A 72089-nucleotide genomic window follows, 5' to 3' on the forward strand; every position below is an offset into this window, starting at 1 on the left:
CTAGCAACAAACTCTCATGATTTTTGTTTATCGGGATAGTTTTTATTTTGCCTTCATTTGTTAGAGGTGGTTATTCTGCATATAAGAGTTTCAGTTGATTCTTTCTTTCAGCACTTTGAATATGTCACCCCAATGCTTTCTGCCTTTTTCTTGTCAACTTGGCATGCATATTCATTTTTATAAATAATACTAATTTCCAAATAAAGACAATAACAAGGTAATAGTTCACGTGACACGATGGAACTATTCTGTGATTGTTACTTTGGGGATTTTTAGACATTAGGGTTTTTATACTTTAGGGACTTAGACATTAGAGATTTTGATCTTTCGGGATTTCAACATTCGGGATTATGATGTTTAGGATTTTGCCTTTCAAGATTATGATTGGCTACCACTAAATCCATTATCTAAAATATCCACAATTCTAAAAAAATTACAATACAATAGGAAAATGTGAGCCATAACCAGAAAAAAATGCAAACAATAAAAGCTGCCTCTGATTGGACACAGATTTCAGACAACATATTTCCCACTGAACTTTTTTTTCTCCAGTTCATGTAATAGCCAGACTTGGATTTTCTGGAAATAAATTTATCATACATTTATTGGAGGAGCTAGTATAAGAAAGTATCAGTGAATTCAAAGAATATCAATACAGATTGTTCATTCTAAAGAGCAGCAAAATGAATGAACAGAAATAAAAAGCACATCCGATAAATGTGGGACGTCATTAACTTATCAATGTACATGTAATGGAGTACCAGAAGAGGACAGGGACAAAAGAGCAGAAGTAATAATGGGTGTGATTATCTTTTGAAATTTCAATGCTTGGGATTGTGTGTTTTAGGATTATGATCAGCTCCTTACCAGCATCTTCCCGTCTCTCCTCTTTCCTAACCACTCAAATTCTCTGGTAACTATCATTCTACTCTCTACTTCTCTACTTTATTAGATTTCACATGTGAGTAAGATCATGTGGTATTTGTCTTTCTGTGCCTGACTCAATTCACTTAACATAATGTACTCCAGGTTCATCTGTATTATCATTTGTTTTTTAAGTAACTTTCCTGAACTTAATCTGTGGTATTTTTCTTCCCTGCTCTGTGTGGTCACTGATGTTTATATTCAGTTTTTATTTTATGTCATTTTAGTGTAGTTTAGTTTGAATATGTTTGGATTAGTTTAGCATATTTGCCTGATTACCTATGGGTAACCTTTATTTCTACATGGCTTAGTGGTTTGGCAACAGTTGGTCAGAATTATTTATTTATTTATATATATATATTTATTATACTTTAAGTTTTAGGGTACATATGCACAACATGCAGGTTTGTTACATATGTATACATGTGCCATGTTGGTGTGCTGCACCCATTAACTCGTCATTTACATTAGGTATATCTCCTAATGCTATCCCTCTCCCCTCCCCCCACCCCACAACAGGCCCCGGTATGTGATGTTCCCCTTCCTGTGTCCATGTGTTCTCACTGTTCAATTCCCACCTATGAGTGAGAACATGCGGTGTTAGGTTTTTTGTCCTTGCGATAGTTTGCTGAGAATAATGGTTTCCAGCTTCATCCATGTCCCTACAAAGGACATGAACCCATCATTTTTTATGGCTGCATAGTATTCCATGGTGTATATGTGCCACATTTTCTTAATCCGGTCTATCATTGTTGGACATTTGGGTTGGTTCCAAGTCTTTTATCAAACACCTTGAGTCAGTTAGTCTTCCATCTTTTGACAGTGGATTTATGTGTGGTTCAAGGGAGGCATTTCAAAGTTCCCAAACTTCTCACATTATTTTCTTCTTTTACTTTCCTCTGGGTCCTCTTAGTTTTCTCTTGCATATTTGCAGTGTCTCAGTCAGGTTAGTAATATGGGGAGGCTTTGTGTTCTCTCAAGTTTCTCCTATTCGTACATCCAGGCTCTCATTCAATCATGCTTCTTTAAACAAATTGGGTTTTCTTGTGCCTCTCTTGTGTATTTGGGTGAGTTGGCCAGGCATGCGTGGAGTGCTTAGCTAACCTTTCTATGATTTTCCCATTTCCAGAATCTCCCAGTTACATTTCTGGCTGTTTTTCTAATCAGTTGTCACACCCAGCTGAGACCACAGCCTCCAGTTAGCAAAGCTGCAGATCTTCCCTGTTTACCAATGGGTATGAGTTTCCCACCCTTTGCTGTCAATCAAGTCAGCCCAGATTAGCAATAAAGTTTCTGTTTCTTACAGCCAACACTGTCCTGGTGTCTCTACTATTCTGATTAAACTCATGAGGGATAGATATAGCCTCAGGCCACAACACTATAGACTCCTACAGTTTTTACTTGATTTTTAGGAGTAAACTATTTTCATTGTGTTGTTTGCCTTAGATCAATTTCCACAACCCTTAAATGGTTATTATCAAACACTTGTCCAATTTTGTACTATTTTAGGGAATAGAGTTTTTCACCTTGTTCATTCCTTCAAAGCCGTGAGCACCATCCCTCCATGAGTTTATGAATACATAATTGAGGTCATATTCTTAATAAGATTTTATATCCACATATGTTCAATAAACTTAGAATTATTCATGTCATTGTAAATGCATTGAAACACGGTTTTTAAAAGTCACATGGAAATCCTTTGTACTAAGTCATCATAATTTAACCATCTACTATTGGCAATTTAGGTTAAATTTTTTGCCTCTATGAACTGTGATGGATATTTTTGCATATAAATTCTTTCCTAAGCCATTCCTGTCACTAGAAGTATTGTGTCAAAAATATAATTTTTAAAGGTTAAAAATACATATTGCGACAGTCTTTAAAAAAAAAAGACCACAAGGATTAACTCCTCTAGCACCGTAGTGCTGTTTATTATACCCTTACCATTATTGAGAATTAACATTAAAAATATATGCACTTTGATAATAAGATAATATAAAAGCTCTGGCAAATTTTGAGTTGCTTTTCTAAGTGTCTTTATTCAGCTCAACTCTGTAATTCTTTATTTAGGATTAATAGATATAGATATTTTCCCCTTTTTTGGCTGTTTCATTCATTGTCTTTTCTTGCGGTAGAGCAGCATATCATTTCCCATCATTGCGTGCAACATCTACCCCTTTTATCTTTCTAATGGAGCTATTTTTAGAAACAGCATTTTCATTATCAGTTCTCCATGACTGTAAATTGATTCATCCAATTCCTATGTCTTAAATTTTAATTAGCTCACAGAAATATCTTCTGACTTTAAGGAGTACAAACTCCAAGTTCCTTTGCAAAGTAGCTATCTAGGTTTTACAAAATGTTTGAAGGGAAAGGATGGATAATACATTGCATTTTAAAACATTTTGCTTTTATTATACTACTTTTTGAACAGAGACTAAAATACATTTGATTTAATCTACTGTAGATATACATTGGGTGAACTCGGTGATTACCTTTTTTGAGACTATCTGAACGTTTTCTTTTAAAGCTTTTTTCCAAAAGATATTTGTCTTTGCTAATTCTTTTTTAACTATGATGGATTGAATCTAGAAAGATAATTAGTCTAGACTATGCCACAGCACCTTATGTAAACTTTTAGCAATAGCCATGACATTGTTCATGCAGAAATGTCTAGTAATATTTATTAAACATTTTGAAGACAGTTTCTTCCTAAACTAATCTTCTACCTGAGGTATCTGCTTATGTCCCAGTAGAATCATTCACCTCACAATAGCCAGAGTAATCTTTAAAATCATCAGATTATATGATTCCCCTTTGAAAAATCATTTAGTATGTGGTAAGTTTATGACAATTTCTGCCATCCCATTATGTATGTCCTTTTGTAATGGCTTTGTCACTCCTCATTTGAAGAGTTAAGGTCTGTTTCCTTACCCCTTCAATCTGAGATAACTGTGCCTTGCTTTGTGCTAAAGAATGTGGTGTATTTTTTTAGTTCTCTGAAGAATGATGACGGTATTTTGAAGGAAATTGCACTGAATCTGTTGACTGCTTTTGGCAGTATGGTCATTTTCACAATAATGATACTACCCATCCATAAGCATGGAATGTGTTTCCACTTGTTTGGGTCATCTATGATTTCTTCCAGCAGTGTTTTGTAGTTTTTATTGTAGAAATATTTCACCTCTTTGGTTAGGTATATTCCTAAGTATTTGATTTATTGTTTTGCAACTGTTGTAAAAGGAATTGAGTTCTTGATTTGATTCTCAGCTTGGTCGCTGTTGGTGTATAGTAGTGCTACTGATTTGTGTACATTGATTTTGTATCTGGAGACTTTACTAAGTCTAGGAGCTTTTTAGATGAGCCTTTAGGGTTTTCTAGGTATACAGTCATATCATCAGCAAACAGTGACAGTTTGACTTCCTCTTTAGCGATTTGCATGTCCTTTATTTCTTTCTCTTGTCTGATTGCTCTGGCTAGACTTCCAGTACTAAGATAAATAGAAGTGGTCAGAGTGGGCATCCTTGTCTTGTTCCAGTTCTCAGAGGGAATGCCTTCAAATTTTCCCCATTCAATATTATGTTGGCTGTGGGTTTGTCATAGATAGCTTTTATTACATTAAGGTATGTCCCTTGTATGCTGATTTTGCTGAGGGTTTTAACCATAAAGGGATGCTGGATTTTCTCAAATGCTTTTTTCTATGTCTATTGAGATGATTATGTGATTTTTGTTTTTAATTCTGTTTATGTGATGTATCACATTTATTAACTTGCGTATGTTAAACCATCCCTGCATCCACAGTATGAAACCCACTTGATCATGATGTATTATCTTTTTGATATGCAATTGTATTCAGTTAGCTAGCACTTTGTTGAGAATTTTTGAATCTGTGTTCATCAGGAATATTGGCCTGTAGTTTTCTTTTTTTGTTATGCTTTTTTCTTTATTTTGGTATTAGCGTGATAGTGGCTTCTAGGGAAGATTCCCCATTTCTCCATATTTTGGAATAGTTTCAGCAGAATTGGTACCAATTCTTCTTTGACTGTCTGATAGAATTTATCTGTGAACCTATCTGGTCCTGGACTTTTTTGTTGGCATTTCTTTTATTACTATTTCAATCTCACCACTTGTTATTGGTCTGTTTAGAGAAATAAAGCCAACTACTTACATCTAACTGATCTTCAACAAAGCAAACAAAAACATTGAGTGGGGAAAGGACACCCTATTCAACAAATGGTGCTTGGATAATTGGCAAGCCACATGTAGAAGAATGAAGCTGAATCCTCATCTTTCACCTTATACAAAAATCAACTGAAGATAGACCAAAGACTAAAATCTAAGACCTGAAACCATAAAAACTCTAGAAGAAAACATCAGAAAAACTCTTCTAGACACTGGCTTAGGCAAAGAGTTCATGACCAAGAACCCAAAAGCAAATGCAACAAAACCAAAAATAAATAGATGGGACATAATTAAAGTAGAATGCTTCTGCACAGCAAAAGAAATAATCAGTAGAGTAAACAGACAACCCACAAAGTGGGAGACAATATTCACAAACTATGCATCCAACAGGAGGCAAATATCCAGACTTGTCAAGGAACTCAAACAAATCAGCAAGAAAAAAAAACAAATAACCCAATCAAAAAGTGGGCAAATAACTTGAATAAACAATTCTCAAAAGAAGATACACAAATGGCCAACAAACATGAAAAAATGCTCAACATCACTAATTATCAGGGAAATGCACATTAAAACCACAGTGAGATACCATCTTACTCCTGCAAGAATGGCCCTAATAAAAAAAAATGATAGGTGTTGGCATGGATGTCGTAAAAAGAGAACACTTTTACACTGCTGGTGGGAATGTAAACTAGCACAAGCACTATGGAAAACAGTATGGAGGCTCCTTAAAGAACTAAAAGTAGAACTACCATTTGATCCAGCGATCCCATTGCTTGGTATCTCCTCAAAGGAAAAAAAGTCATTATATGAAAAAGACACTTGCACACGGATGTTTAAAGCAGCATAATTTGCAATTGCAAAAATATGGAACCAGCCTAAATGCCCATCAATCGACATGTGGATAAAGAAAATGTGGTATATATACACCATGGAATACTACTTAGAAATAAAAAAAAAAACAATATAATGGCATTCACAGCAACCTTGATGGATTTGGAGACCATTATTCTAAGTGAAGCAACTCAGGAATGGAAAACCGACGTCATATGTTCTCACTTAGTGGGAGCTAAGCTATGAGGACATAAAAGCATAAAAATTATATAATGGAGTTTGGGGACTTGAGGGGAAGGGTGGGAAGGGGATGAGAGATAAAGTTCTACACATTGTGGACAGTGTACACTGCTCTAGTGACAGGTACACCAAAATCTCAGAAGTCATCACTAAATAACTCATCCATGTAACCAGAAATCACCTGTTCTCCCAAAATTTTTGAAATAAAATAAATCTCATGTACCACATAAATATATACATGTATGTACCTACAAAAACTAAATATAAAACATTATAAAAGAAACAAAAATGGGATGGAAATGTTATACAAGTGCAAGAGCTTTGTTTTAAAGTTGCATTGCAGCCTCTGTTTACAATCTCTTGGAATGTTGTATCAAGTTTGTCACATAAGGTAGCTAGTCTAATGTATTGAGGAATTAGAGGCCATGTTGAGTGTAGCAGAGCCTCCAGAGCCAACAACCATCAGAAACTGCTGGACATGCAAGTGAGAGAGACATCTTGGACCCTGCAGCCCATCAGCTCCTCCAGCTGAATACTTCTACATAAATTAGCTCTGAAAAAACCAGCAGAGGAACTGACCAGCTAACTCACAGAATCTCTCTCTCTCCATATATATATATAAAATCAATATATATATTGATTACAGAATCAGCTATATATATAGAATCTATATATATAGAATCTACATATATAATCTATAATACATATAATATATTATATATAACATATATATAGAATATATATATCTATATATAGTAATTTTAAGACAATAAGTTTGGGGGTGGGTTTTGCTGCAGCACTAGCTAAATGATACAAGTAACTTTCCATCCTACTACGTATTTTACTCTAATTTTTCTTTTACCTTTGCCCACAAGTCCCTTGGTTATCTATAATTTTCTCCCACGATATCTTTTAATATGATTCTTCCTATTTTTTAATATGTTTTTTTATGATTCTTCCTATTTTTTTAATATGATTCTTCCTATTCTTTGTTGCAATATCTTTTTTTTATCGATTTTAGATTGCTTTTTTAATTTTATTATTATTATACTTTAAGTTTTAGGGTACATGTGCACAATGTGCAGGTTTGTTACATATGTATACATGTGCCATGCTGGTGTGCTGCACCCATTAACTCGTCATTTAGCATTAGGTATATCTCCTAATGCTCTCCCTCCCCCCTCCCCCCACCCCACAACAGTCCGCAGAGTGTGATGTTCCCTTGCAATATCTTAAAAGCTAAAAATTCTCCTTGATTCCCACTCTTTATCCCCCTATGTTAGTATGTCATATTCTCTTGCCACTAATTCTGTTATGGCCAGAGACCAGAACATGAGCTATTATCTCACAAATAAAAATAAGCCACAGTGTTCAGCTTGCCCGTCCTCAAATAATTCCCACTGGCAGTGAAACTCAAGGCACACCCCTTCTGATAGTTGATCAGCATAGGTAATTTAAAGTTTGCCAAGATTCTGAGGATGTGGGCCAAGGGAAACAGCAGTACACTGTTGATGGGAATGTAAATTAGTATAGCAAAATGGAAAACAGTATGAAGCTTCCTCAAAAATGTAAAAGAGATCTACCATATGATCCTGTAATCCTACTACTGGTTGTATGTCCAAAATAAAAGAAATCAGTATATTAAAGATAGATCTGCACTCTCATGTTTACTGTAGACATATTCACAATAGCCAAGATGCAAAAGCAACTTTTCATTTCTAACAACATGAATGAAGCTGGAGATCATTATATTAAGTAAAATAACCCAGGCACAGGAAGACAAACGTTGCATGTTGTCACTTATTTGTGGGACCGAAACATCAAAACAAATGATCTCATGGGGATAGAGGGTAGAAGGATGGTTACCAGAGGCTGGTAAGGGTAGCGGGGGTGGGGGTAAGTGGGGATAGTTAATGAGTACAAAAATCGTGAGAAAGAATAAATAAGACTTAGTATTTGATAGCATCACAAGGTGACTATAGTCAAAAATAATTTAATTGTGCATTTAAAATAAAAATAGGCTGAATACAGTGGCTCATGACTGTAATCACAGCAGTTAGGGAGACCAAGGCAAGTGGATTGCTTGAGGTCAGAAGTTTGAGACTAGCCTTTGCAACATTAAGAAACCCCCATCTCTACAAAAAATACAAAAATTAGGCAGGCATGGTGTTGACTACCTGTAGTCCCAGGTACTTGGGAGGCTGAGGCAGGAGGATCACTTGAGCCTGGGAGGTTGAGGCTGCAGTGAGTGAAGATTGCACCACTGCACTCCAGTCTGGGCAACAAAGTGAGATCTTGTCTCAAAATAAATAAATAGTAAATAAAAATAAATAAAATAACTAAAAAATATAATTGGATTGTTTGTAACACAAAAGATAAATGCTTGAGGTGATGGACACCCTGTTTAACCTGAAATTATTACTCATTGCATGCCTATATCAAAACATTTCATGTAACCCATAAATACATACACCTACAATGTACCCGCACAAAAGACTGGGAAATAGAAAAAAAAAAGTAAAACATTACTATTGAGAATCTCTTATTAAGAACTCATACAATTAAGTATCTCCCAATGAGTTATTGCCTAATACTCCTGTCTCTAATCGACACTGCTTATCATATAGTCTCTCAGTGGAGGCAGAAGTAAAATCAGCTGTTCACTGGAGAACTGGCAGCATCATGGGAGGAGGTAGGCCTTGATACTTAGGTACAAGGAAGAGCATCAGAAACACCTTGTGTGGAGTTTCTAAGCATAGAATCTTGGCTTAGCAGAGAGCCACAGACTGAGAAATTGTAGAGAAGCAAATAAGACAATGAGCATGAAGATTTGTACAATGTTAAAATATTAATAAAAATATGAAAGACAGCAATACATAATTATACATATGCATATGAAGAAAAGAAACACTGGAATGAGAAATAATATTAAGTAACACCTTCTATATCCCAAACACTGTACTTGGTAGGTGATGGATATTATTTTGTTTTAAACATTCAAAAAACCTGGGAAGTTGATTCAGTTATTCTATTTTACATAGAAATAAATCAAAGATGACAGAAATGAAGCACCTTATGCAAGGCTTAAAGATAACTAAACTCTTTAAGGCAATATTCAAAATCAGGTATCTCTAACTCCATTTTTTTTTCCATTCTGTTACATTGTGCTGCTTTGTTATTTCAAGGCCAAAAGAGGCAAAACAAAGATTTAAATGGACTTATAGTCAAGATTAATACGTGAGCATATAAATGTGTCTCTTGTCATCCCTATTCCCATTGAAATAACAAAAGAAATATTAAAATATGATAAAATATATTTAACTTATTCAAGGAGTATGTGGATGTTTATGGTTCTATCTGATGTAGGAAACTTTTAATTTTTTACCAACTTGGATTAAATCAGAAAATTACATTCATCCTTTAAAAAGAATGATATTTATCATAAGGGATGCATTTATTAGATACAATATCTGGAGCCAAACTGCCTGGGTTAAAATCCTATCTCCTCCAATTATAAATTATATAGTCTTTTTTCAAGTTATTTAAACTCTCCTTATCTTGTTTTCCACATATGTAAATTGAGGTTGTTATGAGACCCAAATGAATTAATATTTGTGAAGATGTCAGAATGGTTTCTGATGTATGATAAATGTAAATTAATAGTTGCTAAATAAAAATAATTTGAGTAATTGTTGTTTTTTTGTCATAGACTTCTGTGAAGAAGGCAACATTAACACCAGAATCTAATTATTGCTCTTTTGAATTCTTATCTACATGACTGTGAAAGGCTAAATAATGGCTCACAAAGATATGTAGGTCTTCATTCCTGGAATCTGTGAATGTTACTTATATGGGAAAACAGAAGTTTATATATGTAATTAGGTTAAATATTTTGAGATGGGGAGATTACCTGAATTATCTGGGTGAGCCCTAAATGTAAACACAAGTGTCCTCAGAAGAAGGAGGCAGATAGAGATTTGAAGACTGAAGAATAAGAAGGAAGAGGAGAAATATTTGAAGGAGGAAGAAGCTATGTGATAATAAAAGTGGGGGCAGGAAACACCATATGATAAGGAGGTATAAGCGAAGGAATGAGGACGGCCTATAGAAGCTATAGAAGAAAAATAAATGGATTATTCCATAGAAACTTTAGCAGCATCACAGCCCAGCTGACATTATGACTTTGGTATAGTGAATTATATTTTGTATTTCTGGCCTCCACAACCATACAAGAATGAATTTGGCTGGGCACGGTGGCTCACGCCTTAATCCCAGCACTTTGGGAGGCCGAGGTGGGTGGATCACCTGAGGTCAGGAGTTCGTGACCAGCCTGGCCGACATAGTGAAACCCCGTCTCTACTAAAAATACAAAAATTAGCCGGGTGTGGTGGTGTGGTGGTGGGTGCCTGTAATCCCAGCTACTTGGGAGGCTGAGGCAGGAGAATCGTTTGAACCTGGGAGGCGGAGGTGGCAGTGAGCCAAGACTGTGCCATTGCACTCCAGCCTGGGCAACAAGAGTTTTTGAAACTCCATCTCAAAAATAATATTAACAATAATAATAAATAAATTCGTGTTGTGTAAATTATTCTGTTGTTGATAATTCATTACAGCAGCAATAGAAGACTAATAAAAATGACTGGCTAAGGCATATGAGTGGAGGAAAATCTACATTAATGCTAAAGACTAGAAAAAGGTAAACAATTTCCACTCAATATAATACTGATGTGACCTCTTTGAAGGAAGACATAGGGCTGACATTTGACATACTCTGTAATAAAAGAACAGTATATCTAAAATTGAATTTGACACCTCTTATTTTATGGAATTCACATCTGGAGATGAAAGCATGGCATGAGATGTCAGAACACACGACTTGGTCTTCTCTTCAACAATATGGGTAAATCAACACAATGTGGACTCCAGTAGTGTTACTTGGTGAACCCAGAAATCATTTATGACCGAAGCTCCTATAATAAACAGAGCTTTGGGAGAGTAGCAGCAAGGCTGAGCTGAGAGTTGAATGTTGCTTCCTGACATGGTCTCCTTGGCAAAAACAGAGGCACATGTGAAAGTCCCCACTGAGCATATTCTTGTTCCTAACTTTTTCTAAACTTCTGCCAGTGAACTAGATCTCTGAATTTAAAGAACATATTTCTAGCAAGTGTAATTTTTCCTTTTCCCCTCACTTGTACCATTAAAATTTGGCAGAATCCCAGTCTATTTCACAAGATATCCATTTCAAATCAACTTTATTGATAGTAAAAGAATATTTGGAATGCCTAGACATTTCTCTATAAGAATGCAAAATTAAAGGAAAATCAGTAGACCCAAAGGCATGTGTTGCAATTCAAAAAGCTCCCCTGAAAAATTAGAACAACAGTCTTCACCTGAAAGAGATGTACTGTTAGAAACAAAACAAAATCCAGACATTAAATCTACGACGTTAGACCAAGCAGCCACAATGAAAGAATAATCAATGAGCATAAAACATTGAGGAAGGTGAAAACTATTATTGTCAAAAAATAAAATAATAGAAGTCATAGCTAAAGTCTTTTAGTAAGCCTCTTGAAGTAATAGTAGTGGGCTATTAGTTATTTGTCTCTCATATTTCAAAACAGATCAATGAAATTTAAAGATTTTGTCATAAGTATTGAGTGAATGCATAAATATGATTTTTGATAGCACTGTAAGCGTACACAGGAATTTCATTTACTGGTTGTTTGGTGCCTTTTATCCCTGTTTGAATGTTTTCAGTGTAGTTAACAGTGTATTATAGACATTCACATTAAAAAAAATGACATGAATTAACAGCTCCTGATACAAACCAAACCAATAAAAAAGTAAAAACTGACAATTTCACTGGAAAGTAATCCTTTGGGAAAACAATTTGACAAATAGGAGAAAAGTTTCCAGTTACTATAAAGCTGATAGGAATCTATTGAGAAAAATTACTTTGAATTCACTTTATGATCTACTCATACATTGCTTTATGAAATATACAATCTGATTTTAAAATGGCCAACATGTTTTGTTTATTTCATGCTACCTGATTCTCATTCATAAAGTGTTTCATTTTGAAAACTGGTTAGTTGTCATTCTATTTCACAAGCACCTCTTTGTGATGCCACCAGAGTATTTCCTCAACCAGTTTTCTACAAAATATTGGACACTATAGTACTTTAAAACCAAAGTTCCAGAAGGTCTGATGGCAGTGTCTTGCACTCTGATAATTACAGTCCTCAAAAATAGAGAGATACTTCAGAAATAATAGAATGAGAAGCTCTACAGATCTTCTTCCCAACCAAACAATTATAAATTTTAAAGAAATCTTTCTTTAAAGTCTCTAAAAATTTTTCTGAGGGTATACAACAAATAGATACGTTTACTTGGGAGAATCTCAATCTTTTTTAAAAAGTGAGATACTGTGGCATTTGAGACACACTCACACCCCCAGTTCAGTGCAATTGAAGCTCTACTGCTGATAGGTGTAGGTAAGAATAAAAGACTCCTTCTACCCCCATATCTCAGTCTAGGGCTCCACTGGAGGGGGAGGATGCCAGCATTTCTTATTCCCCAAAACTTCATGTTGCAGACTTCATGTTGCAGAAGCTCTCTTCCAGAAAAGATGGTCTATAAGTAGCTATACTGAAAAAGAATGAATATCTCAAATAAACAACCTAATTTTCCATCTTAATTTATTGTAAAAGGAAGAGAAAAGTAAGCCCAATGCAAATATTTTAAAAAGTTGTTTCCTCAGAAAGATTAATAAAAGTAGCAAAACTTTAGCTAGTATGACGACAAGAATGAGAGAAAAAATTCTAATTGCTAAAATCAGAAGTAAAAGAGGGGACTTTACTAAAATCTTTACAGAAATAAAAGGAATTATGAAGAAATACAATACTAGGAACAATGTATGCCAACACATAAGACAACTTTGATAAAATGAACAAATTCCTCGAAAGATGCAAATTGCCAAACTGACTCAGGATAAAATAGAAAATCTGAATAAACATATAGTAAGTAAAGGGATTGATTTAGTAATCAAAATATAACCACAAATAAAAGACCAATCCAGATATCTTTGCTTCTGAATTCTATGAAAAATTTAAAGAATAATTACTATCAATTTTTCACTACACCTTCTAACAAGTAAAAGATAAATGAACATGTATGATTCATTTTAGGAGGCTGGTATTACCTTGATACTAAAACAGACAAAGAATCAAAAAAAGAAAAGAAAAAAATACTACAGGCCAGTTGGGGTCCTTATGTGCTGATGCACTGCAGATGGAAATGTAAAATGTTAGAGCCACTTTAGAAAACAGTCTGGCTGTTTCTCCAAAAAAAAGTTAAACATAGAATTAACATTGACCGAGCAGTTCCACTGCTAGATACATACACAAGAGAAAAAAAAAGCATGTATCAAACAAAACTTTTATACGAATATTAATAGTAGCATTATTCATAAAAGCAAAAAAGTTGTAAACCAACTTAAATGTACATCACCTGATAAATGGATAAACAAAATGTTGTATATACAAACAATTATTATTTGTCCACTAGCATTACTAAATAGAACTAATCTTACAATTAAGATGGAAATATAAGAGTTGAAAAACTAAAAAAACTAAAAAGACAACTAGACCTCATAGGAATATATGAAAATTTCCGCCCAATAATAGAAGATTACACATTTTTCTCACAGTCACACAGAACATTCTCCAGTATAGACAATACGTTGGGGCATAAAACAAGCTTCAATATTTTTTAAATGATTCAAATCTTAACGTATGTTCTCTGACCCAAATGCAATGAAATGATGAATCAAAACAGAAGGAAATTCACAAATATATGAAAATTAAACAACATACTCCTAAATAACCAATGAGTCAAAGAAGGAATCACAAGAGAAATGATAAAATATTTTGATATGAATGAAAATATAGAGGCAGTATATCAAAATGTATGCTAAAGCTGTACTCTGAGAGAAATTTATCATTGTGAATGCCTATATTAAAAACAAAACACACCTTAATAATTTAACCTTCCACTTCAATCACCTGAAGATGTTACCAAAACACCAGGGGTTCAGTCTAGGTTCTGGGGCTTGCAGCAGAGAAAGCCAGTCACTCAGAAGAATTATTGCAAAGGATGAAGGCCTCAATTGGGTGCTGCAGCCAAGGAGATGGGATATCAGTCTAAAATCCGTCTCCCTGACTGAATAAAATTAGTAGTCTAGATAGCAGGGAATAAATGTAACTATGTGTGGGAAAACAGGAAATCAAGAGAGGTAAGGAAGTAATCATGATAAATGAGGGGCCTGGTGTCTTATTTTCTGGATGCAATGATCTAGTGAGTTTCAGTTCTTTGATACTTTCTGAGAGGCCTATGGGTCCTTTCCTGAGGAAGAAACTCAGAGAAAACAAATATAAGCTTTGTTTTCAAGCTTTAAGCTTTAAGACCAGAATAGTCAACTTCTATGCAAAAACAAAATCAAGAACAACAAAAAAACTGTAAATGGGGCTATTAGGTTGGTTTCAAAGACAATGAGAAAAAAAAAGCAAAGAAAAAGCCTACAGAAGGAAACGAGATTAGCGAAAAAATTAATATAATAGAAAACACATATAAAAACAATAGAGAAAATAAAACCAAATTTAGGCACTTTGGAAAGATAAATAACATTGACAAACTTTTAGATTGGCTGACCAAGAAAAATAGAGAAAAAATCAAATTACTTTATTCAATAATAGAATAAGGTACATTGCTTGTAACAAGTCCCAACTAATTCCTTGAGATATGCATAGCTCTGATACCAAATTCATAAAGATATCACAAAAAAGAAAATGACAGACCCGTATCTCCTATGAATATAAATGCAAAACTTCAACAAAATTCTCAAACATAAAATCAGAACTTAACAGGGATTTCAATGAATTTGTTTTGGACAGTATTCTTTTCACAGCATAAATTAATAAACATATAATGTTTTCCCATTCATTTAGGTATTCTTTAATTTCCTTTAGCAGTGTTTTGTAGTTTTTAGTGCACAAGTATTTCACCTCTTTTTAAAAGTTTTTTTTCCTTGGTATTGTATTATTATTAGGATGATATTTTAAATTGAATACTTTTAAATTTTTTTTGTTTTTCTTTGCTAATGTATAGAAAGATAAATAATTCTTTCACACTTATTTTGTACCATCCAACATTCTAAAATAATTTGTTACCACTAATAGGTTTTTTTTTTGTAAATTCCTTGGGTTTTCTATATATAAGATCATATTATCTGCAAACAGAGAAAGTTTTTACTTCTTTTCTATTTGGATCCCTTTTATTTATTATTGACCAATTTTTCTGTCTAGAATGTCCACTAAAAAGTTGAATAGCAATGGTGAACCCCCACGTTTATTGCAGTACTATATAGCTAAGATATGGCTTCAAGCTAAACATCCATCAATATACAAGTGGATAAAGAAAATGTATTATATATACACAATGCAATACTATTCAGCCATAAAATGAATGAGATTCTGTCATTCCTGGCAACATGGATGAGCCTGGAAGACATTGTATTAAGCAAAATCAGTCAGGCACAGAAATATAAATACGATGTGATCTTACTCATATGTGGGAGCAAAAATAAATTTTGAGGTTATAGAAGTTGGGAGTAAAATTGTGGGTATTAGAGGCTGGAAAGTGAGTGAAGATGGGGAGGTATTGGCTAACAGATGCAAAATTACAGCTAGATAGGAAGAATGAGTTCTGGTGTTCTTCAGAACTGTAGGATGATTATGGTTAACTGTAATTTACTGTATACTTTTAAAAACCTAAAAGAGGATTTTGAATATTCCCAACACACACAAATCACCCGGATTTTGTCATTATGCAATGTATGCACATGCTGAAGTGCCATTCTGTATTCCCCAAATATGTACAATTTTTACATGTCAAATAAAAATAAAAGGAACAAAAACCAATGAGCTATTATCTCACCTTTTTGGATAGCTATTATCAGAAAGATAATACAACAAGTATCGATGAGGTTTTGGAGAAAAGGAAAGTGTTGTACGCTGTTGGTGGGAATGTGAACGCATATAACCTTTATGGATAACAGTGTAGAGATTACAATTAAAAAATACATCTAGCTTATAATTCATTAATCTCACTTCTTCATAGATATCCAGTGGAAATAATATTAGGATTTCAAAAATATATCTGTATCCCTATGTTTAATATTGCGTTATTCACAATTGCCTAGATACGGAAACAAACCAAATACATAATGATAGATAAAGAAAATGTGGTGTAAATACACAATAGAATGCTGATGAGTGTTAAAAAATAAAGAAATCCTGTTATTTGTGACAACATGGATGAATCTGGAGGACATTATGCTAAGTGAAAGAAGCCAGGCATGGAAAGAAAAATATATAAGATCTCACTTATATGCGGAATTTAAATCATCAAACTCATGGAAGCAGAGAGGAGAATGGTGTTTTCCAGGGGCTGGGGAGTGAATGCGGAGAATACGGGAGATATTTGTCAAAGGGTACAAATTTTTAGTTATGCAAAATGAATTAGCCCTGGAGATCTAATGTACAGCAATGTGAGTATAGTTAACAACATTACATTGTGTACTTGAAATTTGCTAAAGGTGTAAATCAAGTGTGGTCACCACAAAAAATAAAAGGAAAAATAAAAGAATAAATATGCGGGGTGATGGATATGTTAATTAGCTTGTTTGTGGCAATTATTTCACAATCTGTACATATATCAAAACATCGCGTTGTACACCTTAAACATATACAATTTTTATTTGCCAATTATACCTCAGTAAACGTGAAAAAAGAGAAATAAGTTTTTCCAATGCATTTATACCTATAAAAAAGCTCACAGATAAAGACCAATACCACAAATATATATACATGCAAAATTCCTAAATGAAATATGAGAAAGATAAATACAATAAAAATAATTTTTCATGTCCAATTGGTTTATTCATAACATTACAGCTTAATAAGACTTAATATAGTAATCACAGTATCAATGGGTTAAAGGATTAAATTATTCCGAATAAATCAGATGACAAAGAGACATTTAATAAAATTCAATATAACTTTCAAATGTAAGCTCTCTTCAAATAAAATCTTCCTTTCTTAACAAAATCAAAGAAATCTGTCTTTAAATTATGATGAATATATTTGTTCCAAAGAAAATATAGAAAATGTATGTTGCAAATCAAAGATTACATGCAGAGTCTAATAATCACCTCATTAATTTACATTATCTGGGAAGTTCTGATTCACATAACAAAATTATAAAAATAAGTAAACTAATTGAAAGTGGGAGATAATATCTTTATTTGCATAGGATATTTTCTACCTAGAAAATTCAAGAAAATCAACTGAATTCTGTTTTTTTTTTTTTTTTGGAGACAGAGTCTTGTTCTGTCACCCAGGCTGGATTGCAGTGGCACGATCTCCACTCACTGCAACCTCCGCCTCCCGGGTTCAAGCGATTCTCCTGCCTCAGCCTCTTGAGTAGCTGGGACTACAGGTGCATGCCAACACACTCAGCTAATTTTCTGTATTTTTAGTAGAGATGGGGTTTCACTATGTTAGCCAGGATGATCTCGATCTCCTGACCTCATGATTTGCCTGCCTCAGCCTCCCAAAGTGCTGGGATTACAGGCGTGAGCCACTGCGCCTAGCTGAATTCTTAGAACTCATACAAAATGTGTGTAATCTGGTTGGATACAAAAAAAATCACTGAAAAACATAACAAAAACAGCAAAAAAAAAAAAGTAAAATTGTTTAATAACACATTTAACAAAATATATGAAAAGTCTTTATGTGTGTATAACTTTATTTGAATGTCTAGTCAAGGCATGTGCTTGGCATGGAAAGACAATATTTTAACATTCTGAAATCCTCTCTAGTTAATGTATAGGTAAGAAATTCCAGTAAAAATCTCAATAGCATTTGAGCACTAACAAAAAGCTTTACATACATGTAACTTTATTGGAACGTAGAGTCAAGGTTTGTGCCTGGGATGGAAAGATAATATTTTAACATTCCAAATTACTCCCTAATTAATGTATAGGTAAGAAATTCCATTAATAATTTCAATAGCACTTGAGAACTAACAAAAATATTCTGAAGATTATCTGGAAAAACATTCCTAAACATAGCCAGGAATAAATAAAAAGTTAAACAGTAGAAAATTTGTCTACAAAATATTAAAATAAGAGAGTTCTAATAAGTTACAGTACAGTAGTATTCATCTAATTCATTGAGAAAAGAATCAGAAAAAACCATACATGAAATACGCTATCATTCAATAGTAATAACAGAAGTACAAATTGTAACAGTATAAATTATACTTTTTCAGTGGGAAAATGACCACAAAAACACCTTTGAAGACTATATTTATTATTGGTGAAGATTGGAGGAAATAAACTTTTCATATATCGACTACTGTAGGAAGGTATGTTCATGTGTATAAACAATCTTATATATTGCAGGGTGACAATACTACCTTTGATTCTTTCACAGTTTGCACTTAGTAAGGAGATGACTATATAAAGGACCTAAGAGCTACTGAATTCCCCAGAAAAGGCTATTTAGAGCCATTCTGCCTTTGGATATTGCTTACTTTTTTGCTAATAATTCAAGGAATATCAGTAAAAAATAGAATTCGGCACACAAACTTGCAAAATGCCTGACAACTATTTCTTCCTTGAGTTTTTCTGTCTTTAGTTTCATCTTGTCATAAATGTTTAAACTTGCAAGTTCCATAAAATAAAAATCACAATTATGTCAGTAATTACTTTGTTTTCCAGTCCTGTTTAATAATGCTATTAAGCAAACACTGAAATAATTGAAGGGACAAAATGATCAACACGTCTCTGAATTTAATCAGGTGTTTCTAATTGCCATCAATTACAATATGACATTTCGTTCTTTTTCTAACTCAAGTAACTCCATCTTTATCCTCATCAAAAGAGTGCATTCTTCCAAACTTTTTAACTTTCATAAGAAAGAAAATGTGAGGCAACAAAAAATCTGTAAGACCACAGTAAGTTGGCCCTATTAAAATTCACAGCAATTATATTGGCTTAACAATATATTTATATAAAGACGTAGTGGCTCCTTTATTATCATCTCATTATCTATCAATTTTGGACAAAATTTTAATTTCTTAAAAGTAGAGCTAAAAACATATTTTTGTTGTTAAAAAACACCTATTTTACATGGCCACAAACTTCCTAAACAAGAGTAGACAAAAGCAATCAACATCTTGAGAGATGATGAAGTAAAAATGTGCATCTACAGTTATTGTACTATTAAGTCTGTACATCTTTGATAGTAGTAATCCAAAGTCTTTGGAATATTAAAAACATGTTTTAGTTACTGAATGGAGTTACGTGTTTCCAGTTGAAACTACATACTTTGTTTCAATTAAGTTCTTCTAGCCAAAACATCCTCTTACTAAGTGGACCAGGTGGAGTATCCACTTATCTCTAAATATGGGGTTTCAGTTCTCTCATGGCCTCAGAATTATTTAAACAAGCCAATCGTTTTTTTCTACTGGGAATAGGGAGCAGTGTACTCTCTTGATCCTAGGAAGCCTGCTTCCCATAGTCCCTGGTTGTTTACTTTGTTCCTGAGTGCAAACCCCAACCCCATGTGGCCTGTGATGCCTTCCTCTTCCAGGTTTTGAGTATATGTGACCAATAAACTGCTGTGGATATCATTTATTTAGTATCAGATGTTGTGTGCTTGGCTGTCTCAATAACCCTAGGGAGGGAATTCCTTCCTCACAAATGGGGTGAATAAAAACAAAAAATAAATAAATATGATTCATGAGAAGTGTTATGGATAGTCAATAGTAGTTAGTATATCAGAACAACTCATATACATATGTTAAGTATTGACATTGGGTAAGCAAGTAATTTATAAGACATAGTCAAAATTCAGAATACAGGCATGCCTCCTTTTATGGTTCTTCACTTTCTTGTCTTTCACAGATAATGTGTTTTTTACAAATTGAACATTTGTGTCAATCTTGCATCCAGCAATCAATCAGTGCCTTTTTCCCAACAGAATGTGCTGACTTCATATTTCTGTGTAATATTTTGGTAATTCTTATAATATTTACAATTTTTTATTGTTATTATATATTCTGATGACCTTTGATCAGTGATTCAAAGCAATTATTCTAGTAATTGTTTTGATGTACCACAAACTATGCCCATATAAAATGGTAAACTTAATCAATGAATGTGGTGTGTGTTCTGACTGCTCAACCCACAGGCTGTGCCCCTATCTCTCTTCATCTCTTCAGGCCTGAGACAAAACAATGTTGAAATTAGTCCAACTGAGAGCCCTATAATGGCATCTAAGTGTTTCAGTGAAAGGAAGAATCACATCTCTCACTTTAAATCAAAAGCTAGGAATCATTAACCTTAGTGAGGAAGGCATGTTGAAAGCCACGACAGACCCCTTGCAACAATTAGCCAAGTTGTGAATAAAAAGGAAAAGTTCTTGAAGGAAATTATAAGTGTTACTCAAGTGAATACGTGAATTATAAGAAAGCAAAACAACCTTTTTTGCTGATGTGGAGAAAGTTTGAGTGGTCTGAATAGAAGATCAAAAACTAGCCTCAACATTCCCTTAAGCCAAAGCCTAATTCAGAGCAAGGCCTCTAACTCCCTTCAATTCTATGAAAGCAAAGAGAGCCAAGAAAGCTGCAGAAGAAAAATTTGAAGCCAGTATGACTTTTAAGTAAAGATGTCTCCCTGACATCAAAGCACAATGTGAAGAAGCAAGTGTAGAAGCTTCAGCAAATTTTCCAGCTCTCACTAAGATAACGATGAAGGTGGCTACAATAAACAACAGATGTTCCATATAGATGAAGCAGCCTTCTATGAAAAGAAGATGCCATCTAGAATTTTTACAGCTAGAAAGGAGAAGTTGATGCCTGGCTTCAAAGCTTAAAAGGACAGGCTCACTCTCTTGTTAGGGGCTAATGCAGTTGGTGACTTTAAGTTGAAACCAATGCTCATTTACCATTCTGAAAATTCTAGGACTCTTGAGAATTAATGCTAAATCTATTCTGTGTGTGCTGTATACATGGGACCACAAAGCCTGGATGACATCTGCTTACAGCATGGTTGACTGAATATTTTAAGCCCATTGTTGAGATACGCTGCTCAGAACAAAAGATTAATTTAAAAATATTACTGCGTATTAATTATTCACTTGGTAACCCAACAGCTCTTGTGGAACTGTATAAGGAAATTAATGTAGTTTTCATGCCTGCTAACAAAACATCCCTTCTTTAGCCCATGTATCAAGGGATAATTTCTACTTGCAAGTCTCATTATTTAAGAAAGACATTTGTAAGGCTATAGGTGCCATATTTAAAAATTCCTCTGGGAAACGTAAATTAAAAACTTTCTGGAAAAGATTCATTATTCTAAATGCCATTAAAAATATTTGTGATCCGTTGGAGGTCAGAATATCAACATTAACAGAAGTTTAATGAAGTTAATTCTAACCCTCATGGATGACTTTTATGGGCTCAGTATTTCAGTGGCAGAAGCAACTGCAGATGTGGTAGAAATAGCAAGAGAACTAGAATTACAAGTGGATCCTGAATATATGGCTGAATGGCAGAAATCTTATAATAAATCTTGAAAGCATGAAGAGTACCTCTTAAGAATGAGTGAAGAACATGGTTTCCTAAAATGGAATCTACTGGTGAAGATGCTGTGAACATTGTTAAAATGACAACAAAATATTTTGAATACTACATAAACTTAGTTGATAAAGCAGTGGCAGGGTTTGAGAGGATTGACTCCGATTTTAAAGAAGTTTTACTGTGGGTAAAATGCTATAAAACAGCATTGCATGTTACAGAAAAATCTTTCATTCAAGGCAAAGTCCATCAATGTGACAAACATCGTCATGTTATTTTAAGAAATTGCCACAATCACCCCAACCTTCAGCAACCATCACCCTCATCAGGCAGCATACATCAACATCAAAGCCAGATCTCCCCTCAGCAGCAAGATAATGGCTCACTGGAGTCTCAGATGATTGTTAGTGTTTTATCAGCAATAAAGTATTTTTAATTAAGATAGGTACATGGCTTAGACAATGCTATTGCCCACTTAATACAGTATAGTGTAAACATAACTTTCATATGCACTGAAAAAACAAAAAACAATGGTGACTTGTTTTATTGTGATATTTACTTTATTTATGTGGTCTGATATGAAACCTGAAGTATGTCCAAGATACGCCTGCATTTAATTTGTTATGTGGGCCTTTGTGTTCCATGACTTCTGGGATAACTTACTTGGCAGTAAACCTGGATGCCACCATTACATCAATGTAATTTCCTTCATGGCACTTTTTCTGACACCTCTTACTTCTCGATTCTCTATCCAATTTTTAAAAAAGAAGGTGTCACACCTCTCACCACTTTTTATTACCATGATGTATTCTCCCAAAGTTATTAAAAGCTACCAGAGTACCAAATGGGGGAATGATTTGAAATACTGGTGATAGTGTTGAGAAATTGAATGAGTGAAAAGACTGACTAAGCAAGGTGATTTTCATTTCTTTTTTAAAGCAAAACTGAAAGAGATGCATTGGAGTTTTCAGCTGACAAATAGTTTTTATATTACTCAGAGAATGTTTTTAAATAATTGTGTTACAACTTTTCTCAGAATGTGTCTATAGAAGCAAACAAAATGGCACAAATGAATAGTTGCAGAACCCTGTTTTATTCAAAGCTTAAAAAATGACATTCATTTAATAAGGGATTTTTTCACAAATAAATGAATTACTTAAAAAATGCTCTGTTCATCTCAATAACATGCATTTCCTTTCCATGTTTAATTGTAATGTATCAAATTTGTAGTTTAATTTTGTTGTTTTGATCAATGCTATACTAAGAATTATAATGACAACTTAGTACATGTGTGATTTTTAAAAGTTAAAGTTTAGAGTTATAGGATACTAAGACATTTCCAATGAGTATGACTTTTAAACATAAAATATATGTAATTAGGATACAATTCTGTTATGAATTAAGTGGTAAACATTCAAAGAGAAAAAAGTTTAAAGATATCCATGCTTTTTCTTATAAGCAAGACCTTGTTTATATATTCAAATCAACATGGTGACTAGAGTTTAGTGAATATATTGGAAAGAGCAGAGAAACTATTTTGTTACTAATGAAGTAACAATGAATGAAGGGCTGTGGATGAAGGTTGGAAGTAGGTGTGATTCCTCTCACCAAGACAGCTAACAACCTAATAACATAATTTTTGGTTTATGTTCTGGCAGTTTTAAGCTCTGCTGATTCAAATGTTTCAGTTTGCATGAAGTGAATACTTCTACCAGTAGGCACAACAATGGTTTTATTCATTTGGATAGTAAGACTTCCACCTGGACATTTTTGGTCCTTATGACACTCAATTGACAGATGAAGGAGGAGTTAAACTCCTGGGTGAGGTGATTAATTCCAGTTACTCATATTTCTTAGTACTTCTATATGCAATAGTAAAATTTAATAAAAAGGGTAGGACGGCTCATTATGAATCTATGTTCTCTTTACTTTTAACCAACCATTCTGGTGATCGGCTGTGGTCTCATGGCTGTTATAGAAACAAGAAACAAAGTAGGTCTGCACATGAGTTTTCATACTTATAGAAATATTTTCTTTCTCCATCTCCCCTATTATTTTGTTTAGGATATACTTGTAGTGGTTAATTTTATAATTTAAAATTTAGATGAAATAATATACCTGTGGGATAAATACTGAATTAGAAGAATTAACATCTTACAGTATTGGATTCTGAGGTTTTGAGTCTTCATTTTTGGTGGGAGAGTGTGAGACAATCTTTGTTTTCATAAAGAACTGTTATAGAAGCACAATGTTCTTGTTATTTTTTGTTACATAGAATTTTAAGTAAGAGAAGATGGTAAGAATGGATTCTAAGCAGCCAGGTTCGTGGACTGTGTTAGGCATTTCTATTTGCTTTATTTCCATCCTTTCGTGCCTCTTTTTGTATTGCAGGGTGTTGGACACTTGCAAACTAATTTCCTGACATTCTTGCCAGTTAGCTTTTATTCAGGATGTGTCTATTGGAGGCACAGAGGGAGAATGAAAGGCAGAAGAAAGAAAGACATTTTTCTTTCTTTTCTTGGGGTTCTTATAATGCCTTTGAGAATGTCAGAAGCAGGATGGACAACCTAGTATTCCAGGTTCTGCTTGACATTAAAGTTCCAGGGGACATTATGGCAGCTGATGCTCCACCAGTCTTGGTAGTGTAGTGCTTGTAACCATTGGCTCTGGCAGCAACAGCAATAATGGGTGACTCCAGGCTGTCTGTATCTTTCAGGGTCAGCATAAAATAAGTGATTTAATGTATTTAAATTCCACTTGACATAATTACGTGACTGATGTAAACTGTTCGTTTTAAAATTTCAGTATTTTAAATATGTCTTTCTCACTTTATAAAAGTATGAAAAATTTTATGTGTCAATGTAAAAATATGCAAACACTTTTAAAGGCTAAACAGGAAAAACTAAGACAACTCTTCTGCAAGCTCAAGGCTGCCTCATAGTCACATCTCTAATCTAGTTCACAGGACAGACAAAAAGGGGAAGTTCAGGGCGACAAAATTCCTTTTAAGTAAGTGAGTCAGAAATTACACAGATTGTTTCCACTAATTTTTCTTTTGAGGTAATCTAGTGACCTGGCCATAAATAATCAAGACTGAGAGTAGGACACTTAATATTTTACTCAGGTAAAATTACTGACTTTATGAAACAGAGAGAAGGTTTTTATTGAAAAATAGCTGTCACTCCCCACAATATGTTCAAAAGCCAATATCAGAGTCTTTAATTTACATCTGAAATACCTAATGAAGTTTCTATTTTCTGGCTTTCAAAGTTCTCTTAGCCTGTAGAGCTTGCCTATGACCTAGAATTTCCTGTTCTAGAAATATACATTCATTTAACAAATATTTATACAACTTTTACTATGTTCCCAGCACACTTTTGGGTGGTAAAGGTATAGTTATGAATAAGGAAAACATGATTCTTACCCTCATGGAGCTTATAATCTCCTGAAATAATATATAACTATATGTTATAGTAATATATAATATAATATAATAAAGATGAAGAAAGATAGTACCAAATAATGAAAAGTGTTAGAATAAAAGCAGACAGCACCCTGCCTAAAATTTTCAGGCCTAAGACAAATTGCAAACAGAGGCTCTGCATGATTATTACATATTTAATTATGTATTCTTCAAAAGTGTCCTTTGAATAGTCATAAAATTAGAGTGTATAATGCTATGTATTGTCTCTTCAAAAAGTAGAAATAAAGATAGATAAAATTATTTGATTACAGAATACACAAAGAGTCTTACATCCCAAATTTAGAAAAACAATTAAAAAGTAAATTCTTGGGTAAAATAGGCAATAAAAAAATTTAAAAATTTGTACAAATTAATTATCATAACAGTATTAGGGCCTGTAGAGGACAGCTAATGGAGTAATCAGAGAAAAATCAATAACCTTAAATGTGTATATCAGTAAACAAACAGATAATTGAAATAGGCATCTGACTAAGATAAGAAAAAATAAAAAAAGCAGAAGGAAAGTATTAATAAATACAAAAGCAGAAATGAATAGAATAAATAACAGAACATATAAATAATTCTAAATTGTGATTATTTGACTAAAAACTAAAATAAGCAAATCTTTTTTAGGTTTTTATTTGTTATTAATTAGCACATGATAATTGTACATATATATGGAGTACAGTGTGATGGTTTGATACATATATACAGTGTGTAGTAATCAAATCAGAGTATTTAGCACATTTACCACCTCAAATGCATATCATTTATTTGTTACTAAAACATTTAACATTCTTTCTTCTAGCTATTTTGAAATATACAATACACTATTGTTAACCATAGCCAACCTACTAAGCAATAGAAAATCTAAACTTATACAAATGCAAAATGCACTGGAAACTCTCAGCAATAGAATCAAACAAGCAGAAAAAAGAACTTCAGAGCTTGAAGATAAGGTTTTTGAAATAACCCAATCTGACAAAGACAAAGAAAAAAGAATTTTAAAAAATTGACAAAGCCTCCAAGATGTTTGGGATTATGTTAAATGACAAACCCTAAGAAAAATTGGCATTCTGAGGAAGAAGAGAAATGTAAAAGTTTGAAAAACTTATTTGGAGAAATAATCGAGGAAGACTTCTCTGGCCTTGCTAGAGATCTAGACATCTAAATACAAGGAGCTCAAAAAACAACTGGGAAATATATCGCAAAAAGATCATCGCTTTGACACATAGTCATCAGGTTATTTAAAGTCAGTCAAGATTAAGGAAAGATTATTAAGAGCTATGAGGCAAAAGCACAAAGTAATCTATAAAGGAAAACCTATCAGAGTAACAGAGGATTTCTCAACAGAAACCCTGCAAGCTAGAAGGAATGGGTGTCCTATCGTCAGCCTTTTTAAACAAAACAACTATAAGCCAAGAATTTTGTATTCCGTGAAACTAAGCTTTATAAATGAAGGAAAGATGACCAGGCATGGTGGCTCACGCCTGTAATTCCAGCACTTTGGGAGGCTGAGGTGGGCGGATCATAAGTTCAGTAGTTCAAGACCAGCCTGACCAGCATGGTGAAACCCCATCTCTACTAAAAAAAATAAAAAAAATAAAAAATTAGCCAGGCGTGGTGGTGGGTGCCGGTAATCTCAGCTACTCGGGAGGCTGAGGTAGGAGAATTGCTTGAACCCTGGAGGCAAAGGTTGCAGTGAGTTGAGACTGCGCCACTGCACTCCAGCCTGGGCGATAGTGCGAGACTCAGTCTCAAAAAAAAAAAAAAAAAGAAAGATACAGTCTTTTTCATACAAGCAAATGCTGATGGAATTTGCTGCTACCAAGCCAGCACTGCAAGAACTGCTAAAAGGGGCTCTAAATCTTGAAAGAAATCCTGGAAACCCATCAAAATAGAAACTTCTTAAAGCATAAATCTCATAGGACCTATAAAACAACAACACAATAATAATTTTTTAAAAAGGTATTTAGGCAACAAATAGCATGATGAGAAGAGCACCTCACATCTCACTACAAATGATGAATGTAAATGGCTTAAATGCTCCACTTAAAAGACACAGAATCACAGAATGGATAAGAATTAACCAACCATCTGCTGCCTTCAAGGGACTCACTTAACATATAAGGACTTACATAAACATAAGCTAAAGAGGTGGAAAAATACATTGCTTGCAAATGGACACCAAAAGTGAGTAGGAATAGCTATTCTTATGTCAGACCAAAAAAAAAAAAAAAACTTTAAAGCAACAGCAGTTAAAAAAGACAAAGAGGAACATTATATAAACAGCCTTGTTCAACATGAAAGTATCAAAATCTTAAATATATGCACCAGTGGTGGAGCTCCCTAATTTATAAAGCAATTACTACAAGACCTAAGGAATGAGATAGACAGAAACACAATAATAGTGGGGGAATTCAGTACTCCACTGGCAACACTAGAAAGGTTATAATAACAGAAAGTCAACACATAAACAATGGATTTAAACTATACCCTGGAACAAATGGACTTAACAGATATTTACAGAAAATTCTATGAAACAACCACGGAATACACATTCTATTCATCAATGTATGGAACATTCTCCAAGATAGACCATATGATAGGCTACAAAACAAGTCTCAATCAATTTACAAAAATTGAAATTATATCACATACTCTCCCTGACCACAGTGGAAAGAATTGGAAATTAACTCTAAAAGGAACCTTCAAAACCATGCAAATACATGGAAATTAAATAACCTGCTCCTGAATGATGATTGTGTCAACAATGAAATCAAGAAGAAAATTTAAAAATTCTTTGAACTGAACAATAATAGTGACAGAACCTATCAAAACCTCTGGAATACAGCAAAGGTGGTGCTAAGAGGAAAGTTGATAGCCCTAAAAGCCTACATCAAAAAGTGTGAAAGAGCACAAACAGACCATCAGGTTTTTTGCCCACTTTTTAATGAAGTTATTTGCTTCTTGCTATTGAGTTCTTTGAGTTCCATATATAATTTGGGTATTAACAGATTATCAGATATATGATTTGCAAACATTTCTCTCATTCTGTGGGTTGTCTTTTCACTTTGTGAGTTTTCTTTTTTGCTGTGCAGAAGCATTTCAGTTTGATGCCATTCCACTGGTCTAGGTTTTGTTTTCGTTGTCCATGTTTTCAGGATTATATCCAAACAATCATTACTACAGCAATGTCATGGAGCTATTTCCTCCTGATTTTTTAGAATTAGTTTTACAGTTTCAGGTGTTCTATTTAAGTGTTCATTTTTTATGGCTGCATAGTATTCCATTGTGTATATATCCTACATTTTATTTATCCAATCTATCATTGATGAGCATTTAGGTTGATTCCATGTCTTTGTTATTGTAAATAGTGCTGCAGTAAACATACATGTGTGTGTCTTTATAATAGAGTAATTTCTATTCCTTTGGGTGTATACACACACAGTAACAGGATTGCTGAATCAAATGGTATTTCTGTATTTATGTCTTTGAACATGTCCCTTGCAGGGATATGGATAGAGCTGGAGGCCATTATCCTTAGCAAACTAAAGCAGGAACAGTAAACCAAATACAGCATGTTATCACTTATAAGTGGGAGCTAAACGATGAGAACACATCAATACATAGAGGAGAACAATGCACACTGGGGTCTATCAGAGGGGGGAAGGTGAGAGAAAAATAACTAATGGATAGCAGACTTAATACCTGGCTGATAAAATAATCTGTATAACTATCCCTTATGACATATGTGTACCTATGTAACAAAATTGCACATCCTGCACATACACTCCTGAATGTAAAATAAAAGTTAAAAAAATACATCTTCAATTCATTTTGATTCAATTTTTTATATGGTGTAAGAAAAGGGTCAAATTTCATTCTGCTGCATGTGGATATCCAGTTTTCTCAATACCATTTATTGACAAGATTCTCCTTTCCCCATTGTATGTTCTTGGTACCTTTTTCAAAATCGGTTGACTATATATGGTTTAGTTTATTTCTAGGTTTCCTATTTTGTTCCATTTGTCTGTCTTTTGTGTTTGTGCCATACCCTGCTGCTTTGATTACTGTAGCTTTGTAATGTATTTTTAAATCAAGGAGTGTGATGCCTTCAGCGTTGTTCTCTTTGCTCAAGACTGTTTTGGCTATGTAGTCTCTTGTGGTTCCATAGCAATTGGAGTATTTTTGATGGCAGCAGTGGCCCATCTGGAGTGGCCATTGCCAAGATGCCACTGCAGTAGGCAGTTGTGGCCAGGACTGTACACTCCATGGAGCAGGCAGGAACCCCGTGTCCCCAGGCTCAGGCCTCCTATTCCACAGAGAAGGCTGGAGCCCTACCACAGCTCCAGACCTGAGTGTCTCTGTGCTATTGGGTGCCTGGGAGGTTCCCCTGCCCCCGGCATGCTCAGAAGTGCCTTCTCCCACAATCTGGCTTCTCCCCACTGTCAGTGTCTGCTCCAGTATCAGAGGTGTGGCTGGAAATGCATGCTCCACAGAGCCAGTGGGAGCTGTGGACAAGCGGGAGCCCCACCCTTTTGGAACTGGCTAGGCAAGAGGTCCTTGGATGCAGCTGCAGCTGCCCAAGCCAGGCTGCAGACCCAGACACCTCTGTGCTCTTGGGGAAATGCAAAGGTCTCTGTGCCCCCACCCCCCAGACTCAGCGTTGCCTTCTTCTGCTGCCTGGCCTCTCCCCTCTCCCAGAGCCTGCTGTAATCTTGGAGCAAGGTTGGGCTGAGCTGAGTGCTGCTGCAGCCTGCCTGGGCGGGTGCATGCTCAGGGCAGTGCTGACACACTAGCCCCCTGCCACCTTCGCCCCCTCTGGATTTTGGGCACTGACAAGCATAGGAGGAAAGCCAAGGGGATGGGGAGTTGAGGGCAGCACAGTGCTGGCCTGCAGGTGCCACTTGGCATAAGCAGCCTGGGCACCAGAATGGCAGTGAGAGACAGACTCCTGGGCAGTTTTTGAGGGTGCGCCCCCAGTGAAGTCCCACCTTCCGGCCAGGGAAGGCCTGTGCCTGGGAACTGGTCTGCCAATCCTGTGGACCGGAGGTGGACTGGTGATGCTTTTTTCTGGGCCCACCCATGGTTGTCCATGGGACAATTAGCATGTACTTTCTCTCTCTGAAGACCATAAAAAGCCCTGACCCAGCCAGAGCAGAGCAGACATCAAGACAACCAGCTGCAGAGAGAAGCTGCCCTCTCCAGGGCCTTCTCTCTGCTGAGAGCTGCAGACATCAGGACAACCACCTGCAGAGAGGAGGTACCCTCTCCAGGGCCTCCTCTCCCCTGAGAGCTGCAGATAATGGGATGACCTGCCTGTAAGGGGAGCCACCCTCTCCAGGGCCTCCTCTCCCCTGAGAGCTGCAGATAATGGGATGACCTGCCTGTAAGGGGAGCCACCCTCTCCAGGGCCTCCTCTCTGCTGAGAGCAGCAGACATCAGGACAACCAGCTGTAGAGAGGAGCTACCCATTGCAGGTCCCCTCTGGGCTGTTGTAACACTCAATAAAGCTCCTTTTCGTCTTGCTCACTATCCGCTTCTGTGCATATCTCATTCTTCCTGGATGCAGGACAAGAACTTGGGCAAAGATGCCCCTGGCCACAGAGATGTCCAGCCAGAAAAGTGATACCAAAAGATCCCGTAACATTTATTTTTCATTTATGTTAAAAATGGCATTGACCCTTTCATAAGGATTGCAATAAGACTTTCGATTGCTTCAAGTAATATGGACATTTTCATAGTAATAATGAACATGGGAATTATTTCCATTTGTGTCTTTTAAATATATTTTATCAGTGTTTTACAGTTTTCAGTACCCAGATCCTTTACCTCCTTAGTGGAATTTACACCTAAGTATTTAATTTTTTGGTTGCTACTATAAATCATATTGCTTACTTAATTTTCTTTTCAGAGTGTTTGTTACTAATACATAGAAGTGCCACTAATTTTTAAGGCTGATTTTGTATCCTGCACCTATACTCAATTTACTTATCATTTCTAACAGTTTTTTGGTAGAGTCTTTAGGGTTTTCTTAAGTAAGATTATGTCATCAACAAATAGAGAAATTTTCACTTCCACCATGTGACGATATGGCAAGAAGACCTTCATCAGATGCTGATGACTTGATCTTGAAATTCCTAGCCTCCAGAACTGTGAGAAAAATATGTTTTTATTTATAAATTACCCAGTCTCAGGTATTGTATCGGCACAAAACAGACTAAGATAGCTCGTGACAGATACACATTGATTACTCTAATTACTATTAATGTCATTATTACTGAGTATCTATAATGTGAAGTACTATAACAGATTGGCATATAAAAGGAGTGAGAATCTTAGCATATGAAGAATTTAGAGAATTCATTCAAGAATTGTTTTTAGTTACATGTGTCTGCACTTGGTACTATTCTAGGCACTGGGGATCTGACAGATGGAAAAAAGATAAAGTTCCTGCCATAAGGAAACTTGCATTGATCAGCTGAAGAACAAAAGCCTAAGAACAATTGACAACTATATTATAGTGTGATGAATACAATGAGAAGCCAGAGCACACGGAGGAGGAATTTAAAGGGAAGGGGCATGTAACCTGGTTTTCTGAGAGCAAAATTATGAAAAGAGTCTTAGAGGGGGTAATGTCTATGCTAAGCCTGGAAAGACTTATTTGTTGATTTAAAAACTTTCTGCATAATACCTGTTATGTGCCTGAAATTGTTCTAAGTGCTTTACAAATGAGTTATTAATTTGATTTAATTATCCTGATAACTCAGTGAGGTGGGGAAAGTGAAGCATATAGGGGGCTATATTTCTTGCCCCAAATCACAAAACTAAACAGTGGTTCCAAAGTGCATTGCATTAACTGCAATGTACTATGCTTCTCCCTCTTATAATGTTTTTGTAAGCTGTGTTGGGTGAGCTGGAGGTCAAAGGAATGGGGCATAGGAGAAGCAGTCAATAGTCCTAAAGACTCTACCAAAAAACTTGTAGAAATGATAAATAAATTGAGTATAGGTGCAGGATACAAAATCAGCATTAAAAATCAGTGGAACTTCTATGTATTAGTAACAATCTGAAAAGAAAATTAAGCAAACAATATGATTTATAGTAGCAACCAAAAAATTAAATACTTAGGTGTAAATTCCACTAAGGAGGTAAAGGATCTGGATACTGAAAACTAAAATTCTATAAAACCTTCAACTTTACTGGAGCAATAAAAAGAACCTGGTGGAAAGTTCAAGAAAGAAAATAGAGGGTAATTTTGAATATTCTAGAAAGCCAGGTGAGAGATTTTGTTATTTTTTTGTATTGTGTTCACAGCTGGCACTCATCTAGTGTTATATGACTACACAAAATAATGCATTATTGTTAAGGTAGAAGTATTAATATATTTTACAGATTCTAAGATATAGATCAAAAAACATGGTTGAGTATATAAAGGATATGCATTGCCTGTTTGATCCAGGAATAGCAATATTTAGATTCCCTCTCATGTGTTTCACAATTAATTTAGTTACAACTTAAATCATGCACATCTATGCTTAAGTTATTATCTCTTTTGTACGCAGCTATACATGATGCTCTCGTTAGGAATGCCTAGCATACTAAGGTAAAGTGAGATTGCCAAAGGTAATCCAAATGATAAAAATAGAGCTATACATCCAGGAAAAAGATCTAATTCTAGTTTTTATTTTATCCCTTTAGTAGTTTTTATGTTTTCTCACTATATACCAACAGACCTGAACTAGGTTCTCAGTTAAGTATTTGTATTAGTGTGTTTTCACGCTGCTATGAAAATACTACCTGAGCCTGGGTAATTTACAAACAAAGGAGGTTTCATTGATGCACAGTTCTGCATGGCTGGCAAGGCCTGGAAAACTTACAATCATGACAGAAGGAGAGGCAGGCACCTTTTTCACAAGGTGGCAGGAGAGCAAGTGAGAGGGTTTAAGTGCCAGACACAACTCTAACTGGTGCCCTATCACGCTGTCGCCAAACTGGTGTCCTGGATGCAAGACAAAGTCCTCCCCACTTGTTTCTCTCCTCAAGCAGAAGGAAGGGATCTTCCTTGGATCTGTGAGTTGTGTGGTTACGGAAGACGTGATGTAATCACTCTGTTGGCTGCCCCAGCTGGTGTCTGAATAAGTTTCCCGCCCCCACTCCACCCAATCCACTGTCTCTGGGCCTAGTTCAGCACTGGGACTCAACTAAGTGTTGCAGTTTTTATGGCCTACACTCACTTCTAAGATCATTTATAGACACAGATCACTGCAGTCCTCAGTGGTGAGGTTTGCAGACACCCAAGTTTGGACTGTGGGGATAGAAGATTCTCCTCTGGCTAAGGCTGGTTTAAATGCTACCTCTGTGGGCTGATGTCAGCTGAGTTTGGTCCTGTTTTTCTTTCTGCTTTAACAGGACAGCATTGAGTTCAATGCCTAACCGCTGCTGTATTCTCCCTCCCTCAATGCCCAGAGTCACTCTCTGCACCAGGTCACTGCAGCTGGGGTGTGGGGGAGGGGCATTGTTGGCAAATCAGTATTGTTTATTCTCTCTTCAGTACCTCTGTCAGCAATACGAGAATAAAACCAGGTACTATGAGGGCTCACCTAATTTTTGGTTCTTCTGTTTTTTTTTTTCTGTGTAGATAGTTGTTAAATTGGTATCCTTCTGTTGGGGATTATTGCTGGAGCCTTCTGTTCTGCCATCTTGCTTAGCCTGTCCATATTTTCTGTATCCATTTATGTTTATTGAACATCTAGGTTGATTACATTTCCTGACTATTGGAAATAATGCCATAATAAAGATGGTAGCACAGATATCTCTTTGACATACTAATTTTACTTCCTTTGATATACACCAAATAGTATAATTTCTGGATCATATGTTAGTTCCATTTTTTATTTTTTGAGGAACCTTCATACAGTTTCCAATTATGGCTGTACTTATGTACGCCCCCACCAACAGTGTATGTGTTCTCCTTCACATCCTTGCTAGCATTTTTGATGTTTTATCTTCTTCATAATAGCTATTCTAATGGGGATAAGCTGATATTCTATTGTTGTTTTGATTGTAATTTCTCTGATGATTGGTGATATTGAACATTTTTTCACATACCTCTTAGCCACTTGTATGTTTTCTTTTGAGAAATGTCTATTCAGGTATTTTGCACATTTTAAAATCAGATTACTTTTATTTTCGCTATTGATTTGTTTGAGTTCCTAATATATTGTAGTAATTAACTTCATGTCAGGTGCGTAGTTTTTGATGTGGTTTGGATTCTTGTCCCCATCCCAATCTCATATCAAATTGTAATCCCCAATATTGAAGGAGGGGCCTGGTTGAAGGTGATTGGATCATGGGATCAGATTTCTCCCTTGCTGTTCTCATGATAGTGAGTGAGTTCTCACGAGATCTGGTTGTTTAAAAGTGTGTAGCATCTCCTGTTTCGCTGTCTTCCCCCTGTTCTGACCATGTAAGACGTGCTTGCTTCCCCTTTGCCTTCTGCCATGATTGAAAGTTTCCTGAGGCCTCCCCATTCATGCTTCCTAAACAGCCTGTGGAACCATGAGCCAATTAAACCTCTTTTCTTTATAAATTACCAAATCTCAGATATTTCTTTATAGCAGTGTGAGAATGGGCTGTTAACTATTACAGTTTTCAAATATTTATTGCATTATACAGTTTGTCTCTTTACACTGTTGATTGTTTTATTATTGGTTTCTTTGCTGTGGAGAAGCATTTTAGTTTGACATAATCCTATTTGTCTATTTTTGCTTTCGTTTTCTGTGCTTTTGAAGTCATCCAAAAAACCTTGTGTTTATTCCAATGTCCTAAACTATTTTGTCCCTGTGGTCTTCTAGTAATTTTATCATATTGGGTCTTACATATATGAATTTGATCCATTTTGAGATCATTTTTTATAGGGTGAGAGATACAAGTCTAGTTTCATTTTTCTGCATGTTGATATCCATTTTACCCAACACCAGTTATTGAAGAAACTATCTTTCACCAATGTGTGTTCTTGGATCCTTTGTTTAAAATCAGTTGACTCTAAGTCTATGGGTTGATTTCTCTATTCTTTAATTTGTTTCATTAGGCAAGATGCTTATTTATATGCCACTACCATGCTGTGTTGTTTACAATAGCTTTGTAATATATTTTGAAGTCAGGTAGTGTGATGCCTCCAGCTTGGCTCTTTTTTGTTCAGTATTTCTTTGGCATTTCAGGGTCTTTATGGTTTAATATAAAATTTAAGTTTGTTTTTTGTTTGTTTCTGTGAAGAATGTCATAAGTATTTTGACAGATTCCATTGAATCTATGGATTGCTTTGGTAGTATGAATGTTTTAACAATGTTAATTATTCACATCCACGAACACAGGATGTGTTTCCATTTATTTGTGTCCTTATAATTTATTTCATGAAAATTTAAAGCATTAGTTGCATAAATCTCCCCCTTTTGATTAAATTTTTTCCTAATTTTATTTTATTTAGTTATTGTATATTGGATTTCTTTTCTTCAGATAGTTTGCTATTGGAATATAGAAATATTATGATTTTTAATGTTGATTTTATATCTCGAAACTTCACTGCATTTTTTTTAAATTCTAACAGTGTTTCTATGAAGTTTTTATTTTTTAAAAATGTCATGTTTCTGTAAACAGAAAAAATTTGACTTTCTTTTTTTCCAATTTGGATGCCTTTTATTTACTTCTCTTTCTTAATTGATCTGCCTAAGACTTACAGTACTAATTTGAATAAAAGTGGTGAAAGTGGGCATTCTTGTGTTATTTCAGATATTAGAGGAATAACTGTTAACATTTTTCCATTTAGTGTGTTATCTGTGGATTTGTCGTACATAGCTTTTATTGTGTTGAAATACATTCTTGCTATACTATATTTGTTGAGAATTTTTATTATAAAAGAATGTCTATTTTTTCAAACACTTCTGCATTTATTGAAGTGGTCATATACTTTTTGTCTTTCATTCTTTTAATGTGGTGTATTATATTTATTCATTTCTGTGCATTGTACCATCCTTGCAACCCTGGAATGAATATCACTTGATCATCGTTAATAACCTTTATAATGTAATGTTGAATTTGGTTTGCTAGTGCTTTTTGAGGATTTTTGCATCTATGTTCATCAGGGATATTACCCTACACTCCCGTTTTCTTTTAGTGCTTTGTCCTTGTCTGGTTTTGGTATCAGGGTAATGCTGGCCCCATAGAATGAGTTTGGAAGAATTCCATCCTGTCCAGCTGGCCCCATAGAATGAGATTGGAAGAATTCCATTCTGTCCAATTTTTTTGAAATAGTTTGAAAAGAATGAATAATAATTTTTATTTAAATGTATAGGAAAAATCATCAGTGATGCCATTAGGTCCTGGGCTTTTCTTTTATGGGAGATATTTTATCACTGATTCAGTCTTGTTAAGGTTTTCTATTTCTTCATGATTCAAATTCGGTAGGTTGTTTGTTTCCAAGAACTTATCTATTTCTTCTAGGCTTTCCATTTTGTTGGTATATATTTGTTCAAAATCGTCTCTAATAATTCTTAGTATTTCTGCTGTAACAGTTGTATATCAGCTTTTCCATCTCTGGTTTTATTTGGCTCCTTCCTCTTTTTATTTTAGCTAGTCTAGCTAAAAGTTTGTCAATTATGTTTACCTTTTAAAAAATCCAGCTCTTTGTTTTGTTGACTTTTTTACTCTTTTATTTTGTTTATTTCTGACTCAATCTTTATAATTTCTTTCATTCTACTAATTTGGGTTTCTCTTTGCTCTTGTATTTTTAGTTAACTAAAGTGTAATATTAGGTTTTTTATTTGAAACCTTTTTTATGTAAATGTTTATTGGTATAAAGTAGTCTCTTTAAACTTCTTTTGCTATATTCTAAAGGTTTTGGTATGTTTTGTTTCTATTTCCATTTGTCTCAAAAATTTTAATTTCTCTTTTAATTATTTCTGTTAACCACTTGCTTGTTCAAGAGCATGTTTAATTTTCATGTATCTGCAAAATGTTCAAGATTTCTTCTATTATTGATTTCTAGTTTGATAGAACTGTGGTTAGAAGATATTTGATATTATTTAAATCTTCTTAGATTTGTTCATATTTGTTTTATAGCCTTATATAATCTACCTGAAAGAATGTTTCATGTGGAGTTGAGAAAAAAGTGTATTCAGTAGCTGTTGCATAGAATGTTCTGTACATGTCTGTTAGGTCCATTTGGTCTCAAGTACAGTTTAAATACATTATTTTTTTCTTAAATTTTATTAAATTAGGTAAGAAATTACATGGGTAATGTAAAATTGTCCTTCATACCCTGTTTAATGCATCTTTTATTATTATTATACTGAAATGAGGTACTGTAATCTTTCACCTAAGTTCCTGAGTTCTTGTGGTGATTTTTTTGTGTGTGGATAGTTGTTCAAATTGATGTCGTTGTTGGAGGATAATCCCTGGAGAGTTCTACTGTACCATCCTGTGCCGCCCTCTCATTAAATAAGCAACTCTTTAAATAACTTAATTAGCAAAAACCACAAATATGTGAGAAAAAGAAATGAAAATTGGGAAATAAATAAACTGATAAAATTGAAACTATAAGAAACTAATATTTTCACCTCTGTGGTAATAAATGTGAAAAATTGGATGAAATAGATAATTTTCTAGAAAAATGTACTTTACCAAAAATGACTGTAGAATACATAGAATATCTCAACAGACTAGTTTCCACAGAATAATTTGAGAAAATTATCCAAAAGATCACCCCACCTCACATAAACAGAAACAAAAAAAGACTCAGGTAATGGTTTCTCTGGAAGATTCTATCTAACCAAAAAAAAAAAAATTTACTTCAGAGACGGGGGAGGAATAGCATTAGGAGAAATACCTAATGTAAATGACGAGTTGATGGGTGCAGCAAACCAACATGGCACATGTATACCTATGTAACAAACCTGCACATTGTGCACATGTACCCTAGAACTTAAAGTATAATAAAAATAAAAAAATAATAATAATAGAGTGTAGACATGCAAGGACATTCCCAATAATAATAAGAAAATCTCTGGAAAAAAATAAATAACTTCAGGGCATGGAAATAAATAGAGCCTAAAGCTATTTATTTTTCATGAAGCTACTTAAGACTCATAGAAAATTTCAAACAACAGCACAAAAAATAAAACTTTAAACCAATCTCATTTAGAAAAATAGATGCAAAACTCAACCTAAAATATTAGTAATTCAACAGCACATTAAAAGAGCAAATCCATATTGAGTAAGATTTGTTTCAGGAATACAAAGACAGTACAGTAATAGGATACCTGATAATTTAACTCATTATCATAGCAGACCTAAGAACCATTTTTGATTGACTCCATAGATGCTGAAAAGCATATTGCAAAATTCAACAATTTCTTGATTTATAAAAATAGTTCATAAAATAAGAATGCATGGATATTTTCTTAAGCTAATAAAATTCTCACCCCAAAAGCAGCATTATGCTTAATAAGTAAATAATAGATCCATTCATGTTAAAGTAAAAAAGTAGATGAGAATGTTCACAATTATTCTTATTATTTGATGTTAACTTGGAAATACTAGCTAAAGCAATTAGACCTCTGAAAGAAATTAGATATAAATTGCATAGAGGGATGTGAAACTATCCCTATTTGCAAGTGATAAGATTGTATTTATAGAAAATCCTGGTAGATCAAATGAAAAAAGTAATTAAAAGCAGTGAATCAGTGAGGTGCAAAATAATACACAGAAATTAATAACTTTCATATGAATGCATAACCACCAATATGGTTATTATTGAAATGGAATAGAGAGTGTGATGGAAGAAGTCACAGCTTAACAATAGCAATTAAACAGATTAAATATGTAAGATGTGTTAATACTAGTAGGCAAGTTTTATATAAAGAGAAAACTGTAAAAGCACTCATGAAGGACAAAAAAGAAGATAAGCAGTATATACTATCCTAAATATAAATGACCAAAAACATGTTATTAATCTTCCATAAATTAGCCTATAAATTTAACACAAACCCAATAAAAACACTAACAGTGTTTTGTGGGAAGTTAGAGAATCTGATCGTCATGCCTGTAGAGAAAAATAAAGAAGTATATATAAAACATTCTGAAAGAGTACTAAAAAGGGAATAATTATATGAGGATTTGAAATATATAAAACTGTAATAAATGAGACCCATTATAGAAAGGAGTCTGAAGTTTCCTCAGAAAACTAAAAATAGAATTACCATATAATCCAGAAATCCCACTTCTGGATATACATTTTGAACATCTCTAATCCAGAAATTCAATATCCATTCAGTATGATACTGGCTGTGGTTTTGTCATATACCCAAAGGATTATAAATCATGCTGCTATAAAGACTCATGCACACATATGTTTATTGTGGCACTATTCACAATAGCAAAGACTTGGAACCAACCCAAATGTCCATCAAGGATAGACTGGATTAAGAAAATGTGGCACAAATACGCCATGGAATACTATACAGCCATAAAAAAGGATGAGTTCATGTCCTTTGTAGCGACATGGATGAAGCTGGAAACCATCATTCTGAGCAAACTATCGTAAGGACAGAAAACCAAACACCGCATGTTCTCACTCATAGGTGGGAATTGAACAATGAGAACACTCGGACACAGGGCAGGGAACATCACACACTGGGGCCCGTCATGGTGTGGGGGGATAGGGGAGGGATAGCATTAGGAGAAATACCTAATGTAAATTATGAGTTAATGGTTGCAGCAAACCAACACGGCACATGTATATATATGTAACAAACCTGCACATTGTGCACGTGTACCCTAGAACTTAAAGTACAATAATAAAAAAAAGAAATTCAGTATCTAAAATGCTCCCAAATTGGAGTTCTGAGATGAAGTCACAAGTGAAAAATTTCACATCTGACCTCAAGTAACAGGTTACAGTCAAAACAGGTACACAAGACACAGTTTATTTAGTACCCCCCAGGGAAAAAAGATTTTTCCAGCTTCTCTCAGCTGTAGTATGTCTTTTCTGTGCATGCCCAGATTCCTACAAACATGCCCACAAAATGCAATAAAATTATATGTGTGTAGGCTAGATGCATCAACAAGAGGTTTCCCATGATGCCCCACATGGGGCCAATACCTACAGGCTTTACATATTAGTATTATTTTTGGTTCATTCTCTGTTGTGTGGTTGTAAAGATACAGTGTAAAATATCAAGAAGGCCTGCAGATACTTTTATGAGTAACTGTGATAAGAGGAAAGCATTTATGTTTAATAAATACAATGTATTTATAAATAATGAAATAAATTTATATATAAATTACCAATAAATATAATTTATTTAATAATTAATAGAAGAGGCACCATTTATGTTTATCTTTGACATAGAAAGTCAAGTTGTTGGGGAAACAAGATAGCAGTGTAAGTGTGAAATGTCTTACAGAAGAGTATGATATTGGAATGAACAGCATATATGACCTGAAGAAAAAGAATGCTAAACTTTTGATGTTTTAGGCTGCACATGATGAGCAGGAGTTAATGAATTTTAAAAAATGCATAAACTTAAAAATCAAATGAAGATCTTTATTGTATTTTGAAAGAGTGGACCCATGAGCACTGCACTGAACACATGCCACTTAAAGGTATACTGACCATAAAACGAAGAAAGATCTATCACAATGAATGGAAAATTGAGAAGAACTAGAATATTCAGCAAGCTAGTTTCAGAGATTTAGAAAAAGCCACAACATTAAATTGTTGAAATTTGTGGTGAGAAAGCATCTGCTGTCATAAAGCAGCAGGGAAATTCAGTGACAAGTTTACCAAAGTCCTTGCTGATGAAAATCTTATGTCAGAACAAGTCTACAATGATGATAAAATATCATGTTTTGGAATTATTGCCCCAGAAAGTCACAGAGTACAGGCGAAGAGACAGGAATTAAGTATGCAAAGCACAGAATAACTCTGTTAGGATTTGCTAATGCAGCAGGCATGCATAAGTCTAAACTTGCTGTGATAGGCAAAAGCTTGCATTCTCACTGGTTTTAAGGAGTGAATTTAGTACTAGTCCATTATTATGTTAACAAAAGGGCACGTGTCACCAGGGACATGTTTTCTGATTTTTTCTCAAGCAATTTTATACCAGCAGCTGATGCTCACTACAGGGAAGCTGATTGGAAAATGACTGCAAGATTGTGTTATTTCTTTATAACTGTTTTACTCATCCTCCAGCTAAAATTGTCATCAAAAATACTGTTTGTGCAATGTACTTTTCCCCAAATGTGACTTCTTACTTCAGCCCTGTTACCAGGGTATCCTTGCATCAATGAAGAGTAAATATAAGACACTTTTTGAACAGTATGCTAGCAGCAGTGAACAGAGGCATGGGTGTGGAAGGTTTTCAGAAGGAGTTTGGCGTGAAGGTTGTCCTATATGTTTTTGCTAACACTTGGAACACAGTGACTAAAGATACAGTTGTGCATACCTGGCACAACCTCTGGCCTGCAACTGTTTTCAGTGATGATGGTAAACAAGGAAGTGACTGAATAATTCTGTATGTAAAGTGAGAACAAAATAATGTCTGACCTCCTTACATATGCAAAAAATATACCCTCAGAGTCCATCAGTAATATGGAAGAAGTGACTATCAAAGAAATTTTTAATATCACTAAAGAGGTTCCAGTAGTTCATTAGTTGACTAATGGTGAAATAGCCAAAATGGCTCTTTATCAAAGTGATTTTGATAATAATCAAAATGAAGATGATATTGTTAACACTGCAAAAAGAAGAGCCTATCAGTAACATGGTGAAAATGTGTACTAGTCTTATTGAGGACTAGAATGTGTGCATTCATAATAGAACAAGAAATTATGTCTGTTTATAAAATCAAAGAGAGACTTCTAAGACAAAAACTGTTGTTAATGAGACAAATGAATCTGGAGGAAACATTTTAAAAGCCATCCAGCAGAATGCCTCCTCATCCCTCAAGGACCCATTTCCTGGTCCTTCAACTGCTTCTGGTGTTTCTTCTCATCTAAAAAAAACATACAATGTACTGTAACCTTTTAATCAAAACACAGCATCGTGGGTAGAAACTAAAATGCTGCTGTAGTTTGTTGTTTAACAGTTAATACAAGTATTATGATGATGCTACTGTGTTATTTTGTTACACTGAGCATATTATTTTTCACTGTATTAACGGCATGTCATAATTTTTACTGTTAAGTATTGATGTGTGAATAAATGTGAGAAAATGATTGCTTATCAGTAGCATATAAATTTAGAGTGAGGAATGACGGTGATGACAAACAACCACAGATTTTCCACATGGGTGGCTGAGATAGTGACATCATTTCTTTCTGATGATTCAATGTATACAAATGTTTGTTTCATGCATAAAATCATTAAAATATTATATAAAATTATATTCAGCCTATGTATATAAAGAGTATATGAAGCAAACATATTTGTATTTCAATTTGGGTCCCATTCCCTATATATCTCATTATATATATGCAAATATGCTAATAATTAAAAAAATTAAAACTCCAAACACTTCTGGTCCCAAGCAGTTTAGATAAAGGATACTCAACCTGTGTATATCCAGAGGAATTTAAATCAATATGTACAAAAGATATCCGCACTCTGATGTTCATTGCAGAATTATTTAAAATAGCCAAGATATGGAAACAACCTAAATGTGGGTCAATGGATTAATGGATAAAGAAAATGTGGTATATATATACATAATATAACACTATTCAGTCTTAAAAAATAAAATTCTGTTATTTGCAATAACATGCATAAATGTGGAGGGCATTATGCTAAGTGAAATAAGGCAGGCACACACAAAAAAACAAATACTGCATGCTCACATTTACATGTGGAATCTTACAAAAAGTCAAACTCACAGAAACAGAGTAAAATGATGGTTACCAGGGGCTAGGGGAATGGGGTAGATGGAGAAAGGGAAGATGTTAATCAAAGGGTACAAAATTTCAGTTAGTTAGAAGGATTTAGTGATCTACTGCACAACAATAATTATTGCATGTTTTAAAATTGCTGAAATAGTAGATTTTAAATGTTTTCACCACAGAAAATAAGTATGTAAAATGATGGATTTGTAAATATAGTTTGATTTAATTATTCAAGAATGTAAACATATAGCAAAATATCATATTGTATGCCATAAATATATGATGTATATAATTATTAGTCAATTAAACCTTAAATAAAAGATACAATTAAATTTTAAATGGAATGTTTGTTAGATACATGAACAGTCAAAAGATGAAGAGAATTTGACATCCAGGAATGGACCTCAATGCATATAAGAGTTTAGTATTATACAGGTGTCACTTCAAGTCAGTGCAAGAACATAAACTTGTTTTATATACAGTGTTAGAAAAACTTGAGTAACCATTTGGTAAACAACAGAAGTTGGATTTGTACCTTAAATCATATATCAGCATATGTTTCAAATGAAGCAGTAATTTAAATATGAAGATAGCTTTACTAGATAAGCAGAAGTAAATAATAGATAACTTGTATAAATCCATTGAATGAAAGATGCCTTTCTTCCACCTGCCTCCACAAGGACATGTTCCACATTTATTTACATTTTTGGACTAACTTTAATCTCAAAGTCATATCTTCATACACCTATTTCCTATGTGTTGATGCCACCTAGACTTAAATGCAAGGTTTGTTAAACAAAGACTGTAAACAAGTGTTTACCTGTATTTTAATCTATTAATTGATATCAGGAAACTTTATTTTGTTTCTTTTTTTATTTTATTATTATTCTACTTTAAGTTTTAGGGTACATGTGCACAATGTGCAGGTTAGTTACATATGTATACATGTGCCATGTTGGTGTGCTGCACCCATTAACTCATCATTTAGCATTAGGTATATCTCCTAATGCTATCCCTCCCCGCTCCCCCCACCCCACAACAGGCCCTAGAGTGTGATGTTCCCCTTCCTGTGTCCATGTGTTCTCATTGTTCAATTCCCACCTATGAGTGAGAACATGCGGTGTTTGGTTTTTTGTCCTTGCGATAGTTTACTGAGAATGATGATTTCCAATTTCATCCATGTCCCTACAAAGGACATGAACTCATCATTTCTTATGGCTGCATAGAATTTCAGTTAGACTGCAAGAATAAGTTTTAGAGACCTATTGCACTACATGGTGACTACAGCTAATGATAATATATAGTATATTTCAAAGTTGCTAAATGAATAGATTTTTAAAACATTCTTATCACCAAAATATAAGTTGGTGGGATGATGGATATGTTAATTCGCTTGATTTCATCTTATACATAGAGGGAAACATCATATTGGTCCCCGGAAATATACACAATGATCATTTGTCAGTTAAAAGAGTAAAAAATATAATAGAAATGATTAATAAATTTGATTTTATGAAATACAAGTAAAACTTGTAAGGCTAAGATCAAAATACAAGGCAACAACAACAAATGAAAGCACTGTGAATAAAGTACAAAAAAATGACACAGAACAAAAATGTTACTTTTATCATCAGGAAAAAATGAATCTTCTTAATATATAAAGAGTACCTGCAACTGGAGAAGGTAACTATCCTCACTTGTAATAAAAGAAATATTAGTTAAAACTACGTGAAATTTCTCTTTTGAAACTATCAGATTGGCTATAATTGAAAGTCTTGGTAATAAACTTATTGGCGAAGCCTTATATAAACAATCTCATTTGTTACTGGTAGGAATACAAATTGGAATGAAATTTGACACTATCTATCAAAATTTCAAATACATAGATTTATTTGTCCCTAGAATTCCACTTCATGAATTAAACCCATTAATGGTCCTGTGTATGCGTAAAATGAAATGTTACATAATGCTATTTATTGCAAAAGTATTTGTTAAAACAATGATAAAAATATCTCAGTGTGAATTGATCACAAGATGAATAAGTCATGCTACATTTATATATTGGAGTACAATCCTGTTTTAAGAAAGAACAAAAACATTCTTTAGAGAGACAGTTTAATGCAATGTTTTAGGCCGTTGATATCAGAACAAGTCTTCCTGGCTTCCTCTCACAACTCTATCGCTTATTAACTGTGTAATCCTGGGTAAGTTCCTAAGGCTCATTTTCATCATATATAAAATGCAGATAATACTAGAACTTACTGTTTAGGATTTTCATCAACCTTGGATATATCAGCTCATTTCATATATAGTAAACGCTATATAAGCATTAGCTATTTCTGCCATTGTTGATTTGCAAAAGTCTCCAAAAATGGTTTCAAGTAAAAATGTAAGTAAAGAACAAAGTTACAATGTGTTGCCTATTGTTTAAAAGAAAGAATGTAAGGAGATGCATTTGTATTTTCTTGCTTATACATAATTAAACTCAAATATACATATATATATATAAAACAAAGAAATTAGAATATAATTTCTAAAAAATTGAATAAATCACTGATTTCTACATAAGAAACAGTAATTACATTTGGTAATGTGATGGGAATTGGGCAAATGAGGCACAAGGGTGGAAGAGGCATTATTAATGGATAGTTTAATTTTCGACCATGCGATTGAAGCCCTGTTACACGGTGAATTGTGTCCCCATACACAGCCCCCGACCCCACAAAAAAAAGATATGTTGACATGTTAATTCTTCAGAATGTGATGTTATTTGGAACTAAGGTTCCTGCAGACATAGTTCATTAAAATGTGGTCATACTGGAGTAGGGTGGTATCATAATCCCATATGACTGCTGTTCTTATACAAAGAGGAGAAGAGACACAGACACAAGGGGAGAATACCATGACCACAGAGGCAGAGATTAGAGTTTTGCTGTCAGAAGCCAGAAGGCAAGGAGTGCCCGGGACTACCAGAAACTACAGGAAGCAAAAAAAAAAAAAAAAAAAAAAAAAAATCACTCCTACTTACAGCCCTCAGTGGAAGTGTGGCCCTGCCAATAACCTGATTTTGAATTTCTAGCTCACAGAGCTCAGAACTGTGAGAAAATAAATTTCAGTTGTTTTTAGCCACCCAATTTGTGGCAATTTTCTACAGTAGTTTTAGAAAATGGATACAAATCCCTAACTGACAATTATATATACATATATAGTATATATTATCTTGAAAGTTGTAAAACAGTTTAAATAAGTAATGAACATAGTACTTCTCACTTCCTGTTGGATCTATCACTTCAGATGAGAATTTTATATACAATTGAACTGAACTCTGTTAGACCAATAAAAGTATTTGTTTTTGAAACTTAGAGAATTAACAAAATCCAGTAAATCAACTCTCTTACAGATTGTACCTCACTTACTTATTTTCTGTATGTATAATTTTATATCAATTTATTATTAAAAGCAAAAGACTTGCTCGTGGAGACTGTTGTTAAAACCTGACTTGATTTTAGGAGGAAAGAAGCCACAGAAACAAATGAGTCACCAGGAAATAGCTAATCATCTTTGTGTGACTCACTGTAAGAATCCTTTAATACCGGCTAAAAACATGCATTTAATTTCATATTTATAGGACTAATGGTGAATAGAATAAAAACAGTATAGCCTGTTTTAATCTATCACTTTTTGAAAATTACTTTAGATATTTATTTAAACTATTAAAATAAATCCTAAAACAAATGTTCTCTCATATTTGAAACCTGCATTACATAAAACCCCATAAATAAATTTTTCTGTGCTTGGTGGTCAGCTTTCTTCATGAAGCATTGCTGAATCCCCAAATTCTAGATCATACTGCAGCTGAGATATTGGCATAGAAACACAGTCCTCATTTTGATGTAATACTGGCTATTAGTTCAAGCTGTATGATTGAAAGAGTGTTGTGGTATAGGAGAAAAAGCATAAGGCAAGACAACGAGAGGCCTGGGTCCTAGACCAAGCTCTACCTCTTATTACCTTTGTAAATCTCAGCAACATTGTTCTCATCTACAAAGGAGAGGTAACAGTAACAAGATACTTAGAGTTGTATGTTTTCTTCCAATATAGAAGGTTATTTGGGAGATCAATGTAATAGTGAATATGAAAGTGCTTTGCAATTTGTATAACTGCATAAATGCAAAATTATCTTTCCATTTCATAAAGAGACAGTTTTTCTCTTATAACTTTATTTATTTTTCAGATTAGTAAAAGAAAGAGGTAACATCAATGGTAGCCAACCATGCAGTATCATGTGGTCAAAGTAAGCCCCCTTAACATATTTTTAGACGAATTTATAACGTTGTATTTATCTATTTTCTTTTGAAACTCTGGAAGCTTCTATTTTGCATAACTATATTTCATTAATAAAATATAACTGTTGATAATAGCCAGAGAACTTGGAAAACCTCAGCAGCATTTAATAAAGCAATATTAAAGTGGAAATAAAATAAATATATATCACATATAAGAAAACTGGCACTCAAAATTGTTAGTACAGCATTTAAACATAAGTCTAAATTTAATATCTTCTAATCTCATTTCCTATTTTCTCCAAATATTTTGACTTGCATTACTCTATTTTACTTTCTATGCACTCACCATGCATAGTTATTTCTATTAGTTTATGGGTGAAAAAATTGAGATTTTGAGAGGATATCTAGGGTATCCCTGCTGGCAAATGACAGAACTGAACTAATACTCATTTTTTCTAGTCGCTAAACCATTGCACTTAGCATCAAGATTGATTTATTCAAGAAATGTGTGGCCAGGCACAGTGGCTCATGCCTGTAATCTCACCACTTGGGAAGACCGAGGTGGGTGGGTCACCTGAGGTCAGGAGTTCAAGACCAGCCTGGTCAACATGGTGAAACCCCGTTTCTATTAAAATACAAAAATTAGCTGGGTGTGGTGCTGTGCACCTGTAGTCCCAGCTATTTGGGAGGTCGAGGCAGGAGACTTGCTTGAACCTGGCAGGCAAAGGTTGCAGTGAGCCGAGATTGTGTCACTGCACTCCAGCCTGGGTGACAGAGGGAGACTCCATCTCCAAAACAAAAAAAGAAATGTGTATTGGGATATACTGGGGTATACTGTATGCCCGCTTTTCTCCCTTTAGGTAAAATTTTTCTTTCACTCAATTGAATTTTTGTTATTGTTGTTGATTTTAACGTGGTGTTTCATTAGTATAGCAACATAAATGGCAATAGTTGAACATATCTGGTTGTATTCCTACTAGCATGCTTTTGCCTGCTTTCTCTCTTGCTATGTTTTTAAACATCACAAATTTCTAAAGGCAGCTAAATGTACTAAATGAGCAGATATTTAAATCAGAGGCATAACTTTAAGGAGTTAGCTATCTGGAAGGCTCTGAGAATGAAAGGCCCAAACTTGAGGAAATTGTTTGGGAAGAACACTTCCTTCTGTGCCTATCTGTATGGTTCCCACTGTTCCACACAGGTAAACTACTGCTACATCAGAATATGAGGCTATTCATTCAATCTGGATTTAAAATGCAAGGATTGTCTTGGCTCTTTGGGCTCTATTTTGGTTCCATATGAATTTAAAAACAGGTTCTTCTAATTCTGTGTAGAATGTTAATGGTAGTTTAATGGGAACCACATTCAATCTATAAATTACTTTGGGCAGTTAGGGCATTTTCATGATATGGAGTCTTCTTATTCATGAGCTTGGAATATTTTTCTATTTGTTTGTGTCCTCTCTGATTTCTTGGACAGTGATTTCTAGTTCTCCTTGAAGAGGTCCTTCTCTTCCCTTGTTAGCTATATTCCTGGATATTTTATTCTGTTTGTAGCAATTGTGAATGGGAGTTCATTCGTGATTTCGCTCTCTGTTTGCCTGTTTTTGGTGTACAGGAATTCTAGCGATTTTTGAACACTGATTTTGTATCCTGAGACTTTCCTGAAGTTGCTTATCAGCTTAAGAAGCTTTGGAGCTGAGACAATGGGGTTTTCTAGATATAGGATTATGTCATCTGCAAACAAAGATAATTTGACTTCCTCTCTTCCTATTTGAATACACTTTCTTTCCTTCTCTTGCCTGATTGCCCGGGCCAGAACTTCCAATACTGTATTAAATAGGAGTGATGAGAGAGGGCATTCTTGTCTTGTGCCGGTTTTCAAGGGGAATGCTTCCAGCTTTTGCCCATTCACAATAATATTGGCTGTGGGTCTGTCATAGATGGGTCTTATTATTTTAAAGTATGTTTCTTCAATACCTAGCTTATTGAGAACTTTCAGCAGAAAAGGATGTTGAATTTTATCAAAGGCCTTTTCTGCATCAATTGAGATAATAATGTGTTTTTTTCTTTAGTTCTGTTTACGTGATGAGTTGCATTTATTGATTTGTGTATGTTGAACCAGCTTTGTATCCCAGGGGTGAAGACGACTTCATCATGATGGATAAGCTTTTTGACATGCTGCTGGATTTGGTTTGCAAGTATTTTACTGAAGATTTTTGCATCAGTGTTCATCAAGAATATGGGTCTGAAGTTTTCTTTTTTTCTTTTTTGTATCTCTGCCAGGTTGTGGTATTAGGATAATGCTGACCTCATAAAATGAGTTAGAGAAGAGTCCCTCCTTTTCAATTGTTTGAAATAGTTTCAGTAAAAATGCTACCAGCTCTTCTTTGCACCTCTGGTAGAAACTAGCATCAGAGTGAACAGAGAACCTACAGAATGAAAGAAAATTTTTGCAATCTATTCATCTGACAAAGGTCTAATATCCAGAGTCAACAAGGAATGTAAACAAATTTACAAGAAAAAACCAAATAACCACATTGAAAAGTGGGCAAAGGACATAAACAGACACTTCTCAAAAGAAGACATTCATGCAGCCAACAAATGTATGAAAAAAGCTCAACATCACTAATCGTTAGAAAAATGCAAATCAAAACCACAATGAGATATCATCTCATGCCTTTCAGAATGGCACTTATTCTGTCAAGAAACAACAGATGCTGGAGAGGCTGCAGAGAAATATGAATGCTTTTACATTGTTGATGGGAATGTAAATTAGTTCAACCATTGTGAAAAATGGTGTGGCGATTCCTCAAAGATCTAGAACCAGAAATACCATTTGATCTAGCAATCACATTACTGGTATATACCCAAAGAAATATAAATGATTCTATTATAAATATACATGCATGTGTATGTGTATTGCAGCACTGTTTACAATAGCAAAGACATGGAAACAACCCAAATTCCTATCAATGACAGACCGAATAAAGAAAATATGGTACATATACACCATGGAATACTATGCAACCATAAAAGGGAATGAGATAATGTCCTTTGCAGGGACATGGACGCCATGATCTTCAGCAAACTAATGCAGGAACAGCAAATCAAACACTGTATGTTCTCACTTATAAGTGGGAGTTGAACACATAGTCACAAGGAGGGGAAGAACACACACTGGAGCCTGTTGGGGAGGGGGTGGTGGAAGGGAGAGCATCAGGAAAAATAGTTAATGAATGCTGCACTTAATATCTAGGTGATGGTTGATAGGTGCAGCAAATCACCATGGCACACATTTACCTATGTAACAAACCTGCACATGTATCCCAGAACTTTATATATCTATATCTATATCTATATCTATATCTGTATCTATATCTGTATCCATATCTATCTATCTATCTATCTATCTATCTATCTATCTATCTATCTCTCTATCTATATATATATGTCAAAAAACAGCAGGTGCTGGCAAGGTTGCAGAGGGAAAGAAATGCTTTTACACTGTTGGTGGGCATGTAAATTAGTTCAACCACTGAAGACAGTGTGGAGATTCCTCAAATGCCTAGAACCAGAAATACCATTTGACCCAGCAATCCCATTACTGGGTGTATATTCAAATGAGTATAAATCATTCTATTACAAAGATATATACAGGTATGTTCATTGCAGCACTGCTTACAATAGCAAAGATATGGAATCAATCCATATGCCCACCAATGACAGACCGAATAAAGAAAATTTTGCAGCCATAAAAAGGAGCGAGATCATGTCTTTTGCAGGGACATTAATGGAGCTAGAAGCAGTTATCCTCAGCAGACTAACACAGGATCAGAAAACCAAGCACTACATGTTCTTACTTATAAGTGGGAGCTGAATGATGAGAACTCATTGATACATGGAGGGGAACAGCACACACTGGGGCCTGTCAGGGTGGGTGAGGTGAGAGAGAGCATCAGGAAGAATAGCTAATGGATGCTGGGCTTAATACCTAGGTGATGGGTTGATCTGTGCATCAAACCACCATGACATGTTTACCTATGTAATAAACCTGCACATTCTGCACATGTGCCCTGGAACTTAAAATAAAAGTTGAAGAAAAAAATAAAAATAAAAATGCAAGGATCTATGCAAGTCAAAGGGGATGAGGTTGGGGATGGACTGTTTTATAAATTCTGAATGTCATGACATTTTTATTTGCATAAAGAGAAATAGTGTGTACTGGCCAGAACACTTAATTGAAAGCAACTGGTTTCACTCTGTGAGATGGGGCAGGCCACATCCCCTTTCCAATCTGCACATATCACATCCGCAAGACAGGAAGATTGGGCATCTCTAGACAATTTCTAGGACAGTTTTGGGGTACATGTGCCCTTGTACAATATGATCTTCCTGATTTGACTTCCTTCCTCCCTTTTTTAAAATTCCTCAGTGTGGCAAGTTCTTACATATCATTTAAGAAACAGCTCAAATGCAACCACCCCATAACATTTTCCAGACACCCCAAGGAACAGTGCATTTCTATGAGCTTCTATGTTCCAGCGTACCTGCCTCTAGTATTACATAATTATATAATCACAATTCTTGTTTGTGAAGGCTGCCTCTCCCCTCAAATTGATAGTTTTCTCATGGCAGGAGTCTGTCCATATTTGGCTCTTTATGCCAATTGCATTTTAAATTACCTGGTCTGGAGTAGGCACTAGATAAATGTCTGAAATATCCGTTGAAATGGTAGTATTAGGTCCATCTTCCATGGAGCACTGTCCCCAGCAGTATGGTCAATATATGCTAAGAGATCTGCCGTGTGCTGAATAGAGAGGCCTACAAGACAGGAGGTAATGTAGTTTCTCTTCTAATATCCATTCAGAAGGAACGAACAGGGAAAGATATGGGAGGTATTACTTTAATGTTAAAAGTAAGTGTCCATGGTAACTGTAAGGTAGACTGCTTCTTCTTCAAAAAAGTTAGTGCCTGAATGCAATTAAGATAATCCTTCAGGCTTTTAAAAATGAGGAGTTCATGTACATAGGTCCCACTGGATGCACCAGATATTGTGTGTACAATTGTCTGTGCTTTATGTAACAAGATGCAACCTCAAAGCATGTTAGCTAAAGTTGGTTACTAAATTTTCTAAATGTATTCTTTGAGCTTTCTCCTTATTAATTTTAGAAATGTTTTAACAGGTGAATCAAATCCACTATGATTTTAAATTGAATAATCTTATATAACTTCTCCTATTTGGCCCTATAGAAATATTAACAGTGCACACTATTTCAAATATCCCTCCAGAGTACCTAAAAGCCATACTATATGAAATGTCAACTCAGACGTAAGTTTCTCCATACATATCAAGAAATGTTTGATTTCAATAAATGAAGAATATAGACTTTATATAATTCATTGAAAAGATGCTTACTTCCTGACTTTAAGAATTTTTAAAATTTTAGGTTTGGAGGTAGATGTGAAAGTTTGCTACACAAACACATGTCACGGGGGTTTGTTGTACATATTATTACATCATCCAGGTTTTCAGCTAAGTACCCGATAGTTATGTTTTCTGCCCTTCTCTGTCCTCCCACTTTCCCCACTCAAGTCGACCCCAGTATCTGTTGTTTTATTTTTTGTGTGCATAATTTCTTATCATGTAGCTCCCACTTAGGAGTGAGAACATGTGGTATTTGATTTTGTGTTCCTGTGTTAGTTTGCTAAGGATGATAGCCTCCAGCTCCATCCATGTTCCTGCAAAATACATGATCTTGTTACTTTTTATGGCTGCATAGTATTCCATGGTATATATGTGTCACATTTTCTTCATCTAGTTTGTTATTGATGGACATTTAAGTTGATTTCATGTCTTTGCTATTGTGAACAGTGCTACAGTGAACCTTCATGTGCATATGTCTTTTCAATAGAATGCTTTATATTCCGCTGGGTATATACCCAGTAATGGGGTTTTGGGGTTGAATGGTAGTTCTGCTTTTAACTCTTTGAGGATCGCCATACTGCTTTCCACAATGGTAGAACTAATTTAAACTCCCACCTGAAGTGTATAAAGTTTCACTTTTCGCCACAACTTCACCAGCATCTGTTATTTTTTGACTTTTTAATAATTAGCCTTTCTAACTGGTGTGAGATGGTATCTGATTATGGTTTTGATTTGCATTTGTCTAATGATCAGCGATATTGAGCTTTTCTTCATATGCTTGTTGGCCGCATATGTTTTCTTTTGAGAAATGTCTGTTCATGTACTTTGCCCACTTTTTAATGGGGTTGTTTGTTTGTCTCTTGTAAATTTGTTTTAGTTCCTTATAGATGCTGGATATTTGACCTTTGTCATATGCATAGTTTGAAAATATTTTCTCCCATTCTGTAGGTTGTCTGTTTACTATGTGGATAATTTTTTTGTTTATTTTGCTGTGAAGAAGCTCTTAAGTTTAATTAGATTCCATTGGTCAATTTTTGCTTTTATTGCCTTTGCTTTTGGTGTCCTTGTCATGAAATCTTTGCCCATTCCTATGTCCAGATAGTATCGCCTAGGTTGTCTTCCAGGGTTTTTATTCTTTTGGGTTTTACATTTAAGTCTTTAATCTGTCTTGAGTTAATTTTTGTATATGATATAAGGAAGGGGTCCCGCTTCAATCCTCAGCATATGGCTAGTCAATTATCCCAGTACCATTTGTTAAACAGGGACTCTTTTCCCCATTGATTGTTTTTGTCAGCTTTGTCAAAGATCAGATGGTCATAGATGTATGACCTTTTTTCTGGGCCCTCTATTCAGTTCCCTTGGTCTATATGACTGTTTTTGTACCAGTACCATGGTGTTTTGGTTACTGTGGCACTGTAGGATAGCTTAAAGTCAGGTAACATGATTCCTCCAGCTTTATTCTTTTCACTTAAGATTGCCTTGGCTATTCAGGCTCCTTTTCATCTCCATATAAATTTTAAAATAGTTTTTTCCAGTTCTATCAAGAGTGTCATTGGTAGTTTGATAGGTATAGCATTGAATCTGTAAATTGCTTTGGGCAGTTCAGCCATTTTAATAATATTGATTCTTCCTATCCATGAGCATTGAATGTTTTTCTATTTGTTTGTGTCTTTTGCAGAGTAGGCTCAGAGACTCCAGTGCAGCCACATGGTGGAAGAAGATTTACGCATAGAAAAATCAAAGTGACATTAAAAAAACAGAAATGAGGTACAGAAACAGTTGGATTAGTTACAGCTTGGCATTTGCCCTATTTGAACACAGTTTTACACAAAATTACAACTATAAAGGAAATCTCTATTTTTAAAGATGTCTGCCGATGTACACTAGCAACCCTTACCATTCTTTTAAATTTATATGTGTCATACTTTGTTTAACATGTTTTTCTGGCCATCTTGTCTTGAGTACATTTTTACTTGAGCAGCTTTTTCTCCCTTGGTTTGAGCAAGTAGAATACTTAAGCCTAAAATCTAAGTTCTATGATTATAAAATATAATTTTGTTTTGTTCCAACTAAGAGTTGTCTCTTTAGAAATGCAAATTTGTTGCCTTGTTAACAATTGCTTAGGGTAATGAAACAGATAATTAGAAGACTGATAGACCAAATGAAAAAAAAAGAAAAACTATTTAAAAGCCAGCAAATTGAAATCCTTTATGAGAACTATAAGATCTGCCACTGTGTGTTTGTATATCTATATGTGTTTGTGATATTTGGTAAATAAAGCTAGTTTTTAAATTGTTGGTAAAACAGAAATGACTTACAAATTATCAGGTAAATATCGTTAGATGCTTGCTTGATTTGACCGTGAGCATATGTCTTTGGTTTAGAGTCTCTGGATTCAGGGGTCTGGATAGGTGGCCATGATGACGTCTGGAGATTTGTTCTAAGTGCCGAGACCAGAAGCTACAAGCCAAAATTAAGCCCAACATGGTCCCTTCTACCTCTGCTTTTCCTGTTTTGCCTCCTGGCTATTTTTGGAGGAGTTGGATCTTTCAGGTACAGTCTTCACAGCTCTGTCTTCTGTTCATAGTTCTGCTGGGTGTCATGTGACTACTTGGGACCTAGAATGACTGGGGGAAGGCATTAGTGAGGCAACCTGTGTCATAGTTTCAAAATTCTTTTCAGTAATTTAAAATTTTTGAGTCATGTTATGTTAAATTAAATAATAGATAATCATAAAATGTCTGAGTTATCTGTAAGTTAAGATACTGAAATATTAAATATGAGTTTAAGTCTATATACCTTGACATGTTATTTTTATATAATATAGATAAGCTAAATATATTTAGATCTGTTAATAAACATTTTGAAGAACTATCTTTCTAAAAATTATAAAATGGTTTTTAGCTACAAGTTGTGATATAAAACAGTTCAAAATTACTTTCTATAATTAGAAAGTAATTAGCATTTCTAAGAAACCCTTGAAATTGGGGTTACTAAGAGTTAAAAAATACTACATATGAGAGAAACATCTCTGTATACAGAGTGTATAAACAAAAGCAAGATATGCATTTGATGAGGAAAATTATGAAGACATAAAAGTGTGTGTTAAAAATGTTGTCTGGTTTGCTTTGGGAGGCCGAGGTGGGTGGATCACCTGAGGTCAGGAGTTTGAGACCAGCCTGGCCAACATGGTGAAACCCCGTGTCTACTAAAAATACAAAAAATTAGCTGGGCGTGGTGGCGGGTGCCTGTAATTCCAGTTACTCCGGAGGCTGAGGCAGGAGAATCCTTTGAACCCAGGAGGCAGAGGTTGCAGTTAGCCAAGGTCGCGCCATTGTGCTCCAGCCTGGGCAATGAGAGCAAAACTCTGTCTCAAAAAAAGTAAAACAAAATAAAAAATAAATTTTGTCTGGTTTGAAGTCACTTAAAGGTGTCAAATAGAAGGAGTAAAAAAATAGCTACACCAAGATGAATACAGAAAATTGGGGAAAAAGTAAAGCAAAATATTTATGGAAACTTTTTGTGCTTAAAAGATGACAGATTTGATAAATTTATTTCTAAGGTTTTATTAAAATTAACTTTAGTATTGATAATACACTGATAAAAACTAAAATTTTGTTTACTCTTTTGAACAAAAATTGTGTGTAGTTTAATAAGACACAGTAAAATATTTTTGTTCACCTTTTAAGTAAACTGTAAAAAGGAAAAAAGAGACAAAAGAAAAGACAGATTGTTTCATGCTGTCTTAGGTCTCTTGATTGTTTTGAAAACTGAGTCTTTTTTATCAAAGAGTAGAAGGTTATTGTTTTCAAAAATCTTATATTTATCACCTTGGTTAAATGAATGACTGTTGTTTTATGGTGACCTGTGATCCTATTTTGGTCAAGTGTTTTAAACCTTTGACATATCTGACAGGTTTCCCAAAATCTAATTTCAGCTTCAAAATTAAGTATTTTTGACTTCCAACTTTGGGATGCTATGGAGCACCCCTGAAGCATCCAAAAGAGACATTAACAAAATTATTTTACGTGTTAAGTTACATAAGAAGCATTGTCAAATAAGAAATGATGATTAACCTTCTTCAAGATAAATGTTATTAACATATGTTACAAAATTGTATGGGATTTCTAAAGTTCTAATTTGTCTGAGTACATGTTATTGATCATAATTATGTTTATTATGTTAAGTTATTGTAGGCCATAGAAATAATCAAATTTCCTTGTCAATTTTGTCCTTAACTATGACTGTTGAAAGTTATTTTCACAGTTAATTGCTTAAATCTGATGCAGTTTATGAAAACTTCACAAGCACAAAAAATCCTAGAATATAGTATCTTTAAGGAGGTTCATGAAAGAATGTAAAGGATTCTGAGACGCATTCTTCAATAAAGGTTTGTAATAACTTTAGAATCATATAATTTGAACTGGATAAGAATTCTTGGAACTTTAGTAAAGTGACTGACTGGTTTATAAAACTGCTAATGCAAGCAAGACAAAAATTGAATACCAAGAAAATACTTTGCCAGATTTTCATGCTAAATCATCCAGTACTGAAGTTCTTTAGATACACAATTTGAATTAATTCCGTGGTATAAATCAAATTTCCTATGATAACCTATTAATTATCAGTGCTATTCACCTAAATTGGAGAAACAACTGGTATTCAAAAAGACATAAGTCCAGTGTTAAGCATAAACTCATGGAGAACCACGCCAGCTGCCTTGTTTTTACTCACTCCTTAAAGATTTCCTTATTAAGAGCTCTGCATTCTAATGCTCATCTTGGAAACCACAAAATGATCCAAATTAAATATATATATATATATATATGTGTGTGTGTGTGTGTGTGTGTGTGTGTGTGTGTTGTGACTTCTACATTGCTGAAATAGTTTATGACCAACTTTGGTTTTTCAAACCCATATTCCTAGGAAGACAATCAAAACCTCAGGTACATTTCACTACCCGATGGGCCGTTTAAATGTTTATAGAGGGGTTTCATCTAACTGTCAATTTTTAATGCATGTTTTCTGGTTGTATAAAAGCTTTCCTATGCAAGAGAGCTGATGTTAGAATAGTAGATCATTATGTCACAGTTTATTTTCACCAGATAAAGAAAACTTTTCATAGTTCACTGACTAAGGACAATCAACCCCTTCACAATCTAGAACCCAATGATTGGATTTCTGGAAACATCAGAGAAAGACTGTCCTGCCATCTACTCTGTAGCAAAACTTTGGGACCTCAAACCTTGGGTTTATGATCTCACAACTCAGAAGAGTCCTTCCACACTCTTGGAACTGTACACCCATTGGAATCCTTAAGGTGAAGCTAACCAGTGAGGTTTCTCCCCAGAAGAAAATGGCATCCTTGATGGGGACAGCTTTTTCTCAAGATTAGAGATTGAGACTTCTCTACTATCATGAGACTCTTATCTTTCATTTTTTTCCCTTGCTTATGCCTCTTTGAACAATAGAAAAAGAAAAAGAGGTCTTCTGTGTGCACTCACGGGGTTTACTTTTATTTGTGAAGGATTTTCCAGTCAGCCTTATACATGAATAACTTTATGCCTTGATAGATGAAAGTTGAAGGTCCAATGTATGTGAGCAAGTTTAATGTTACGTACATTGCCTCATAATCAGTCAGAAACAGAATGTTGCTCCACTCTTCTTAACCTACATTATGCATTAAAGAAAACATTGCCAGAAGGTCTTCACTCTTCTAGAAGGGCTTCATTTTTTAGATTATTTTATCCATTGTTTGGAGTAAATGAGGCAATGATTAGAAATTTATCCCTCGTGATAGGTTCTAGAGAAGATGCTACCTTAAAGAAAACATTCTCTTATGAATGTGATGCTAAATAATAGAATTGCTCTAGATTACTTACTGGCTAAACAGGGAAGTATCTGTGCAGCTCCTGGCACATCTTATTGCCCATGGAGAAATGCATCACATTGGGTATTATAGAGATTCAGTTGTAAGGGATTAACAAAGAGACTCCTTAGTTAAAGTGAGTAGACTTCTTATCTAACTTATTCTTTGATCTATCTGATTTTAGTTGGTTTAGTTTATGGGGACCCTGGCTAAGGAGCATACTCCAAACTCTTGGTATTATCCTCATGATAGTCATAATATTTATCTCCCTGGTGCAGTGTATTCTCTCAAAAGCTTGAAATGTTTGCATGAAGTCATTTTTAGAACGATAAAGTTGAAGAGAGTGGAAAGAGATTCCACTCTCTTAAAGTGGAATGACAAGAGCGGAAAAGAGATTCCACTCTCTTCAAGTGGAATGACAAGAGCTGAAAGAAATGTGTGACTATGAGGGCACTGTAACATATGAATAATTTGCTAAGATCAGAAACCCAAAATGATAGTAACTGAGAGTGGGCCTAAGGCTCTAAGTTTTGGTCACGCTCTCACCTAAGTGAGAATGTGACCAAAAGGGGGAGTTTTTAAACATATTATGAGAGGCCATTGTTATGGACTGAGCTCATGCACTAGGCCTCACAGATCAGACCAAACCAAAATGGAGTCACTTATACTAAATGTGACATAATCAAATTCAGACTTTAAGGAAACACATAAATCCTAGAACAGACTAGGTTTTGTTTTTCTTCTATAAACAGGACATTCCATCATAAAGAGGTATCCTCTACTCTAATACTTACAAAAGAAATAACCTCATGCCCTTGTCCTCACCTTATAAAACCCACTGTATGCTATTTCCCAGTGGGTTTCAAGACCAAATAAGTACTTTTATGATGGTGATAGTAACATCAATGGTTAAAGTTTTGGTCAATCTCTCACAATTGAGAGGATGAACGAAAGGAGGGAATTTTAAAATGAAGTTTAGTCTAAAGCTGCCTGCTAACATATATTAAGGTCGGCCTAATAATTTCTCTGTACGTCATCAACTACAAGCTAAATGAAGTTGTAAACAAAGGGCGGCCTACTCTCATGACAATTACCGTATTGTGGCCAATCAAAGGTGGCCAGCTGTTCAAACAATGTTCAAATAAGGCAAACCCCTAGCCATAACCAATCAACTCTTTCTGTACCTTACTTCCATCTTTGGTACCTCACTTTGCTTTGTCTATGCATAAATTTTCTTCCACTATATAGCTGTGTTGGAATCACTGAGCCTGTTGTGGCTCCAGAGGCTGACCGATTTGCAAATCATTCCTTGCTCAATTAAACTCTGTTAGACGTAATTCAGCTAATTTTTTTTCTTCTAACAGAAATGAGCTTTATCATTGTCTGCCTATAGCAGTTACTAAATTTATTTGTCTTCTATCTCCAGATCCTCCTCTAATCGAGATTAAACACCGGTGCATTTGACCCCATTGTGAATGGCAAAAAGAAATTAGCATAAGGAATGCACACTTAAAAGAAAATTTTATAACTGATTAATTACTAAAGAAGAGTCTCATAACTAAAAGAAGCTAATCAGTGGCTTAGATTGGAGTAGTCAAAGATACCACTTATACTTGCTGTATGTTCCACTGTTTGATCACTTTTTTTTTCACTCAGTTTTCTTTGTACCTCCTTTAATGGCACCACATTATAGGGAAAATCTTCCTTGCTCACTTTTTGAACATAAAATAGAATTGTTCTAAATTTAGATTTCCCTCAGATGTCTGATCTGTCTAGATTTGCAGTCTATATAAAATAAGACCCATCCCCAGCTTTTTACACCAGAGGTAAATTATAAAGAAATTAAAAATGACCTAGCATCTCTGGTGCATTGATATTTTTCATCTTTCATCATTATTCTGCTTCGAATAGCTTATGTTTGAAGAACATTAAACATCTTCAATATCCTCTGATTTTATAATATTTCTTACATTCCTGAGAGGAGGACTTATCAGAAACATGACAAAATCACATGCAATTTTTTGTTATTTTTCTGTTTAGTAACCTTCCTTTACATTTGCAAAATAGTTTATAATTCAGAAAGCACTATCCTGTACTACCTTTTTTTTTTTTTTTACTTTCACAGCAATTCTGTAAGTTATTAAGGGCAAGTGTTGTCATCTTTCATCATTTAAAAGAAACTAACCTCAGAAAACTTTGAATATTCTGCTTTAGGTGAAAATGCTAATACACAGTAGAGCACAGAGTAGAAACAAATTCTATATGAAAGTTCAAACTGAACACATATACTGATACATAAAATACACCCAGAGTACAATCCCAGTCAATGAAACTAATAAATATTATTCAATTTCTAGGTCAGAGCAACATCAAAATCCCCTAAAACTCAATTTATTGTTGATCCTGAGCAGTCTTTTCCTCTTTGTTTTTTTCGCCTCAAGTAAAATGCGCCCTTTTCTGGATTTCAGAGAACTCTTTAATTGAAGTAGGATAAAGCGTATTCTTCATTATACACTCAGAAAGCCCGGCAACATTCAAACTCCTATCAGCAGACAATCTCTAAGACTGCAGGAAACCCTGCTACACTGTAATTTGCTAAAATAAAGTGTTTTACTATCGAGTATTATTTTATTAATGCCATGGTCCTCTTTTGGTCAAGGCTATGGATTAGGATCTTGGGCAGATAACAAATTCCTACATACTACTGTGAGATTTTATTTGACTTATCCAAATCTCATGAATAATGATCTACCAATATGCTATGAGCTCACAAAGTAAGAAGGGCTTGAAAATGTATGTCCTTAGAAGAAGCTGGAACTAGAAATGTAAAAAATGCTAGACAGCAATATCATGAAAGCTATGAGTAAGATGGAGCCAAAGTGAGTGACTAGATTTAAAGATTTCTATGTTCTGTGTATTTTCAGTACTAATAAGCTTTAGACTTTTCTAACGTAAATATGAATTATAAAAACTAAGGATAAAACAAAACCTTATCGCCACCACAACCACAACAGAAAAGATAAGGATAACCTCTGGACATTCAGAAATAGACTGACTAACCTCAAAATCAGTACTGAGGAAAATGCAGAAGTAAAAAAAAGTCTCATAAACTCAGTAGAAGGTTATACAGGAAAAAAAAACCATAATAATTAAAAATAAAATAAAATTTAGAAACAAGTTAGGATTTATCAATAATCACATTAAATGCAAAAGTTTAAACCATCTACTGCATGACAGTGACTATCAGATGAGAGGAAAGTTTATTTATATTCTTCTTAAAAGAGATACATTTAAAGCAAATTCATACAGAATGGTTAAAAAGGTTGGAAGAAAATACATTCTAAGCAAAGTATAACCAAAGAAAGGAAGTGTGGCATTATTAATTTCAAAAAGAACAGAAAATCAAAATACATTCAGAACAGAAAATCAAAAGGCATTATTAGGGATACAGAGGGACACTGCCAAAAAGATGACAGTCATAAACTAGTATGTACCTAATAATATAGCTTTGAATTATATAAGCCAATATTAGGATTATTAGTATTTCTGGTTTCAGCTCCAAAATGTAAAGCACTTGGACATTCTCACTTTCACTTTTACAACAGTGAAAAAGTTAAGCAAACTGAAAACCAATGCCTTTCTTAGAGCCATCATAAAATTGAGGCCACAGGATAAACTACCAAACTGAAATCTGGAGACATAGATAAATACAGAGGATCACAGTTGAGATCAATTTATTTGAAGCAGAAGCAACTCGAGCAGTAAACTGGTAGGAATAATTAAATGGTGATACTGATGAATTGCTGGAGGCTTAGTGTAGACTAGCACCAGAGGGATAATCTCCTGAAGGCCCAGTCTTATGGAAGTCATACAGTTTCATGGGCATTCACTTGAAGAAACTCATCATGTTGTCATTGTGAAGATAAAAGTAAAATTCCTCATGCTTTGGTCAGAGTAAGGGAAAAAGTAACCACTTGGAAATACACCTAGTGTTCTCTATAAGAAAGAGCTACTTTACAGAAGAAAAAACTTCACTAGATCTTTATCCAACATGGAAGGAGAGCAACCAGCCAACTCCACCCATCTCTAGACATTCTGTCTCATGCAAGGGAAGAAATAAAAGGCTATGAATTACTTCAGAAGTAATTCATAAAGGCCATAGCCTTGGTGTTTAGGACCAATAAAGGAGTGAAATTTAATCATAATAGTGAAGAGAGCTTGTACTCTCCCACACCTTAGTATAGCTGAAACTGCTGCTAAGCTAGACTTTATTGGTGAAGCATTTATTAGGAGAAACCAAAAAGTAGCAGAGAAAACAAAACAATGTTTTTAGGGGTATTTAAATGCTCTGACACCTGTGGTTACAGCAAACATCAAACATTGCTCAAATCCTATTCAAGTTAATATAAAACCTCACACTAGATCCCTGTATGCCTCAGTTCTCTATTAGCTGATATATTATATCTGGCTTTCAACAGTGGCAACAACAATGACAAGAAATGGTAAAAGGCAAGGAAAAATACAGTTCCAAAAGACATAGCAAGCATCAGAACCAGACACACGCATTGGAATTTTAGACAGGGGGTGTCAAATAACTATGACTCGTATACTGATGGCTCTAATGAACAAAAGAGATAATATGCAAAAACAAGTGGGTAATATCAGCAGAGAAGTAGAAAATCAAAAAATGAAAGGAATTAAAGGCAATTCTAAGAATCGGAAGCACTGTACCAGAAATGAAAAATTATTTTGATGACCTGGACATGGCCAAGGAAAGGATTAGTGAGTTTGAAGATGTGTCAATTAATACTTACCAAAGTGCAACACGAGAAAAAAAGAATCAAATCAGTAAACTATCTAAGATGTGTAGGGTAATTTGAAAACATGTAATGTGTGTAAATTGGAATACCATAAGGAGAAGAAAAAAAAGAAGAAGAAATATTTGAAGTAATAATGGCCAAGGACTTTTCAAAATTAATGACAAACACCACACCACAGATTCAGGAAGTTTATAGAATCCCAAACAGAATAAGTATCAAATAAAATATAACCAGGCATATCATACTCAAGCTGCAGAAAACCAAATACAAGGACAAAATCTTGATAAAAGCCAGTGGTGGGTGTGGGGGTAAAGAAATTACCTTATCTATAGAGGAAAAGGCCTAAGAATAGTGGGCCGGGCACGGTGGCTCATGCCTGTAATCCCAGCACTTTCGGAGGCCCAGGCGGGCGGATCACCTGAGGTCAGGAGTTTGAGACCAGCCTGACTAACATGGGGAAACCCCGTCTCTACTAAAAATACAAAAAAAAAAAAAATTAGCCGGGTGTAGTGGTGGGCGCCTATAATCCCAGCTTCTTGGGAGGCTGAGGCAGGAGAATCGGTTGAACCTGGGAGGTGGAGGTTGCAGTGAGCCGAGATCACGCCATTGCACTCCAACCTGGGCAACAGAGCAAGACTCTGTCTCGAAAAAAAAAAAAGGTTTTAAAAATAAAAATAAAATTAAAAAAAAAAGAATAACAGTAGACTCCTTGTCAGAACCCACATAAGCAAGAAGAGAGTGGAGTGAAATATTTAAAGCATTAGAAGATAAAAAAACTATTAACCTAACATGGAATTTTATATATGCACTGAAATTATCCTTCAATAGTGAATAATAAATAAATGTTTTCTTGGAGCACCTAATGCACACAAAAAAATCTGAGAGATTATTCTTCAGAAGACTTGCCATGAACTAAATGTTAAAAAAAAAAAAAAAGTATTCAGCGTGCAGAAAGATGATACAGGTCTTTTAAGAACATAAAGAAAAAATGTGTCAGAGAAGAAATAAATGAAATTAAATATTATTATTTATTTTAAATGTAATATAACTTCAAATATTAATGGTAACAACATACTGTCTGATAATAACCTCTTAATCAGTAAAATGAGTTTTATAAGGCATAGTGGAGTGGAATTGAGATTTCTCTGTTGTAAGCTACCTGCACTACAGGTAAATCCATGTAATGTTATTCAAAGGTGAAAAGACGGAAGTGTGGAAATTTCTACATTATGAGGCACATGCACTACATGTGAATCTATTTAATATTATTTGAAAGTCTGCTTAGATTAATTGTAAATGTATACTGCAAACTCTAAGGCAGCTACTACTAATATGTTAAAAAAGAAGCCTAGGTGATATTGTAATATCAACTCACCATTGATGTGAATTGAGTAATATGATTAGTCTAAATATACATATTAAAAGAACAATGAATAGGAAAAAGTTAAAGCATAGTAAATATTATTTCAACTTATATCAGTAATTATTTTAAATGTGAATGGAATGGTCTAAATACACATGTTAAAGATGGTGATTGTGATGGTGGCTTTTTAAACAATTGCTCAACTACAGGCTTTTTATAAGAAATCTGCTTTAGATATAAAGACAAAGATAAATTAAAATTAATGAGGTAAAAATATATATATACCATGTTGACACTAATTGAAAGAAAACTGGAATAATTGTTAAATTTAGACAAAACAGATTTCAAAGCAAATAAAATGGCAGGGATAAAGACCAACATTGCATAATGATAAGGCATCCATGCTCCTAAAAGATGTAACAGTTCTTAGCATGTATATGTCTATCAAAAGAGTATCAAATTACAAAAGGCAGAGGGGGTGGGGGAAGATGGTGGAGTAGGAATCTCCAGCGATTTTCTCCCCTTCCGCCATAGAAACATTAATTTGAACAACTATCCATGCATGAAGAAGTTTTCACAAGAGCTAAGAAAACCAGATGAGACATTACAGTACCTGGTTTTAGCATAATAATTAGAATAGACAAATTGAAGAGGGCAGAAAGGACCATTTAAGTTTTGCATCACCTGTTCCCCAACCTCAGGCAGTTCAGTTTGTAGAGAAATACCATCTACTTGAGGAAAAGGAGGGAAGCAAGCATAGGACTTTGCATTAGGATCCAGTACTGGGCCCACTACAGTAAAGCCCAGCACTGAGCTAGACCCCTCTGCTCCTGGCACCAGGCCAATATACATGAACAAAACCTCTGGACCTGCCCCAACATGAGACAAAATCCTGTGGTCCCAGGGCCAGATGGGAACCTGTGGCCCTGGTGAGGCAAACTTGAGATCTGACCCACATGACCACCAGCTGACTGCAGCAGCCTCAGACCCTGAATAAACCTCGGTGGTGGGCAGACTATAGCAGCTGTGGGTCTTGGGCACACTCCAGTGCTGTGCTGGTCTTGGCAGCCACCGTTTCTGGTGTGACTCAGCACTGTGTCAGCCTCAGCAGCCAAATATTATGGACCCAGCAATTCTAGGCTTTAGGGCACCTCAGGGAACTGCAACTGCTGAAATGGTAATGGATTTAAGGATATCACCAGTCAACCTACATTGAATCACTGGACAAACCTGCTGCGGAAGAAAGTTACCAAACAAAGCCAGGCTGCAAACACTGGATTAGGTAAGAATATCGACATGCAGACATTGACACATGGCCACAAGCATCAGGATCAATAAAAAAAACATGATGTCAGCAAATGGACAAAATAAAGCTCCAGTGATGCTCAATGGATTAAAGACTTAAACATAAGACATGAAACTATGAAACAACTAGAAGAAAACAGGAAAAAGCAATTTTTTTTTTTTTGGATATGACCTCTAGAACACAGACAACAAAGGCAAAAATAAACAAGTGAGACTAGATCAAACTAAAAAGCTCTGCACAGCAAAGGAAACAATCAATGGAGTGAAGAGACAACCTAAAGAATGGGAGAAAATATTTGCAAACTTTGCATCTGACAAGTGGTTCATATCCAATATATATAAGAAACTCAGATAACTCAGCAATAAGAAAACAAGTAACCTGATTAAAAAATAAGCAAAGTGTTTGGATAGCCATTTCTCCATAAAAGGAATACAAATGGCCAACAGGTATATGAAAAAAGAATCAAAATCACTAATCATCAAAGAAACACAAATAAAAACCACAGAGAGATACCATCTTATACCAGTTGAAATGGCTATTATCAAAAAGATGGATAACATAAAGATGTAAAATAAAGTGAGACGTTGTACATGGTTGGTGGAAATGTAAGTTGGTACAACCATTATGGAAAGCATTATGGAGATTAGTCAAAAAATTAAAAATAGAGCTGTCATATATCCAGCAATTCTACTTCTATGTGTGTGTGTGTGTGTGTGTGTATATATATATGTATCTCCAAAAGAAATGACATTAGTATATTGAACATGTATCTTCATTTCTATATTTATTCCAGCATTATTCACTATATCCAAGATATGGAATCAACTTAGTTTTCCCTCAACAGATGGGGTATATTGAAAAATATATGGTATATTGATATGGTTTGGCTGTGTCCCCAACCAAATCCCATCTTGAATTGTAACTCCCACAATTCTCATGTATCATGAGAGGAAGCCAGTGGGAGATGATTGAATTATGGGTGCAGGTCTTTCCTCCTCTGTTCTAATGATAGTAGGTTTCATGAGATCTGATGGTTATTATAAGGGGGAGTTTTCCTGCACAAGCTCTCTATTTTTTTTCCTGCTGCCATCCATGTAAGATGTGACTTGCTTCTCCTTGCCTTCTGCCATGATTATGAGGCTTCCCCAGCCACGTGGAACTCTAAGTCCACTATAAACCTCTTTCTTTTGTAAATTGCCCCGTCCTGGGTATGTCTTTATCAGAAGCCTGGAAACAGACCAATACAGTAAATTGGTACCAGGAGAGTGGGGCGCTGCTGAAAAGATACCTGAAAATATGGAAGTGACTGTGGAACTGGGTAACAGGCAGAGGTTGGAACAGTTTGGAGGGCTCAGAAGAAGACAAGAAAATGTGGAAAAGTTTGGAACTTCCTAGAGACTTGTTAAATGGCTTTGACCAAAAGCCTGACAGTGATATGGACATTAAAGTCCAGACCAAAGTGGTCTCAGATGGAAATGAGGAACTTGTTGGGAACTGCAGTAAAGGTGACTCTTGTTATGTTTTAGCAAAGAGAGTGGTGGCTTTTTGCCCCTGCCTTAGAGATTTGTGGAACTTTGAACTTGAAAGAGATGATTTAGGGTATCTGGCAGAAGAAATTTCTAAGCAGCAAAGCATTCAAGAGCTAACTTGGGTGATGTTAAAGGCATTCAGTTTTATAAGGGAAGCAGAGCATAAAAGTTCTGAAAATTTGTAGCCTGGCAATGTGATAGAAAAGAAAAAGCAATTTTCTGAGGAGAAATTTAAGCAGGCTGCAGAAATTTGCATAAGTAACAAGGAGCCTAATGTTAATCCCAAAGACAATGGGGAAAATGTCTCCAGGGCAAGTCAGAGGTCTTCATGGCAGCCCCTCCCATCACAGGCCTGGAGGCCTAGGAGAAAATGGTTTATGGGCGAGGCCCAGGGTCCCCATGCTGTGTGCACTCTAGGGACTTGGTGCCCTGCATCACAGAAACTCCAGTCATGACTAAAAGGGACCAAGGTACAGCTCAGGCTGTTTCTTCAGAGGGTGGAAGCCCCAAGCCTTGGCAGCTTTCATGTGGTGTTGATGCTGCAGGTTCACAGAAGTCAATAATTGAGGTTTGGGAACCTCCACTTAGATTTCAGAAGATGTATGGAAAGGTCTGGATGCCCAGGCAACAGTTTGCAGCAGGGGCAAGGCTTGGGCCCTCATGGAGAACCTCTGCTAGGGCAGTGTAGATAAGAAATGTGGGGTCGGAGCCCCCATGCAGACTTCCTACTGGGGCACCACCTAGTGGACCTGTGAGAAGAAGGCCACCGTCCTCCAGACCCCAGAATGGTAGATCCACTGACGGCTTGCACTGTGGGCCTGGAAAAGCTGCAGACACTTAATGCCAGCCTGTGAAAGCAGCCAGGAGGAAGGCCATACCCTGCAAAGCCACAGGGGCGGAGCTTCCAAAGACCATGGAAACCCACCTCTTGCATCAGTGTGATCTGGATGTGAGAATTGGAATCAAAGGAGATCATTTTGGAGCCTTAAGATTTGGCTGCCCCTCTGGATTTAAGACTTGCATGGGACCTGTAGCCCCTTTGTTTTGGACAATGTCTCCCATTTGGAATGGCTGTACTTATCCAATGCCTGTACTCCCATTGTATCTAGGAAGTAACTAGCTTGCTTTTGATTTTACAGGCTCATAGGCAGAAGGGACTTGCCTTGTTTCAGATGAGACGTTGGACTGTGAACTTTTGAGTTAATGCTGAAATGAGTTAAGACTCTGAAATACTGTTGGGAAGGCACGATCAGTTTTGAAATGTGAGGACATGAGATTTGGGAAAGGATAGGGGCAGAATGATATGGTGGCTGTGTCCCCAACCAAATCGCATCTTGAGTTGTAACTCCCACATTTCCTATGTGTCGTGGGAGGAACCCGGTGGGAGGTGATTGAATTATGGGGGCAGATCTTTCCTGTTCTGTTTTTATAATAGTAAGTCTCACAAGATCTGATGGTTATTATAAGGGGGAGTTTTCCTGCACAAGCTCTCTCAAGCTCTTTCTTTTTGCCTACTGCTATCAATATAAGAAGTGACAGGCTCCTCTTTACCTCTTGCCATGATTATGAGGCTTCCACAGCCTTGTGGAACTGTAAGTCCATTATAAACCTCTTTCTTTTGTAAATTGCCCAATCACGGTTATGTCTTTATCAGCAGCATGAAAACAGACTAATACATATATACACATACAATAGAATATTATGCAGCCTTAAGAAAGGAAATGCTGTCATTTGCAACAATGTGGATGAAACTGGAGGATATTATGCAAATATAATAAGCCAGACACAGAAAGACAAATACTGAATGATCTGACTTATGTGTCAGATCTAAAAAAGTTAAACTTATAGAAGCAGAGAGTAGAATGATGTTTGCTGGGGGTTGAGGGAGTGAAGAAATAGAGGGCTTTTGGTCAAAGGGTACAAAGGTTCAGTTATGCAGGATGAATAAGTTCTGAAGATTTAATGTACAGTATGGTGACTATAGTTAATAATACTGTGTTGTATACTAGATATTTGCTAGGAGAATAAATCTTAAATTTTCAGACCATACACAGACACAAAGATGGTAAGATGGTAACTATGTGAGGTGATGGGTATGTTAATTAGCTTGATTGTGGTAATCATTTTCCAATATGTATATATATCAAATCATCAGTTTGTACATTGTAAACAGGTACAATTTTCATTCATCAATTATCCCTAAATAAAGCTGAAAAATAAAAATAGAAATGAGTAAATAATTTTTTTTTTTTTGAGACAGAGTCTCGCTCTGTCGCCCAGGCTGAGTGCAGTGGCGCCATCTCAGCTCACTGCAAGCTCCGCCTCCTGGGTTCACGCCATTCTCCTGTCTCAGCCTCCTGAGTAGCTGGGACCACAGGCGCCCGCCACCACGCCCGGCTAATTTTTTGTATTTTTAGTAGAGACGGGGTTTCACCGTGTTAGCCAGGATGGTCTCGATCTCCTGACCTCGTGATCCACCTGCCTCGGCCTCCCAAAGTGCTGGGATTACAGGCGTGAGCCACCACGCCCGGCAAGTAAATAAAATTTTACAAGAAATAATTTGGGAGAATTTCTGGGTTCATGCTCGGTCAACAAAAATGGATATTTTTTCTATATATTAACAAGACTCTTAGAAATTATGATACAAAAAATGTCTTATTATAATATCATATACACACATTATTTAGGAGTAAATCTAATAAAGTACACTCATGATTTTGACAAAGGAAATCACAAAACACTGAGTGACAGTAAGGGCAACCTTAGATACGTAGAGAGACGTATCAGTTTGATGGATGAGAAAACAACATGAAAAAGGTATTATTTCACTTTACAATAAATTTAATGCAATTTGAATCAAAGCCTCATTATGAAGCTATATATGTAGAATTATAAAGGTCTAAAATATTCTTCAAAAATATAAAAGTATTTATAAAGTACTTTCATATTAAACTCTTGTAATTAAAGTAATGTAGGTGAAGAAAGAGGCAAATTAATCAATATTTTAGATGATAGAACTCAGAATTTCATCAAGGTATATACAACAATTGAATATATAATAGAATTAACTTTCTACATCAGTGGGGAAAGAATAAACTTTCAGTATATTATGTTGGGATAAATTGTTTTCCAATTGAAAAAATTACAATATTAGATCTTTACCAAATATCATATGCAAAAATTGATCCCAGACAAATAAAAGAGACAAATAAGAAAATCTTCAAAATTATTAAGAAATAGTATTCAGTAATTTTTTCTAACTATGATGAAATTTCTTAGATAAGGAACAGAAAACCCACAAATAAATGAAAGAAGTTACTGAAGTTACTGAAAAACAAATTTAAATGACAACAATATACTTAAACATATTTAGCAAACAAAATGTTAATATCAAGTATATTGAAACAATCTTTCTGATGCCTAAGTCAAAAATATATAAATATTAAAAATGGGTAAATTACATAAAATTGAACTCAGCAAAAAGGACAACTGAATGTACAATAAACATTGAAAAATTGAAGTTACCTTTTTTCACTGTACATATAGGACAATTTAAATTGTAAGCTTAGTATGACCAAGAAATGGTGAGCATGTGTTGAAACAGGAAGGTTCATATACTCCTTGTGGAAATATAAAATTGGTATCATAACTTGAGAGAGCTATTTGGAAAAAAAATGTTAGTTTGTAAATGTGTATACCCCAAGGCCAGGAAATTTTATTCATCAAACATGATTGCGAAGAAAAGAATTAACAGGTTAAAATAATAAAATAGCCTCTAAAAGATACACAGAAACGATTGTAGAAATCCAAATTAAACAGAATATGAAGCCCAGAAAGCAGAGAAAATATTGAGATGACAAATTAAATTAATGAAATTAACAATAAAAAAGTGTTGAAGAAAATATTCCTGTGGTCAAAAAGAGCCAAATATGATTAATGCAAATGTGTCTCATGAATTGCGCAAATAATACAAAACAAAATTTAGACTTATTTTGGGAAAATTCTTGCATTTGTAAGACTGATTTTTTATTCCTACAAACAGTTCAGTTGAGAAAAACAGATTGACGGCAAATGATCAAATTCAGTTCTTTTTTTTTCTTTTATTTTCATTTCTATAATTTTTGAACACTAGAGGAACCAGATCTACAGAAGGCTGAGAGAGAAATTTTTGTGAATGGGAAATTACATACAGAGCCAAATGGCACTTACG

The sequence above is a fragment of the Pan paniscus genome, chromosome X (genome assembly GCF_029289425.2).
Source record: "Pan paniscus chromosome X, NHGRI_mPanPan1-v2.0_pri, whole genome shotgun sequence".
Lineage (NCBI taxonomy): Eukaryota > Metazoa > Chordata > Mammalia > Primates > Hominidae > Pan > Pan paniscus.